Genomic DNA, 71,703 nt, shown 5'->3' on the forward strand with positions numbered 1-71,703 from the left:
TTTAATAAAATATAATAATATATAATAACAATTTTATATTTAGAGTAGAAAATTTTTAAACTAATATAATATAAAATATAAAATATCATGATATAAAATTATAAATTAATATTAATGACTAAATTATATTTTTATAAGAAAATTATTAAAAGTAATAAATAACATAATTTATTTTAATTTATAATTTTGATTAAATATATTTATTTATTTATCATAAAAATTTAGAAAATAAAAAAAAACATTTTTTTAGAAAGACTAGTTCAAGTTGGTATTTTGAATTGATTCTTAACCAATTTTGAGTCAATTCATCCAATTTTTAATAAACTATTTACACACCACGTTTATAGTTCTTCTAAATTGATAGATTGATCGATTTTCAGTTTAATTGATCGACTGATGTTAACAACACATATGATAATTATTAAGAAAATAATTTTTTTATTTTTTAATAATCAAAAGTATAATGATCAACATAATTGTAGAGACAAAAAAATAATTATAAGAAAGAGTATCTCCTATATATATTAGAATAAATAAATTAAAAGGACTAAAATGTAAATACAATTTTTTTTCCTTGAAAAAAGAGGGAATAGTTTTTCTAACATGTTATAATAGATAATTTTAGTGAAATAAATTATTTGATCTATCATTTATTATTTTAACATTATACATCTAATGGATATTAATGGTTCACTAATAGACCATTTAAATCATGGTTCGAGGGAGAATCACCTTCAAAAAAGTCAAATAAAAATGATTCTTAATTATACGTTATATACGAACTTTTTGAAATTTATGCATATACATTCAGCAATTTGCTGCAATGTGTTGTTGACATAGTTTGGCATATGATACTTTTTTAAACCATGAATGCAAGATACTATACTAAATTATGTAATAATTTTTCATTCTATTACACACAAAAAAAAAAAAAAACTTTGGCAGGTAAGTTTATGAAAAATATTTAACATACATTTCTTTTTCTCTTTCATCTTGCTTGTACTCGATTTTTCTTTCTATTATTTCTTCTTTTATGTATTTTTGTCTCCATCTTTATTTATTTAATTATTATTATTATCAATCTTACATTCCTATTTTGGGATGTACATTTATTATCACTCTGGAATTATTGATATCTTTTGAGCAAGTCCAAGAAAATTGTAACGATGTTACTGTGTGGTTCAGCCAAACACTCTAGCAGTTCTCTGATCCTCTCCTTTTTCAGAAAAGAAGAAGAGCAGACATATATATTTTAAACTTCGTTAAAACTATTCGTGTTATGAATTAATAGAATTTATATACACCTTTTCTCTGTTGTTACAAAAGAAATTGGAAATTCTAACTTAAGGCCGAAAGCGAAATCAGTAGTTAACAAAAGCATCACACGTAGAAGTAAACAAGAAGGAATCATAAATGATTAGGCAGGCACTGGTTGTTATCAAGCCATAGTTTGATAATATTATAGAATTGTCACCAAGATAAGCCAGTAACAAAGTAACAGACACGTATACATACATGATTAAATTATTCAACCCTTGAAGCATATTGTTACACATTGGACAAAGCAGGGAGAAGCATTACCATGGCTCCTACTTCGTACAAAAAAAAAAAGGATGGACACACATAAACTTATTTTTGCGACTAGGTACTAGAATATAATTCTGTTAACTAACTTGCATGCATGATTTTACTTTCCATTACCACCGTATGATCCTGACCCTGCATGAGACCCTGCATATGAACCTGCTTCGGAGCCCGCACGAGAGGAGCCTGAGCCAGCCTCAGATCCAGCATGAGATCCTGCGTAGGAACCAGCTTCAGAACCTGCTCCTCCAGAACCTGATGAAGAAGAAGAGCCAGAACTTGAATAAGAGGAAGAGCCAGAGCCAGAGCCTGAGCCTGAGCCAGCACCTGCACCAGAACCAGCACCACCCCCACCACCAAGGCCAATTCCAACCCCAGCACCCACCCCAATTCCCACCCCACCAAGGTCCAACCCTAGGTCCTTTCTTGCCACTCTACTTTCAGACACTATTGCATTAACTGCAACAACAAACATAGCAACAAGAGCTAACACCCTCATAGTAGTGGCCATTGACACGGTCACGGATTAATATAAAAACACAAGGGTGAAGGGTGTATGAGAAACTAACTTAGGTAGCTAAGATGAGTTCGGTGGTTAGAATGTTTTGTAGAGGCATGTTCTGCTGCATGCTATTTATAGTTGAGAATAGATTGATAGCTAGAGAGGTCGGAAAGCATGGGTAAAAACAGGAGGCGTGCGTCATGGGACACTAGGAAGTGGGGATGTCACTTGCAGCCTTTGTCTCAGAGATAATTCATTTCTTAAAATTATAAAATTAATTTCAAAGGATAGTTACTCGTGTTGGAAATTCCACGTTGATATATTACCAAAATAGTGTACAAAACTAAGGATAACATGAGTCAGTTGTTGGAAATTCCACCTTGATATAACCAAAACGGTGTAAAAAACCAAGGATAACATGAGTCAGTTTTTGAACTATATTTGTCTAAGTTATGTAAACTTCATGTTGGAAATGTCCTATCCTTGAACAAGTGAGAAAAAACTTTTATCTCATCATGAGGACTTTTTGAGATTGAATTACTCCAAACACTCCATTAAATTATATTGATTTAATAAATAAGTTATTAATAAAAAATCATTTATTTTTTTGTTATAAGGAAGACTAACTTTCAAAGTTAAATTAGACCTGAATTCAAATTTTAAGATATAGTAGACTGATCTAATAATTAAATAAATTAACAAAAAAACATATTACTAGCAAAAATCATTTACTTTTTTGTTATAAGGAGGACAAATCCCAAAATACTGAGCTTGAATACTGAACTTTTTTTGTAATATTATTTGATCATGTTGTATGTTATGCAGTTGAATCAACTCTTATTCACAAGGGGAAACCTTATTTATTAAGCATAGTTTTATATACTATAATAACCTGATTTTTCTAGGTGGAAGTTATAGCAGAAAGATAGATATGCAGTTTATACTCTATTTTTTTTTTTATCATTGAGATGAGGCCATTAATAGCAGCGTATCCCACTAACTTGAGCACAATGTTTAGTGGGATATATGATTGGCACGTAATTCAAATTCTATATTTGAGGATATGTTTTTCTATTTGTAAAACCACTAAAACACGTTGAAGATGTAAAGTATACGAGGAGAACAATCTAGAAAAGCAGCCTAGCTTTATCTTAACCACGGAAAATTCTATCGAAGTATATGAAGCTTGCATGGCTGAGAGGAAAATGTTCTATGGACATTCCAATGTTCTCGCGTCTACACCCAAAGAAATAATAAGTGATATGATGTAAGATAAAAAAAATAAATAAAAAATAGAGTGATAACAATACAGATGTTTATACTATTGCAGTGTCCAAAGTGCTTGACTTAGGCTTAGATAGGAAAGAAAAGATCACGATTTCTCTTACAGGAAACATATTAAAAGTGCTTCTATACCACTCGTTCAAAAAAAAAAAAAAGAAGAAAGAATCACAACTTATAATATATCCAATGAAACTACACATTGTATAGATCTACGTGTGACCAGCAGAAGAATTTGGAAATTAATTGATTCGTTGTCTCCATTGAGTATGTCACTCTGAGGAGAAAACCAATTTTAAACCCTATCTCCTACGAATAATCTTAACGTGAGCAATTCCTTGCACAAATTGGATATCATACGACAAAAGCTTGATCGATACCGCACTAGTGACACTACCATGGTACCATGTACTAGAATTATTAGGAGAGTGCACCTCAAGCAAACATAAAGCATGTCATTGTGGGTATGAACAAAGCCGTACCATCACCCATAACCGGCCATTAGCTGGCGGCACAAAACATTACTAATATAAAAATTAAACTTTAATAAGCAAAAACATAGTCAACACAGCCTTTCATCCCTCCACTATGGTAAGAGTGGCCATTATGGGTAGGTATTGCATTGGCACTTGTCTTGAATCATGTGATGTGCCAGACGCAGAAGCTATGTCAACCACAAGCTTTTCTCCATCAAAATCCAAGAATGCCACGCCATCATCCCCACTTTCTAGCCTCAAAGTTAAAATAATCTATATATTCACTTGTTCACATCATCATCCCCACTCTACAACTCTCACTCACCTCATAACCAAAGCATCAACATCATCATTCAGCAATTATAAATACTTGAAAACTAGTATAGCTAGAGACATCACTACACCACCCTTCATAGTTTGTTGTTGTAATACTAGAGCTTCTTTATCTACCTTGTTCTTGGCTTTGTTACTTTCGAAAACTACATTGCACGCAACATGGCTGCATCTTGGTCATGTTGTCTACTTGCACTGCTTCTTTTTGTGTCAGCTATTGTATCAGAGAGTAGAGTGGCGAGGAAGGACTTGGGCCTGGACCTTGGTGGGCTGGGGGTTGGGCTTGGAGTAGGGGTGGGCCTGGGGATAGGAGGTGGCAGTGGCTCTGGAGCTGGAGCTGGAGCAGGGTCTGGTTCTGGTTCTGGTTCTAGTTCCAGCTCTGCCTCAAGTTCAGCTTCTTCATCTTCTAGTTCTGGGTCTGGCTCCGGAGCTGGCTCCGAAGCTGGTTCATATGCAGGCTCTCGGGCCGGTTCAGGATCAGGAAGAAGTCAAGGAAGGGGAGGTGGCGGAGGCGGTGGAGGCGGCGGAGGTGGTGGTGGTGGAGGCTCAGGCCAGGGCTATGGTCATGGTGAGGGTTATGGCTATGGTGGGGGTTACGGTCGAGGAGGTGGTGATTAAAGAAATTATAATATGGTTTACTTTAGTTAAAGAAAATGATCATTTTAAGTGTTTTGTGTAATAAATAAGTAGTATGCATGGCCTGTACTCTACCAAAATAATAAACATGTAAGGTGGTGTACACCATCCTGTGTGTTTTTGTTGAAGTGAATTTCAGTTTGAGTCCACCTATTTCATGATTTCCATTTCAGCTTGTAATGTGGCACATCTTTAATAAACTAATTCCTCCAGCCAAAGAGGAATATGTGTTGGAGAGACATTGGTTAAATTGTTTCTGTTCGTATCGATCATGTGACACATATAAATAGTTATGGAATAACAATTCATACGTTGATTTTTTTTTTTACACCTAAATAAATTAATAGAATAACTTATACCGGTTGACATGAGTGGAAACGAGATTTATGTCATTTAATTAAGTTGTTAAGTTTGAATCTTAATTTTGAATATGAAATACAATAATAAATCATATTAGAAAAATAATATTTATCTTGTATACATTTACTGTTCTTGACAAAAATTAGTTACTATTTTTAAAGATAAATATTTGGTACTATGATTACAAAAAAAATACAAACATCTTATTGATACTTATCTACTTCTCTCTTTTTATCATACCTCTTAAATCATATTAATCCTTTTTTTTCATCTCTTCTTATCTCTTTAAAGACGTAGATACTTACCTATTACTTGTTTTAATAGATTTTGAGAAGAGAGAAGTTTCAAGTATTGAAAAAAATTTAAATTTCACATTAACTAAATATAAGATATTAAAAAGTATATAATTAAAGGACAATTATCACCTTAAAAGTTAGTTTTGTAAAATTAAGTCAGACCTATAATCTACTTTTTAAGATGATAACAAAGTTATCATAAATTCACTCTAAAAGAGTCACACATTATTGATACATACATTAAGCTTAAAATGTTAAAGGTATATTGGAAAAAATTTAAAGAGGTTAAATATTTAAAGAGTTTATAAGTGAAGGACAAACTTCATCATACAAATTAGTTTAGTAAAATTGAATTAGGTTTATAATCTACATTCTAAGAAAAAATATAAGAAAATAAAGTTTTTAGTTCATTGAAATAGGGAAAAAGTGAGAAAAAAGAGAAAATAGTAATGGAGTCCATGGCAAAAGAAAAAAAAAACTTCATAAATGGAAAGATTTTGTAAAAGGTTTAAAAAAATTGTGAGACCTTACTATATATATATATATATATATATATATATATATTACTTCTTTCAATCCAATTTCTTTCTTTTATACTTCTCTCTTTATACAAACAAAGCATTATTGAGTATCAAAAATATTTCTTCTTCATACATCCACTCCAACTCCATTAAAAAAAATTTAATTTTAAAAAAATACAAAAAAAATCAAATATAGGTTAACACATGTGATTAAATTTAAGAACTCTCACATGTTATCTTAATTGTTGTCTAACTAATATAGGTTGACGCATGTGATTAAAGACCTGAATTGAACATTCACCTTTTTAATAGGTGTGAGTTCAAATTTCTCCACCTTCACTTTTCTTGTTTGGTGGACAACTCTTTCCATGAAGATTCTTTCGCTATAATTGTTTGTTCTTTGAATTTATATAATAATTTTTTAAATAAGTGTCAGACAATCTAGCATGCCGTTTTGCCATTAACATATAGTGTCTTCCCATTTACCATATATATTTTTTAAACTATAGTCAAAACACACATACAAATAATGCAAAATCCCTTCTAAAGAGTTAGTGAGAAAGAAGGGGTAATTCAGTTATTCACACTATTATTTCCACATGTCCGTTTACTTGTTTACACTGGGTTTTGCTCATGAAAATTTGTAAATTGGATTTGGAGGAGACTTGAGTAGGTGACGCCTTTCATCGGACGAATTAAAGGGGATGATGCATGCTCAATCGAGTATTAAAATATCTTTCACATGTACACCATCTTTTTTATTTCTTGTTTCATTCTTTTACCGTATATACCCTATTAGAATCACAGTACCTTACATGTATAGTTATTTTTCCAAATTATTTTTTTAATTAAAATTAAAAAAAACTGTTACATTAAAAACTATTACTGTCAAGGAAGTAAAACACTACAATTTTTTTTACGGGCTAAATAAAATTAAACAACCATTAAACCCCCGCTTTGAAGTATTTCTACTTAAAGTTTGTCTTTATTTTTTTCTTCTTTATTTGTTTCTATTTTATTTCTTTTATTTTCCAAAACATAGTGTTATAAACTGGTTGAGATTTTTCATGAGGCAGACCCTTGCACTAAAATTGTCATTCACTTTTTTGAAGGTTCCGTCAGTTACTATTTCTTTAATACTTTGTTTAATTAGGTTGAGGTGATATATTTAGGAAAGATTGAAATAAAGAAGACACAAATATGGAATAGAGTATGCAGATTAATATCAAATTCAATACTTTGAACGAAGAAAGTACCACAGAACAATTACATCAACTTCAAAAGCAAAATGACACCCGCCATTTTGACGTAATGAATATCCACAAACTGCCTTATTCACAATGACTCAACCAAATATAACTGAAGAAAAAAAACCCAACAGAATGTTCAAGACTTCTCATGCCTTTGAAGGATATTCAAGCGACACATGATTTCAAAGAGGTCCAGGAAAAGTCCCACTTTCCCTCTGTTCATTCCATCTGTCAACCTGTCACAATTTAGTCCACACAAAATTTAAAATAGAGAAATGCTAATCCATCCTATGGAAATTACTGAATCAATAATAATAATAATAATAATATAATCTGTCGTTGTGGTTTGATACTTTGACTTCATGATAATGCTGTATTGCAAAATGGTTGGCATATCTTTCTGTGGTAACTAACAACCTTCATGTGGCTTGGCACCAATCTTTCAAATTTTGTGACAAAATTAGATATATAACTTGCTTTATGCACGGGTGGGGAAAATATATAAGTAATTCGAGGAATGTCCAGAGATTAATTAGAAGGGAAGGCATTTTGATGATTAAACAGTGTATGCCACGCAAACTCACTTTCCTAACTCCCAACAAAAAAAACAAACACCTACATACACAAATAAATGGCATAGACTTTAGGTAAATATAGGCTCGGAAGACTGATATATGAAAGTATTGGCAAATATATCAAATACAAAAAAATCACTCAATCAATTTCACTAATTCAAATTATGTAACTAGAACCTTGCCAGTGCAAGTACTTAAACTTAGTTTCAAGCTACCATGTTCTTAATAGTTATCAATTTCGGATGGTGGCACATAGTGGCCAGATCTGAAAATGTTATAGCATGATAGCCACTACTTTTAACATTATAATACAGACTAAATAAATTATACAACTCATATAAATACTAAAATTAAAAAGAAATCAAACTTAACAAAATTCAAGATAAAAAATGTCATAGTTTACATACACAATCACCATCAATCTAGGAGCAATAAGAACATAGAAATGAAGTCAAAAAATGAAAGATGATGGTGAAATTAATAGGAAAAGAACATAACAAATGACAGAACACAGGAAAAAAAAAATCTAGTGTGTGAAGAACAGAGATCAACATAGAGGTAACTTTTTGTCGAATGGTCAAGGAGGAAGGGTTTCAAATCCTATTATGTTTCTGAAGAAAAAGATGCATCAGAAAAATGGGGAGACAACAGAATTCACCCAAAAATAAACATTGCTTTAGCAGTAAAAATGGGTTTTGGAATCCTATATTATGGTAGCTGCACTATAGCATGTGAAAAGCCACTACTGCAGCAACAATGGCTGCCGTTGAAAACAGCTTCACTATTTGAATCTCATAGCAACCCAGGACCACTGCTCTGCTACTCCACTACAATATGCTACCACAATGGACTAGTTTGTTTAAAATTAAAAAATGTGATTATAAAAAAAGTGATTTTTTATGTTGATAGGAGTTGATTATTAAAAAAAAAAATAGTTTAGACAAACACATCAAAAAAGTAGAAAATTGCTTATTTTATTAAAAAATAAGATTTCTTTAAACTCTTTTTAAAACGAACAGTCCCAATATAGGCTTCCTTGAAAATAGATGTGTGATAATGAAAAGAAAGAAAATCTTAATGCTATCACTAGTCAACATCAAACAAAAATATAAATCAATTTGTTGATAAAGAAAACAGTCTAATATGCTATAGCCCAAAAACTAGACTTCGACCCTATTTGGATAAATTTATGCACAGGTACTTCAAATTCAACAATAAAACAAGAAAATATCTCCCAAAGCTGCTTTCATTTTTTATTTTGCACAGCTTTCCCTATGCATACATCTAATCCTAAATTACTTCCCAAAGAAAAACTCTAAGAAAAAAAATTATTCAATTAATGAACCCCGAATCTTGACTCTTACTACATGAGCACTTCAAAATCATACAGATATTGATTATTGAATACTAATAGGAGAAAATAACATTTAGGAAAAATAAAATAAGCTTCTCCCATAAACTAAAATTAGTTTCGCGCACAAGATAAAATTAACTTACTGGAGAAACTAAAATCAATTTAACTAATGGGAAAAACTTATTTCATCTTTCATTCTTATTTTCTACTCCTATAAGTGCTTATTGAGAAGCTTAATCCAAACAGGACATACAGAAGATATACTTATGTACTCAAGAAAACCCTTGCTATGGAAAAAGACCAGGGGGAGGTTCTTTGAAAAGAAAAATCAACACATATACAAGATGCATATAGTCCCCTCAAAGCTCACTATTTAAAGCAAGGATGCAGGAGGATGGCTCATGCAATGACTATACAGTATATACTAAGGAGTCACCTAAGTATACTTTTTTCCTTTGCCCTTGCACATTCAGAAATGCCTTATGTCTGAAATAAAGTAAACCATCAAATAAGCATGATTTACATTCATCATATCTGAAATGCACGTATGTGTTCATCATTATATGTGATTTTTCAGAGTTCAGAATCAGAATGAATCAATTAGTTTTGTAGACTGTGTCTCAGACCTCCAGATTTGACTTCCTCTAAAGCAAGAAAATATGCAAAGTTAGAAAGGAAATATCCACACTTGATCTGGATTAAGGTGGATACACTCTTGCTTTCGTACTTTACACACCCTCTTTTTATGTGATTGTTCAGACTTCAGAATCAGAATGCATTAAATTAGTTTTTGAAGACTGTGCCTCGAACCTCCATAATTGACTCCTATAAAGCAAGAAAATATGTAAAGTGAAAAGGGAAAATCCACCATTGATTTGGATTAGGGTGGATACACTCTTACTTTACCCACCCTCTCACTTTAGACACCAAAATCCCAAACTTCCAAGCATGCGAACTACAAAATGCCTATCTAAAAAGGGTCTCATATCCTTATCTCTTGGCAGTCTTCACACACACATAGTAATTTAGGGAAACAGAGAATCTAAAGTGTGATGATTTTTTATTAGAAAACAACTCTGCCAACATGATGTATACTAGCTTGTAAAAACATTGATTAGCGATGCTGCAAATAAGTAGAGGAGAATCCACATCCACATGCAGTTCAAATGGAGACTACACATGGGCACTGGGAATTCAATGATTCCTATCGACAAACAAAAAAAGAAACTCTCTAGTTCCTACCTGTTTAAAACTTGCTGGTGTTGAGGATTCAATTTCATGAACTATTGACCACAAATCACATTAACTTTGGCTAAGACATCAAGTATTACATTAAAGTACATATGCAGTCAGTTCAAAGTAAACCAATAAGATAAGGGTTGCTTACCCATTCACCAGGGCAAAGGGAGCGGTAATATTTAGCAAATTTGTCACATTCACCTGAGTTTTCACCCTTTGCTGACAAGCATCTGTAATTGAAATCAATATTAAGCAAAAGATTACACAGAACATTTTCACATAACCAGATAACCAATGTCAGGAAATGCACCTATGAAACTCAATGTAGCGAGTGAAACAATGCCTGGTTTGATTTGTTGTAGGAAAACGAAAATCAGCAGGAGCTGTTTTTAGTTCAATCTAGCAGAAAGCAAAAAAATATTATGTTAGGGAGAGAAAAAAGACTACGGATTACAGAAGATTGGATGATAAGAAACCAGTTGTATCAAAACTCAAATTCAAAAGTACAGAAGATAGCTAGACTAGAGGGTAATTTAATATCAGGCCTCGAGTTTCAAGCAATGAAGATAAGCATGCCTTAAATATCCTCAACTCATGAATGAAGAATAACTTGTACAGATGTCAACATAGACCAAAACACATTTTGAATCAGAAAATTGAGTAAATTGCATTATTGGGAGGGGGGGGGGGGGTCAATACTGACATTTACAGTAAAACCAGCTTTAGACAGTTGACTCAAAATGAAAGGATCAGAATCTGAAAAAATAATGCGGTTGAATTGCCACATGGCCTTTGGATGTGACGACTAAGATATAAGCAAAATGCAATCATAAGTAAAAAATTAGTGCTACAAAAGCAAACAATCTTCTTGGAACCAAAATTCAAAAATATTCTCAAAGGAAGCAGACACATACCAATTTATTTATAAGAAGCAACCATAATTATAAAACTATGGCTAAGTTAATTTGTAGGACCTTGAACATTTTGGGATCCTCAAATAGGTGTCTCTATCGCAACTGGGTCCCTATTGTTTCAAAACTTTCTAGTTGAGTCCCTATAGTTTTATGAATGTATAATTGGATGGATCCCTGCTCCTGCCATTAGAAGCCGAGTTGATGAACCCAATTAATCTTTATGAAAAATATAGATTTCAAAAGTTTGCAACTGGATCCTATAGTTTTAAAATTTTAAAAAGTTAACATTTAAAAGACGTATTTAAACATGAAAACGGGGCTAAATATTTACATATTAGTTTAACCCAAGACTATATAATAAAAAAAAGGCACCCCTAAAATCTCTCTTTTTCCTTCTACAATCTCAATCATTGGCTAAAACAGTAACCACAAATTTGAATGGTTGAACCCGATGAGAACATTAACTAGCAAGCTCCCTAATCTATAAAATCCGAAATGCAACACTTTTCACGTAAGGGGGAAAAGCAATTCACTACCTAACTAGCTGTAAGGAGAAATAGGCAGTGGTAAGATGATTCGATAGATCGGAAAGAGAATATAATAACAGATGAATAAGCAAAATCTCAAAAATATAACAAATCGGAATCTGGAATGGCGAAATAAGACAATGAAAGAGGAAATTAATTGAAAGAAATCATAGAGCTGTCATTCAGGGATGAGAATCAAAGTCGAAGAACATGGAAATTGGAAACTTACCTCCGCCATGAGTTAGAATCGATCAACGAATGAAATGCAATAAAAGCGCAACTTAATAAATAAATAAATAAGTAGTAAGTAGTAACGAGTGGGTCACATGGGCCTCAGAATAGGCCCAATAGGAATTTGATTAATGGGCCTCACATTTTGTTGCCATTAGCATTTCTGCTAGTTTTTTTTTTCTTCATAAAAATATCCTTTCAGAAATTTTGGCATTTTTATAATCTATATTTTTTCAGAAAGATTAATTGGGTCCGAATTCAAACTCAGCTTCTAATGGCAGGAGCAGGGATCCAATTATCCATTCTCGACTAGAAAGTTTTGAAAAAATAAGGACCCAGTTGCGATAGAGACACATATTTGAGCATCCCAAAATGTTGAAGGACCTAATAATTAATTTAGCCATAGTTTTATAATTATGGTTGCCTTACCCGAGTGCCTTCTGCTTCTACGATATATTTTGAAAAAAGCAAAACTAACTGTTGTCTAAAGTCTAAACACACAATGACAGAAATAGTTAAAATCCCTTCTAACCGATTTAGTGAGAAAGAAGGGGTAGTTGAGTAATTGACACCACTATTTCCACATGTATGTTAGCTTTTGTTTAGACAGGGTTTTGGTGATGAAAATTTGGAAATGGGAGGAGAGTTGAGTAGGTGACGCCTTTCATCGGGTGAGTTAAAAGGGGATGATGCATGCTGCGCCCATTCTCTTCATCGACGTCGTTCTTTACGCCAAATAAACACCTCTCTGCTTCCAAATCCGTAACCCTTTTCTCTCTCTTATTCCACTTCTCCTTCATCCATCCCCGCCGATTTTTTATTTTTTTTTTCATTTCAATTAAATATTGCTGAATTTTCTTTTTGCATCATTAACTTTTTCCTTGGATTTTATTTTTTCTATTTCAATTTTGCAATGAAATTTTAGTCTCTTCGTTGCTCGGGACACAAATAGACTATTATTGGATTCGGGCATTCCCTTGCCAATTTGATTGGTATTTATTGTAATTTATGTAAAATTTGCCTCCGCACCATTCAGTTCTGAATTGTTTATTTAAACCAAGGTCCTAGTTCCGATTAACGTTTCTGTATGACGCATAATCATTTAAAAATCTAAGGAGATACAATAAAACCAATGGCTTTAAAGGGAGTGAAAAATTATGGTTCTATTATATTTCGTAATGCTAGCTCTTATCTTGAGGCCTTATACTAAAGTTATGTTTGGATACAAGTTAGAATGTTTGGATACGAGTTAGAAATATTTGGATACAAGTTCGAAGTGTTTTTTAAAAAAATTATACTAAAAATAAGTTATTTTTTGTAAATAAGCTCCCAAAAAAGTTTATAAGCTTGTATTCAAACAAGCTCTAAATGAAACCATCTTTGGAGAGCTATAGGAACTCGCTTTTTAGTTTTGGAATTATGGTTATTACTTATTACATGGATTTGTCTGTGTGTTTCTTAATTGGAGTCGTGGGTATTTGCATTGCAGGTACCTTGGGAGAGTCGGGTATTGGTATTTGCATAAATATTAAGTCCATAGCCTGATGAATTGCTGCTAGGGTCAAGGGTTTGCCATCGTTTGAGGGGCGCCCTTTGCAAATTCCTGGGGAAATGAGGCACCATCAACTTTCTGGTTTTGGTCCTAATGCGTCTCATCGTTCTCTGGAGTCCCTCTCTCCTCATCAGCTGTTGGAGAATAAAATTGCTGCTCAGGAAGCAGAAATAGAGCACCTTGTAGCGGATAACCGGACATTGTCAAGTTCACATGTGGCCTTAAGAGAGGCGCTTGTTGGTGCTGCGCAGGATGTGCAAAAGCTGAAGTCACACATGAGAAGCCTCCAGACTGAAAGTGACATTCAGATCAGAGTTCTACTAGATAAGATAGCAAAAGGAGAGGTTGATATTAGAGCCAGTGATAGTGTGAAGAAGGATCTAAGACAGGCTCATATTGAGGCACAGAGCTTGGCAGCTTCCAGGCAGGAACTGGGTGTCCAAATTCAACAGGCGACTCAGGAATTGAAGAAGGTCCATGGTGATGTGAAGAGTATTCCGGATTTGCAGGCTGAACTGGACAGTTTAGTTGAGGAACACCAGAGGTTACGGTTAGTACTGAAGTCTGTTGTATGGTTATTTTCATCTGCATGTGTATCAGAACTGATACCCAACTTTTTAGGGTATTTAGTTAATTTTGTTGTGGCAAGGCCTAAACTGCCTTTTTGGAAACTAGGATTTTGATAGAACATATTGGCATCAATTGATTGTGTAGCCCATCCTACCTCATGGGAAAAAAGGCTTTTATTGTTGTTGATATAACAAATCAATGGTATACAGCCATACGCTAATGTTCTATAAGCCAAAGCTGCATATTTTATACAGCCACTATAACAAATAAGGTGTGAAAAATGAAGGAAAAATCATAGAAATTTATTTATGTTGGTTTTTTTCTCCAGCAATTGCCCTAATTGATAGCTTATATAGAACCCACATACTGCTGATAAGAACTGTTCCTTTCATTCCACTATGTTATGTCAAGTCTGTTTAGGTTATGAAAATGTTTTCTGTTTTCATTTGTTTTCATAAATTATTACAAAAATGTCACTATATTTTAATTTTGATTCTTGTACTCACTGTTCCTGTAAATAGAAAATGAAATTAGGGTGGCATTTGTAATTATTTATGATAACAAGAAATGAAAATAGAAAATGTTTTCTCAAGCCAAACAAGGCATAAACTTGATGGGATCTGATTGCATTTAAGATAAGGCATGTTATCTTTGAAGTGGGTATCATGAGTGGCATTTTACTACATGTCTCATATTTTATTATCATTATATATTTAAGGTGAGACTGCCATACAATGGAATGAAAATTAGTTCAACTTCCTGAATCATATGACTGATACGAGTATGTACTTAAGGTGTTTTGAAAATCTATCAAATCATGCTTTAACTCAGGATTTGCTATTCATGGCCTCATGGGTGCCATTATATGCTTAAATTCTTAAATATTTGGTATTCCTTCACATCTTGTTGTATATATTCTTTGTTGCAGTTTTAATTATCTCTTTTTCCTGGTAACTTCTCTTGTAATTCTTTAAATCTGGTTGGGTATTAGTGCGGCATTCGAATATGAAAAGAACAAAAACATAGAGCTGGTGGATTACATGAAAGCAAAAGAGCAGAATCTAATAGCGATGGCAAGAGAAGTTGAAATGTTAAGAGCTGAGATTTTGAATGTCAAGAAAAGAGTAAATGGTAAGTTTCTTGCTTCATTATGTCATAGTCTTTTCTTGTGATACTTTTATACACATGTATCTGATTCATTCTTACTATGGAAACAGCACCTAATCTGTTTGGGGCTCCTAGTCCTGTAGACAGCAGTGGTCCCTTTCTTGATGCTTACGGGAGAGCTCATGGTCAGATGACTGCTGGCCAAGTAGGAGAGGGCTTGGTACCAGTTGGTGAGAGCAATGGAGTAGCAGCTGTCAATAGTGCTGGTGGTAGTGGTGCTCATCGGTCAAGTTCATATGATCCCTTAGTAGCTCGGAGGTGAAGTTTAACGACAGTTAATCAGATGCAGCTTGACTTCAGCTTTTGCTGGTAAAATGTATGGGAACTGATGGTTTTTTTCTATGTAAATCTCACAGATTAGGTGGCTTTATTTGTAGCTCCTTTCCGTTTAATGGATACAATTTTTGTGAATTGTTGAATCAAATATGCAAATTGAAGAGGCCTATGATCTCTCTCTCAAACAAAACTAATGGTAGAATGAATTGAAAATCTGATCAAGATGGCCTATTTAATGAGCTATATGATATTGTTCTCAATTTTTTTATCCTAGAGAGCGGAGTCCTATTTTTCAGAGTGAATACGAAACATGCTCGCGTTTTGTTTCCCATCCAACGTGACGACAGTATGAAACCTTTTGCAAATCACTATTGATGCTAGTAAGCGAACTCAAAATATTTCCAATTGTTGGCAGGCATAAAACTTTTTTTTTATAGATAAATTGTATTTGTACAGTTTTTTTTTTTGTACAGAAGAGATGATTAGTGAAGTTGTGTTTTATAAATTAATATTGTTCATACATTGTATTTTTTTCTTCAGAAACATAATAGGATTTGAAACCCTTCTTCCTTGACCATTCGATAAAAAGTTACCTCTATGTTGATCCTTCACACTACAGATTTTTTTTCCTGTGTTCTGTCATTTGTTATGTTTTTTTTTCCTATTAATTTCACCATCATCTTTCATTTTTTGACTTCATTACTATGTTCTTATTGCTCCTAGATTGATGGTGATTATGTATGTAAACTATGGCATTATTTATCTTGAATTTTGTTTAGTTCGATTTCTTTTTGATTTAAGTATTTATATGTGTAGTATAAATTATTTAGTCTGTATTATAATGTTAAAAGTAGTGGCTATCGTGCTATAATATTTTCAGATCTGGACACTATGTGCCGCTATTCGAAATTGATAACTGTCAAGAACATGGTAGCTCGAAACTAAGTTTAAATACTTTGCACTGGCAAGATTTTATTAACATAATCTGAACTAGTGAAATTGGTTGAGTGATTTTTTTGTTTTTGATATATTTTCCAATACTGTCATATATCAGTCTTCTGAACCTATATTACCTACAAGTCTAACATTTATTTGTGTATGTAGGTGTTTGCTTTTTTTGTTGGGATTTAGGAAAATGAATTTGCCTGGCATACATTGTTTAATCATCAAAATGCCTGCCCTTCTACGTAATCTTTGGACATTCCTAGAATTGCTTATATATTTTCCCCACCTGTGCATAAAGCAAGTTATATATCTAATTTTCTCAAAATTTGAAAGATTGGTGTCAAACCACATGAAGGTTGTTAGTTACCACACAAAGATATGCCAACCATTTTGCAATACAGCATCATCACTAAGTCAAAGTATCAAACCGCAACGACAGATTATATCGAGGTTTTTTTTTTTTTTTTTTTGATTCAGTAATCTCGATAGGATGGATTAGCATTTCTCTGTTTTAAAATTTGTGTGGAGTGTGGACTAAATTTTGGCAGGTTGACAGATGGAATGAACAGAGGGAAAGTGGGACTTTTCCAGGACCTCTTTGAAATCATGTGTCGCTTGAATATCCTTCTAATGCATGAGAAGTCTTGAACATTTTGTTGGGTTTTTTTCTTCAGTTATATTTGGTTGAGTCATTGTGAATAAGGCAGTTTGTGGATATTCATTACGTCAAAATGCCTGGAGTCATTTTGCTTTTGAAGTTGATATAATTGTTCTGTGGTGCTTTCTTCGTTCAAAGCATTGAATTTGATATTAATCTGCAAACTCTATTCCATATTTGACTCTTTTTTATTTCAATCTTTCCTAAATGTATCACTTCAACCTAATTAAACAAAGAATTAAATAAATAGTAACTAACGGAACCTTAAAAAAAGTGAATGACAATTTTAGTGCAAGGGTCTGCCTTTATGAAAAATCTCAACCAGTTTATAACACTATGTTTTGGAAAATAAAAGAAATAAAATAGCAACAAATAAAGAAGAAAAAAAATAAAGACGAATTTTAAGTAAAAATATTTCGAAGCGGCGGTTTAATGGTTGTTTAATTTTATTTAGCCAGTAAAAAAAATAGATTTTTTTGTAGTGTTTTACTTCCTTGATAGTAACACTCCGTCTATTTTTTTTAATCCGTTGAAATTTTTGTAAAATTTTATTTCTATTTATTTATCATTTTTAAATTTCAAGATAATATTAATTATTATATTATCAATTATAATTTTATATTTTATCCAACTTTTAATTTACACGTAATAACTAATATGTATTTATTTTAAAAAGAAAAAAAGAATATAATAGGAAACATCAAAATAAAAATAGGAAAATTTATTATATTTTTTAGTTTGTGTAAAATAAATTTTTAATATATCAAATTTTAATATTATAAAGGAACATAAGTAATAATTTTTAATATATCAATTTGTTTTATTTTAATTTAAAAATTAATTTTGGAAAAATAACTATACATATAAAGTATTGTGATTTTAATAGGGTATATACGGTAAAAAGAATGAAACATGAAATAAAAAGATGAGAGTGTACATGTAAAAGATATTTTGATATTCAATTATGTTTTATGTTAACTTGGTATTTGAAAGATGATGGGTTATTACTTACAAGGGAGAGATGCCATCTAACATTTATTACTTTTGCGCTTTTATACCCGCATGAGTCTTTCGTCATTCAATAAAAAACAAATAATTGACATATTTTTTTCTAATATTTCTTAATTATTAGAGTAAATTACATTTTCTTCTCTTAAAAGATTTGAATATTATACTACTTTCTTATCTTCTGTTAACAATTACAATCTCTCTCAACAAATTTCAATATATGACACTTATTTTGTGTATCTCTATGCTTAGATGAGTTGTTAAAGTCTCTAGTCAAAAGTTCAATTGGCCCTAAAAGGAAAATGTATATTTTTCTAACCAAGGGTCCAATTGCCCCTAAGAGAAAAATGTATATAAAGTTTCCATTTTGAACAAAGCTTCATAAACTGTTGTTTTTCAAACCTTAAAGAGAGGTTTTAGAGAGCCAGAGTCTAACTCCCTAAAACTTCTCTCCTCCTTTTATTCTTTCAAATCCTTCTTGAGGGTGGGTGTGTCCGTGGAGGCAATGATTCAAAGCTAAAGCTAGGAATCTTTGGTGTGGAGCTTGTCTTCTTTGAGCTTGGAGTGCTTCTTCCTTCCCCTTCCTCTTCTTTGGTTTTGATTGGCTTGAAGTTGAGGTGAGGGAAGCTAGGACCGTTCATTCTATTTGAGATGTGTGGGTTATACTTGAATAGAAATGAAGAATGAGAGTGGGTATGTTAGTGAACTACATGATTTTGGTTAAGAATGTGGAACTTGAATGGGTTGGTTCATGAAGGTGAAATTAGAGGATTCAATTGATTTTTGGTTACATGTAGTTTTTGATGCCAAAACTGAGTAATGGGTGTTATAAATGTATGATATGATACTTTGCATGCTTTGGATTTCCTGATTTTCAGATACTTGGTGAAATTTGTGAAGTTTGCATTTGCCAATTTTTGGTGACATGCTAGACATGCCTTCGTGGCATTAGGTGCAATTCTAACCAGGGGTTTCTGACTTGTTCACATCGAATGCATGATTGATGGCACCAAACATGAGGAAAAAGACTCGTCTTAAGTTAGGATGACGTCGGACGTGATCTGAGAGTAAGGAAAAATCTCTAACTTAGTGACGCTAGACCCTAGTTGCTAGACCCTAGTTGAGTGATGTTAAGCATGATCAAGGTAGAGACTCCTTGTTTGGACAACATTGAGTGCCATTAAGGTTGTGCTAATTGAGAGTCAGGAAAAGGCTTTTTGTTTGATATAAGATCAAGCGTGAGTTTTGCCACGCCAAGCATGAGGTCCCATGAGGGTCTCTACTTCAGTCACGCTAGATGCAATTGGATGACGTCAGGTGTGAGCGAGGTAAAAGTCCCCTACCTCGATGGCATTAGACATGAGGCATGTTGCATCAGACGTAAGATGCCTGAATGGAAGGTGTGTTTTTAGAATGTTGTATGATGAACATGAGTAGATGTATGAGTTTTATTGCATGTTAAATGAAGTATGAAAATTGTAGTTCTATGTTTTTTGATTAGATATGACATATGTAAATGTTTATATGGTATTGGATGATGATGAGCATACGTATGATGTATATATGCATGATGTTATTGATTTGTATATATATTGACTAGGCATGGCAATCTAACCCGCCCCCGTGGGTACCCGCCCGAACCCGCCCCGATTTGGATGGGAAAAACCCGTGTTTATCGGGTTCGGGTTCGGGTTCGGGTTTTCCCCGATTGATAAAATCGGGAGCGGGGCGGGGGCGGGGATGTTAATACCCACCCCGTCCCCGTCCCCATACCCGCCCCCACCCCCGCCCCGCTTAATAATATAATTAAAAAATTATTTTTATATATATAAACCAAAATTATAAATATTTATATGTAAAAATTTATATTATTTTATTTTTCTTTTATTTTTTTTAAATTGTTCATATTTATTTAAAAGAAAAAAAGAAGAAAAAAAAAATAAAAGCGGGGGCGGGGGGCGGGGCGGGGAAACCCGAACCCCGCCGGGGGTGGGGATGGGGACCTAGATTTTATCCCCGGCGGGTATCGGGGACGGGGGCGGGGGGCGGTTTAAATTTGCGGGGGCGGGGGCGGGGAACGTAAAACCCGCCCCCGCCCCGCCCCGTTGCCATGCCTAATATTGACTGGATGTGATGTATATAGATGATGTATGGTGAGGTGATAATGTTGAGAATGTGGTATGATACTAAGGCATTTTGGCTAACTTAGGACTTAGGAGAGAAAATTGTTTTTTTGAAAAATAATGGTCACACATAGGGAATCTTCAAGTAGTGCTCAGGTTGGTCACTATTGGAAAACTCTCCTCAAGTAGGTCTGTCTCTTAGAGTGGGTTTTGAGGTGTATTGAGTTTTTTCTAGGTCCTTGATTAGTGATTGAGTAAGATAGGAGGTCGAGGGCTACAACCCTTAACTAAATACCTATAAAGGTTGCGTGGTTCTTTGAGGATGACTAGTGCACTAACTTCATATGTGACTTGATAATGCATATCAAGATCGTGGTGTGCCTATACCTAAATGCACTAATCCTAATGATGGAATCAAACTTTCTTAGTGTTAGTGGCAAAATCCGAAAAATCATGTTGTTGGGATCGGTGATCAAATTCGGTTGATGGTCTATCTATTCTAGAGATGATCATGTTGATAGGTCTATCTAGTCTAAAGATGATTGGGTTGATTTGATAAAGTCGAGTCACTTAGACTACTTTATTGCGTTATGAGATCTTTGTAGGTAAATATATGATGACGCATTATTTGAGATGTATACATATGATGTAAGTTGTGGTGTATTCATGTGCGATGTTGGATGTCTTGTTAGACATGGTTTGAGTGAGATATATGTTAACTTTGGAGTGTTTAACTTTCATATATGTTTGTGGTATAATATTGTACAATATAAAATAGTGTGATTGTACTACTGGAGCAGCTTCTATAGATATGCTTAATTGGTACTAGGACACTAAATTACTATATATATATATATATATATATATATATATATATATATATATATATATATATATATATATATAATGTGAGTTTTTTCACCAGGTAAGTTGTAAGGTAACACTAAATATTGACCATTATATATTATTTATTATATAAAAAAACTTGTCTTAATTTAAATATGACCGGCTGAAATACTAGAAATTTTCCATTTGGATACCTGCGGCTTATAGAGAGAAAGATTGATTCTGTAAGGCAGGGTTGCGTATTTAATTATTTATGTTTGTCACTTTTGTTCCTCAATTGCAATTGCCAACCACCGAACATGCCGCGTTATTTGAACTTAATTAGTAATATAGAATTTGAATTTTAAATATATAACTATATTAAATAGTTATTAATTTGTCTGCCACAGAAAATTCCAAACTGGCTCCACTGCACTGGTGAGAATAAGTGCTAATCCATTATAACTGCAGTGCTATTCCATTAACATAAAAATGTAGGTATAATTGAACAGTCCATGGTATCATGTGCTTTTAGCCATGACCATATCTAACATTTGAAGAGTGATATAGTAACGGAAGAAAATAAACAAAGGAAGAAGGGGTGAATGGAACTACAATTTTTAAAATATTTTTTTTTTAAATAAAGTGAAAAGACATAAGATTTTTTTTTGAAATAAACTGATATAGGGTACATCTATTAATAAGAGGTTTATATAATATTTGCCATATTTAAAATGACATGCTCAAACCAACGTACAGACATGCCAAGTGCCACCTTCAATTATCCTTCAGAGCCGGCGGCAGCGACATCTGTCTACCAAGGATACCACTTACTTGAAAATAATGGATTTGTGTCTTTTAAAGAAAATTAGTTGTTAATATTTTAATTATTTAAACATTACTATGCATGCAATTGTAACATTGATATTTATTTTATGCTTAAATATATTTTTAATCTTTTAAATTCAGGATAAATTTATTTTTAGTTTTATAAATTTAAAATTAATCTTTTTAGTCTTTATAATTTTAAAAAAATTTATTTTGATTCTTATATTTAAATTTTATTATTATTGTATAAAATTTATCTAGTAAGAATATCATATTAAATCTAATTAATGTTTCATAACTATTTTAATTTGTTACTTTCAAATATGTTATTGGTAAGTTGAAGGACTAAAATAAAATTTTTGAAAATTACAGACATTATAATTAATGATTTTAAACCAAAAATAATTTATCTTAAATTTGAGATCAAAAATATATTTAAACCTTTATTTTATCAATAATTAAGATAATTTATTTAATCTTTTAAAGCGTGTTACTTAATTTAAAAAGAGTCAAATTGCAAAAAAAAAAAAAATGTATTGGGTTCACTAACATGTTAATCTTGGGCTTTTGTTATTCTAGTGCACGAATCTAACTAGATTGATCTGTCATCAACTCCATCAAGAGAAATAGAGTGGGACCGCTATTCGTCTTGCAAACTAGGGATGCTTTGTACACTGTTCGTCTGATTGCAGAGAAATTATTAGTTGTTTAGAATTATTAATATATCACATATATTTAAAATTTTATTTTATAAAAATAATTTAATAACATTTAATTATATGTTATATAACATTTATGTGATCTACCGTTACATAATATTTTCTTTTTGGTTGTGGATGGGATCTGATTAAAATTGGCATTTTCATATCAGTTAAAATTTAATTAATAAAAAAGTGATTTTTATTATACAATAATGAGTCTATTTTTTAGAATATAAAAAAATTATTTATAAACACGTTGCTTTTAAAGAAACCAATTCTTTAAAAACAGATAATAATTATTTCTTAAAATAAGAAAAAATATGCTTATTTTGTTTAAAAAAATAAAGTTTAAAAAACTCATAAAAACGCTTTATTTATTTATTTATTAAAAAACCTCTTTTATAAAAAAAATAACAAATAAACTCAATAACATATAGATAGTGTAAAATATTTATTTAACTGACATTAAATGTTATGTCCGCAAAGTATCAACAAATAAAAAGAGGTTAGTAATAACTTTTTTTACAAAATCTTTTGAATAACGTTTTAATATTAACTAAAATTGCTTAGAAAAATATAAAAATGTGCAAATTTTGTACTTTATGATTTTATAATTTTAATAAAATTTAATTAATACAAAAGATGTTAAAAATATATTACAATCACTCTTATAATAAATTTTCATTTTATAAGTTTTATTATCTCTATTTTTTTTTTTCATTCATCCTTATTTGACTATAGGAAGTGAATTTGGCTCTCGTATTAAATAAAATCTATTTGGTGATGATGCATTGTATCAGACGTATTCCGCACGATGCACTAATTTCTAAAGCACCCTAGCGGTCAACCCACAGATAATGACTTAGAGCAATTGGTAAAATTTCTATTAATTTTAGTTTATTAAACTCCGCGTGTTTTGTGGTCAGAGATACATTAATGTCTTGTCAATTACTGCTTCTATAGGGTACAAGCATCTTCATTCATCCCATGAAGAATAATTGGTAAGGGGAGTAAATTTTGTGAAGAAATTGCATTACTTTCTACTTATAAGTCAAACCCGAATGAATCAATTTCATTTGCCATTCAATAAACTAAACGTATGAAAACATCTCATCATTATTTTTTGTTATGGTGCCTTTCTGAGGCAGTTGAAGTTGGTGACCTATTCTTCTTCTTGAAAAAAAATCTCACGAATTGCGTAGTGAAAATGAAAAGGAACATAATAAGAAATTTCCAAACTGTTTTATGAAAAACAAAAGAATTTATTACATTTTTGTTATAAAAGCCTTAAATAAATATAAGAAAAATGAAAAATTAGCCTTATATGTCGATTACGTAAAACACTTTTACTTTGTTATTTAATCATAAATTCACCAATTATTGACTATTAGGATTAGTTTAGTGGTTGAGTTGGAAAGGGTTGGGTTGGGTGAAGAACTAGATTCAATTCTTATTGCGATTATTTTTATAATTTTTTTTATCTTTATAAAAAAAAATTCACCAACTATCATGTCCGATAAAATGACTAAATTATATTGTTGGTACTTTATTTTTAAAATTTATCATAAATTGGATAATTAATTTATGATAATATAAGATGTATTTGGAAAGGCAATGTATTGAAAGGTTGAAATGGAAGAAAGGCACGGGCACAGCCCATGGGAGCAGTTTAAGGAAAAAAGAAAAACAAGAAACGTCTCTTGTTGGGGGTAATGAAAGAAATGGGTATAAGCGTGTGAAATAATTTCTCTCTTATCTCAGAATTCACAACAGACAGATATATAGACACACACACACGGAAACAACCCTTCAATCTTCATCATATTCATATACAATCTCTCTCTTTCTATCTGTTGAAACGGTGTCGTGTTGAGCATGGTTCGGTTCAGCAACAACGTGATCGGGCTCTTGAACTTCCTGACCCTCCTCCTGTCGATCCCGGTGTTGGTGGGAGGAGTGTGGCTGAGCAAGCAGGGGAGCAGCGAGTGCGAGCGGTGGCTGGAGAAGCCGGTGATCGCGCTGGGCGTGTTCCTGATGGTGGTGTCGATCGCGGGGCTGGTGGGCGCGTGCTGCCGCGTGTCGTGGCTCCTCTGGGTCTACCTCCTCGTCATGTTTCTGCTCATCGTTCTCCTCTTCGCCTTCACCATCTTCGCCTTTGTTGTTACCAACAAGGGCGCCGGCGAAGCCGTCTCGGGGAGAGGCTACAAGGAGTACAGGCTCGGGGATTACTCTAATTGGCTGCAGAAGAGGGTTGACAACCCCAACACCTGGAACAGGATCAAGAGCTGCTTGAACTCTGGCAAGCTTTGCTCTGAATTCCGTGATAAGTTTATCAACGACACCGTCACTCAGTTTTACACCGAGAACCTCTCCGCGCTTCAGGTTTCTTCCTTTCTTCTCAAAATTACTGCTTCTTTCTGCGGATCTCTTTTCTACAATTTACAATTGGGGTTTTTTTAATTTAGTATCCAATTCAAACACAACGGGATCGCCCTTTTGCTTGTCCATGGGGAAGATCTAAACTCTTTTTTTTTTTTTTTTTTTTTGTATCTTGATAATCTGGGTGTCTTAATTAGGTCATTAATTTTTTTATGGAGCTGTTTTTGTGTGATTTTTGAATTCAAACTGGGGTTCCAGTTCTAAGTTTTGATTGTTGAGAATTTAATGGTTGTCTTAATTAGACCGTAGAGTTATGGTTGAGCTTGAGTTTTGTTTGAAACTGAAATACTTGCATGATGATGGTATCTGTGCCCTTTGGCCCCACCCCTTTTAACTTTTTTTGTCTCCTTGCTCTTCTAACGTGATTTTCAATTCAAGTAGTTTTATGGGAAAAAGTGAGCATTCTGCATTCGTCGGATCAATTTTGTGAGTTTGGTGTACTGGTATTTTATATAGTATTTATGAGTAGTAAAGGTTGGGCTCTTTTCGAAAGGGGGACTTTTTAACTTGGATAGCCTTGCATCTGAAAAGGCTGTCTTCTACTTTGTTTTCTATTTCCCAATGTATTTTTTGTCGGACTTTATGGCGTTCTTGTATTTCATTTTTTTTTTTAATATGACTAATGGATGATGCTACTGCTGCTGCCCACTGAGCTAAAAGTTCACTTTTTTTTACATCTTTTTGCTCTTCAACCTGCATGAATCAGGGTGCACTTCTCTTTCCAATAAAGTAATACAAGTAGTATTTGGAAGGGTCTTGGTGTATGTTTGGTTTTCCGGAAAACACAATTTTTTATTAACGGAAAAGATAGAAAATGTTCTTGGTTAGTGTTTTGAAATGTGTGATATTTCCGTTTAACTCGATCAGAAAACAAAGTGAGATTTTTATGTGTCTATTATTCCGCTAAGAGTATTTCCACCATTTAATTTGCTTGGGTACAGTGGGATCCACATACTTGGTGGCATCTCATGGTCTATATTATCTCGATAAGGGAAATATCTGCCTTCAAGACAAGACTTTTCCATATCCTTTTGATATTGAGTTACAGTTATACACCTTACATTTATTTGTTTAATGTATTAGAATAAATGGAAATATAACTGTTGAGGTATACACTTTCCTGAATGGATATCTTACTATTGAATTTGTCTGTGTGACAGACAAAACACACAAGTACGGATGCTTTTAGTGATACGTCTTGTTATTAACTTGTTTCCTTATAGTGATGCCTTTGGTTTATAAATGTTAGACACCTTATGGATTTGAATTTGTTGGATGTGTGTTTGTGCAGTCTGGATGCTGTAAGCCTTCAGATGATTGTCATTTTACGTATGAGGGTCCAACAAACTGGACAAAGAGCACAACTCCATACACCAACACTGACTGTGATTCTTGGAATAATGACCCCAACATTTTGTGCTTCAATTGTCAATCATGCAAGGCTGGCTTACTGCAAAACCTCAAGACTGATTGGAAGAAGGTGGCCGTTGTGAACATTGTTGTCTTGGTGTTCCTCATTCTTGTGTACTCCATAGGTTGTTGTGCATTCAGGAATAACAGGAGTGACAATTGGAAGAGATATTAGGATCATTAGATTCAGTATTATTAGCCTGTGTAGATGAGTTTGCTAGGCCATATGAAGTGCTGGATTTTTTATTTTTTTATAATGGGCTTTATATATGCTGTACTTATACTGTTTGCAGTACAGTCTGTTATGTAAATTGCTCACTTTCCTAATTCCTAGTATCATCTGTACGTAGATATTTCTGGACACTGCATTTCCTTCTGTTTCAATTCAACACCTTATATAGTCCAGTGCTGATTGCTAAATAATCACCCTCTACGTCATTGGTGCTCTAGAAGAGTTTTATTCTATTTTTTTAATTCCTTTAATTTATACTACTTTTGTGAATTTGAATTTTCAACTTTTTTAATTTATTCAAATTTTTATATTTATTTAAAACTCAAGTTTGTATTTTTTCTACTTGTTTTTTTTTTAATAAATTAATTTCATTAAAAAAAATTTAGTTAAAAACTATTAACCAAAACATCAAATTTCACTTGAGATTTTAAAAATCTCAAAATTTATCAATGCAAAACTAGGTTTCACATCTTATAATATTTATTAATTCTTTTAAATTATTTTTACTTTTAAACCTTTGAAATTATTTTATATTTTAATTCTATCATAAGCAACTAATGATTTGGGATAAGGGTGTTCTTGAGTCAGATTTTTAAAAAATTTAAATTGAATCTATTCATTTTATAAAAATAGATAAGTTAATTGATACATTTTTTATAAAAGTAGATTGGTTTAATTTGTTAAAAATATGGATTGAATTTTTTAAAGTAGATTCATTCCTTGAGATGCGATTATTCACTTTATATTTAAATATGAATCATTTTTTGAAATTTTTTTTTTGAATCTAATCAAATTGATTTATTTTGTAAAAATGGATTCTGAACTAGTTTTACAAAATAGATTGATTCAAATTTTTCTTAAAATAGATCAAATTTTTTGATATTGATCTAATTGGTTTGGATTTTTTGCGTACTTCTAATTTGGAAAATCAGAGCTATTATTGTATTAATAAAATGATTTTTAAATAACTCACAAATTAATAGATAAAAAAATAGAAAATGGATAAAAAAAATTCACATGAACTAGTAAAGTTTATTTTTATTTGTGAAATTAGTAACAACAATATATACTATAAAATAGGAAGAGTTTGAGTAGACAATTGAGTTGAAAAAAAATAATTAAAACAATGAACAAATTCAAAGAAACAAATGTAATTCAATAATAAAAAAAATCAAGCTTAAGGTGTGATCTCTGTTAATTTTTTAAGGTGATCATTGGTTTTTTTTTTTTTTTCAGTTTAGACGAAATAATTTTAATTATTAATAAGCTCTAGATCAAACAAAGAAAACAAATGTAAGTCAATATTTTTTAGTGCTCCTTCATAAATGGGCCCTGAGCTCCTCCGGCCCGTACTCAAGCTACCACTGGAATTGATTATATACATGGGCCTGTGGTGAATATGGCGGTAAAAAATAATGACTAGATCTAAGAGTAGAAAGCTATTTTTCTTAATAATTTTATTTTATTTATTCACTTTTTTTTTTTTTCCGAATCAAACAACCTCATAAATTAATTTTCACTCTACTTCTCTTAAATCAAACAACTCATACTTTCATTTTATTTGTTATCTATTCCTCTCTTCTTTATTTCTGCAACTTACACTTCTTTCATTTCTTTCCTCTAGGGCCATACAATTTTCTTTAAATAGTTTGATTATTTGATTCAATCCTTAGTATCTTTTATGTTAATTTCCAGTGGTTTTATCTTATCCTTAAGCAGCTAAAAGTTTCTAAGTCAAGTTTTTATGGTTTAGCTTTGGCGGTACGATTTTAATTTTCCTAATTTGAATATTAATATTTTTTTGCTTATAAAAGAATGTGACATCTCTTTTGTTTCTTCTTGGGCACTATCTCTTTCTCCTCCACTGAGAGACTATGTGAAGAAATTCGTTTTGTCATCTCAATTCTTTTGTATCTTTCACAATTTAAAACTGTATTGCGAGTTGTGACACACCACCTCGTACTATTTCTTCTATTCCAACGCCTTTTATTTTCAGTGAAGATTCCCCTCAGCAAAACGTAATTGATGGTCCAAAAGATTTGTGTTATCCGTTCGAAATATGGATGAATAGATGGGAACGGATATTCTAAGCAGTAACATTATCATTACATGGATCTTAACTATTTATTAAATTAATTTTATGTAGCACTTTACCATTACATGGATCGCATTAAAGGATTTTCTTTGGGGTGATCGAAGGTGTGTTAGTGGTGAAAGGCTATGTCATTATCAATATTCAATATTCATACTAGTGTTGAATTACTGATGTCGGAGCTCATTGGCCGTCTTTTGGATAAGGAAATATTCGTTTCCACTCTTCGATTAGTGAAATTAGACTATAGTTTGCCGTGGTCCAGCACGCATGCGTCTCGTGAATGATATACATAACATTATTCAAGTCATTTTTTCCCTTCTTTGTCCTTTAGATACTATAATATTTATGTATCTATATACTATTTTTACCTTTTCTGTTTCTCTCATTTTATCAAATTAGTCACTAATTGGTCGTCTACTATGTGACATTGTCACATAGGACTTATTTTTTCTTCCTTTCTTTAACATATCACACGTATATCTTATCGAAGATTTTTTTTTTTGTCCTTCCTTTCTTTTAGATATTACATAATTCTATTAAGTCAACTGAGATATTATTATGTATAATAAAATTCTCTTTTTAAACATTTAACATGACTAAATATTCAAGAGTTCAACTTAAGATTCATAGTTAAATTAAAACAACACCATGCCAAATGACCCACTTAGAAGTAGGACTTGGTGTGTTTGGATAATATTGTGAATCTTTTCAATTAAATCAATTTAGTTAAAGTTTTAAAAATAGTAATTATTATTAATAATTTGTATGCAAAAGAAAAATAATTTTGTAATAAACAAATCTAATTAAAATATATTCATAGTATAAGAAACTTTATATTTTATCTAATTGCATATTGTTATGGAATAATGTATGGAAATTTTATTTATTTTTATAATAATTATCTTAAAATTCGTGTTTAAAATAATTTCTGAATGATCCATAATATTAAAAAGTTTACACCAATGATACATTAAAAATAAAACTCTTACATAAATCAAGAAAAATTGTGTTTGATATATACAACTTAGTCACAAGAATAAGAAAATTATTACATAAAGTCGCCGTATACGTGTAAACAACTTAAAATAATAAACATTAAAATACAAAATTTAATGGAATATATATATATATATATATATATATATATATATATATATATATATATATTAATTCTATTGGAATTTATATATTTGATATTAAAACAATTATTAGTCTCAACTAGGGATGGCAATGGGACCCCATAGGGGCGGGTAATAGTAAACCCGCCCCCGCCCCGCTAAATAAAAATTGGCCCCATACCCACCCCATATCCGTGCGGGTATCCATTAAGCGGGTATCCATGAATTTTTTGAATACCCACGGATATCCACGGATATTCATGGATATTTACAAAAATTTTAAGAAATTAAAAAAATTATATTACAAATAATTTTAAGTTTATATTTTAATGTCATTGAAATATTAAAAATAAAAATTCAATGTTAATTTTGAACTTTTATTTAACGTTAATTTTGTTGAAATAATAATAATAATTCAAGATAATTAATAACTTAAAATACATCAATCTCACAAGTAAGTTAAAATCTCATCACAAAACTACAATAATTAAATCTCATAATTCCAAATGAAAGTAAATAACTTAAAATACATAAATCTTATTGGTCCAATCAAAGCTATAAAATTAATCAAATTACATCTAACATAATTTTATAACATGCTTAACACATGTCGGTAACTTCATTAACCTCACTTTTGTAAGAAAATAAGATGAGAAAGTGTAGTTTTAGGGTTATGTCGTACAAGAATAATTAGGATATTTAAGAAATAATATTAAACGGGTACCCGCAAGTATGAATATCATCATACTCGCCCCCGCCCCATTTATAAACGGGTAAAAAATTATCCGTTCCCATTATCCGCGAGTACCCAGTTAGCCTATTCATTTATTATCCGTAGCGAATTTTATCCACAAATACTCGCGGGTACGAGTATTTTTGCCATCCCTAGTCTCAACTTCATGCTCCCTTTTGTCACGTATAATTAACTTTAATCCACTTTTGGGAAATAACCCGTGAAATAGTGATACATTATTGTAGGGAGGACACGAGTGCAAACCAATTCAATGATCATATGAAGCTGAACTTAATTAATGAAACGAAAAAATTTGGATCGGTTCTCACTATCGAATTGGTTTGAATTAAAAAAATTGCAAATTCAATTAGTTTAGTTTAAATATTGATTTTTGATTTTTCATGAATCAAATTAAATCAATCAATCTAATTCAAGAAACATTTATTATTATTTTTATTTTATTATCATATTTAGTTTAGATCGTGAAATCTGGACTTTTAGTAAAAGATAAATCTATTCAAATATGAGAATTTCTCGTTTACATTTCACTATATTTTAAATTTGATTAGTTTGTTGACTTTGTTCACTTATATTGCATAAAAGAAAACGTAGATTTGTAGATTTTGTGGTGGTGACTTGCCACTTGATAAATTTTATTTTGAGTATGACAAATTTAACTTTAATTTAATGGCGCTATTTTTTTTTATTTTAAGTTTTGTTATGCTGAGTATTTTAAATAAGCTGATTTATAATATTAATAAATAAATTTATAATATAAAATATTTTATTTAAGTAAAATCAAACCACTCCAAAATAATTAAAGTTGATTGGATCATATAAAAGTATGTTTCAAATCTAATCTAATTCTTCTCCATTCCTCCTGTTTACGGTGGAATTAAGTTTTATGGGCTCTTTTTATTTAGACTAGCACGAAAAACGTTTCAATTTAGATATGTGATGTTTCTGAGTTTTAGTCTTATAAAACGAGAAGAGGAGTAGTAGGAAGATTTAGTGATTACTTGTTTCTAAAGATTCTTCAATAATTAACAAGCAATAATTTCCAGACATATAAATGTAAAGATGAACAGGATGAATAATTGAAATATTTGCAATACAAATCATGGTTCAACTTACATAACGTTCCAGAATTACAATGCTGAAGTAATATAACTACGTGGGTTTAAACGAGATAAATTAAGAAAACTACGCTAATTCTACTCCTAAAAAGCAAAGAAAAGTGGTCAAGAAATTGATACCCAGCAGATGCGTGCACGAAAGCCATATGCGCAGGCAGAGAGTGCTTACAGAAATGTGAGTATGAAATTTCCGACCTCTTGAAAGTACATATTTCTTCGTGTTTATAGAGTCAAATGAAGGTGGTTAATTTTAGTGCATGTGCGTCATGGAAAAGTAACCGCCATCCACTATGCCCAATAGGTGGTTTTAGAATGTAACCTCTCGTAACCGCTCGTTCCACTCTTTCTCTTTTCACTTCGATCCATTTTCCGTTAACCGTTCTGAGATAACTACTTACTACTTGGAAACCTTCAGTAATTTCCATCTTTCGAGCACTTCTCGGTTTGATTCGACTCATTTTTTCGACTATATTTTGAATATGGACAGCTTGAGCTTTTGATACTTCCTGAAACTCCTGAATGTGCTTTTCGAGTTACCTGGTCTTCGAGTGATCCTAACAAATGCCCCCCTAGGAATTCAATCTTGATGCACATACTACCCAGAGAGATTTGAATTCCTATCGAGAGTTATTTTTGAATCCTCATCGAATGGCTTCAAATAGTGACTTTATATTTCTTCGATGAAAACCTATCTCGATCCTTAAATTTCAGAGTATTAGAACCTTGAAAAAACAAAAAGTGGACTCGGGCAGCACCAAAACTGTAAGTAAACTTGCCTCAGTATTCTGTTATTTGTTATTTCGAGTATCAGCATGGAAACCAACTTGACTATAAAGATGTGTCTTCCCATCTTAGGTTTCGACCACAAAAAGCCAGATAAAGGGAAGGGAAAACTAGTGATCCCTTCTTCCAAGAAAACTCAAAAGCCTTCCAGTGAGAAACTTCTTAAGGATGCGATGAAGTCGGTTCCCAAGGTATTTTTATTTTGATTTCGATCACCTTTCCTTCTTTCTTGATTTTAAGATATTTGCTCATCATAGGACGTCGAAATCATCCACATTGACTCTTCTCGAGAAATGTCGAGAGATATACCTCTTGTTCCTGGGCATCTCAACATGTTCATCTTTTCACCAACCCTCATTTTTGTTAACTTTAATCTTTTCTTCTAATCCCCTCCATTTTTGCAGTTGGGACTTGGATCAAGCCCTCCTAGAACCAGCCTTCAAAGTCGAAGTCGAGCAGATGGTCGAAGACTTGCTTGCCTTCTCTGACCTTCCTCTTGCAATCCATATCGAGCTACAAGAGTTTACTCAGTCTTATACTCTTGCCTCAGATCTTCGATCGAAGTGGGCTACCACTTTCTAGGAAGTGGCTCAGATTGAAGTTGAAAGCGAGGGAGATTGTGCTAAACTCGAAGAGCTCCGCGAAGATCTAATCTCCGTTCAGAAAGCTACTGAGGAGATGATCCTTGTTTTAAAGAAGTTACAACAGGAAGAAGTAGATTGCACAACGTCCATTGAAGCCTTGCAGCATGAGTTGAATACTCTTCGCTCGAAACAGGCCGCTTTGAAGACTCAAAGTCAAGACGTTGTGCAACGTCAGAAGAACTTAAAAGAAGAAGGCAAGGTTATCTCTTCGAGACTGGCCAAAACTTTGGAGCACAAGAAACATCTGTAGAGTCAATGTGTTGCTCGAAGGCAAAGCTTGGATGAGGCTTATAAGGCTTTTAAAGATTTCAAGTCCAAGTTTTGTAATAATTAAATTTTTCAATCTTGATTTTTTGAATTTCTCTTTGGCTTGTAATGAACAACTATTTAACATTGTGCTATCTCATGAAAGTGTTTCAAATATTTTCCATTTATAACTTTGTTCACATTTGAATCGATTTCTTTAATCACGTATGCATTTTTCGAATATGCTTACTCGATTATAAAGGGACCTTCCCAATTAGGAGACCACTTCCCAAAGTGTCGAGATTTTTGATCTATGGGAAGAATCACTTTTAACACCAAGTCACCAACTCGAAAACTACGTGCTTTGACTCTTATTGTATGATTTATCGACTCTTTCCTTTTGTTGAACAAGGTTTTGCAATGCAATCAATCTTTCTTCCTCTAAAGAAACCAATTCATCATACATTAAATTCCAATAATCCTCCATAGGTAACTCATTTTGTTTCTGTATAAGAATTGATTGCAAATTAATATCTATAGGAAGAATAACCTCGTGCCCATACACCAGTTTTATAAGGAGTAGTCTTCGTGGCATCTCTAGGTGAATTCCTATAAGCCCATAATATTTGGACATCGAAAAGCAGTTTTCGATACATCATTAGCTGCAATATCAATTTGGTTATATCCAGAATAACCATCAAGCAAAGTCATAATTTCATTACCTACAGCAGCGTCTATCATAGTTTCAGCAATGGGCATAGGATACTCATCCTTGGGAGTTTCCATGTTGAGATCTCGAAAGTCAATACAAACTCTGAGTTTCCCGTTTTTCTTTATAACCGGCATTATATTCGAGATCCAGTCAGGGTATCTCGAAGTTCTGATGAACTTTGCCTTCAGCGATCTCTCAATTTCCCCCTTGATTTTCTCGATTACTTCGGGAGCAAATCTTCGAGGACTTTGCTTCACGGGTTTCTTTCCTGGGATCATAGGTAGCCTATGCTCCACCAACTCTCGATCTAGTCCTGGCATTTCATCATAATCCCATGCAAAGCAATCTTTGTATTCATGCAACATTCGAATTACCTCCTCTTTCAGCTCCCCTTGCAAGAACTTGCTAATAAAAGTGACTCGCTTATTCTCGACGGTTCCCAGATTAACCTCTTCGAGAGGATCTTGGGATTCTAACTTATGTTCTTCATTAGCGGCCCTTTCGAACCCCAAGGGTGAATCATCGAAAATACAGTCCAGTTTGAGTTCTAGTTCTTGCTCTTTACCCTTTTTTTTTCTTCTCGACCTCTAGGTCTGTTTTTTCTTTTTGCTTTTCATTTTTATCTGAGACTCCTTGGTCCCTTTGATTTTCTGTTTTTTGTTTTTCTTCATTCTTCTTTTCGATTTCGAAGTCTTTTCCCTTTCTCTTTTGTTTTTCTTTCTTTATTGACTCGAAATCTGTCTCCTCTTTCTTTTTTGTTTTTCTTCGGCCAAAATGGTCGTGCTAACCTCATTGTCAAACTGATCTTTCTCGGCCAAGTTGGCCGTTTGATCGGCCACGTAAGCCGCTATTCGAGCTAAGAAGCTCGAGTAAGGATTTTCTTCCTTCATTCATCCAGTGGAGCCGAATCCTTTTCGGCTCGAATCATAAATCCCTTTTTCACATCCCAGCAAAAGGTTTTCTTGATTCCTTCCTCTTCGTCCATCACACCAGAATTGTAAGCCTCGAAAGGCTTGGTCTTCGCAAATGTTGTTAATTGCTGATCAGCAAAATACATGCCAACTTCATAAGTTTTTTGATCAGCTTCGAGGACCTCTAACCCTTCATCATCGTTCCAGAAGAAAACCTTCTGGTGTACGGTCGAAGGAACAGCACCTACCCCATGGATCCACTCTCGACCTAGCAACACGTTGAAGTTTGCCTTGGAAGGCGTCACTATAAACATGGTAGTCCTCTTCACACTTCCGATCTGTACATCGAGCAGAATCATACCCTCAGGATGTGAAGACTGGCCTGCATAGTCGGAGATCATGATGTTGTGGGGTTTCAAATCAGCCAAGGATTTCCCAAACCTTTTCAGCATTGTCTTAGGCAAGATATTCACAGCTGCGCCTCCGTTGATCAGCACCTTGTTCACCTCTTGTCCTTCGATCATCAAGGTCAGCAAGAGAGATTTAAGGTGCCCCTTCATTTCTTCTGTGGGAGAGTCGAACACCGCTGAGTTGAACTTGGGGAGAACCCTCGAGATTTGATTCACCCATATAACTTTCGACTCATAGTTAGGATCCTCAAAATAATCTTCTCGATGAATGTCCTCTTGTTCATTGACGGACTCCATAGCCCCGGCATACTCGGAAGGCAAAATGGAAACTACCCCACAAATGTCTTCATGTATTTCTGCCATAGCTATATAACTCTCGTGAGTTCCAAGGCATTTGAACAAAACTCCGTCGAAGCCTCTTTTGTACAATTCATCATTTAGTAAGAGATAATTGAGAGCTTGGAGTTTAATTTTCCTTTCGACCTTTATATTAGGATTTCGCATGTATTCGATCAATTCGCTCCTCCAATCTTGTTGACTTGCTGAACCTATACTTAGAATTTCTCTATGGTCTAACACTTCACTCTCTGTATAAATCAGATATTCGAGACATTCTTTACTAATTTTATATCCAGAGGCTATCTGAGCCAACTCATTTGCAATAAGATTTGAGTCCCGAGGAATGCGTTGTAACTCTACTTCATCAAACGTGTCAAATAACTGCACAGCTCGCGTCTTGAATTCAACTAACTTTTCATTTAAACACTTATACTCTCGAGTTAATTGTTTGATGACCAGTTGTGAATCTCCTCGAATTACCACATCTTTAGCGCCCAATTCTTTAAGAATCTCAAGTCCAGTAATGAGTGTTTGGTATTCAGTTTCATTATTCGAGTATCCTGTATTCTGCTTTGGTTATATCGAAACTGTATTTCTTATTCGAATTCCCTTCCATATTACCCCTTGGTTTTAACATTTGACACTGGTACGTAGGTCCGGGACGTAGTTCTGCTAAATTAATCTCAAAATCTTCACTCGAAGCTTCACAGTTAGAATCTTCACTAAAATCAGAATTTTCTAAATACGCTACTTTCTCTTTTCGAACAGATTTGTCAAATTTTCTCAACCTTTCTTTTTCCCATTTAATTTGTTCGATCCTTCTCACCTTCTCAGCAAGTTGGGCCATGTCCCTCAATTGTTCATTTACTAATTTCTTGCGTATCGAAAAATCTAATCTTGTTGCTGCAATTCTAACTAATTCATGTTCAGGTATATTAGTATAGCATCGAGATTTCAATTGCCTGAACTTATTTAAATAGTCATCTAACGTTTCATTATTTTGTCTTTTAATGTTCATTAGATCGACTATACTAACCTTCGTTTCTTCTCTAAAGAAATGCTCATGGAAACTACCCTCTAACTGTACCCAAGTATGTATCGAATTAGGAGGCAAAGTGGTAAACCATGTAAAAGCATGTTTGGTTAATGAACTAGGGAAATATTTCATTTTCAAATATTCATTATTTGCTAAATCCCCACATTCAACCCCGTACCTAGCTATATGTTCCACTGTTGACTCAGTTAATTCTCCCGCGAATTTCGATAATTTTGGGACTTTTACTCCACGGGGTAGTTCTACCTGTGTGATATAATCAGGGAAGGCTGACACAAAATATGGACGTTCATTTCGACCTATATCGAATCCATGTCTATTGAGTATCCTCTCTACCATTTGGTCTAAGTCATCCTGTGGGTTTCTATTAGGTCGAACTACGTTCTGGTGAAAATTCTCATGCCCCCCAGGATTTTCCATCTCATTCAGATTTCCACTCATGGCTCTCGAAGGTGACCCCTCACCTAATTTATCTCCAATTTTATTTATCAATTCATACAGAGGAGTCATAATATTATGCATTTGTGTTGACAGCGAATTGACCATGTCATGATTACTGTGGTCCATTTGTTGTCGAAGAGCCATCATGGCTTGGTTACTAATACCCGTAGGTATATAACTCCCTGGTCGAATCAAAGAACCCTCCTGACTTGTTCCTATATGCTGATACGGGTCTTGCATAACAAAACCCATGCCATTCGGCCCAGGATTATATCCCTGTGGGGATACATGCATTTGTGAATTGGGTCTTATTAACGGTATTGGCATTTCGACATGCACAGGTTGGGTATTTCGCCAACTCTGTGGCATACCCCAGGGATATTCCCTAGTGACATTCGCTAGTTCTTGAGTAACATTTGTTTGCCTAGCTGTGTTTTCGAGTAACACAGGGGATGAAGACGTTGCCCCCCTGGTCACGTTAATCACATTATCAGGATTAGAATTTGCTTGTTCTACATCTACATGATTATTGTCGTTTGTTTCTCTCCTATTGCTAGCATTAGATGTAGACATAGTTCTTCCACTCCTAAGTCTCATACAACACGTGCACCTAAAACTAGTCCAATTATGTGCAATTTCAACGAGTCCCACCGGGCGTGCCAATTTGTTTACGGTGGAATTAAGTTTTATGGGCTCTTTTTATTTAGACTAGCACGAAAAACGTTTCAATTTAGATATGTGATGTTTCTGAGTTTTAGTCTTATAAAACGAGAAGAGGAGTAGTAGGAAGATTTAGTGATTACTTGTTTCTAAAGATTCTTCAATAATTAACAAGCAATAATTTCCAGACATATAAATGTAAAGATGAACAGGATGAATAATTGAAATATTTGCAATACAAATCATGGTTCAACTTACATAACGTTCCAGAATTACAATGCTGAAGTAATATAACTACGTGGGTTTAAACGAGATAAATTAAGAAAACTACGCTAATTCTACTCCTAAAAAGCAAAGAAAAGTGGTCAAGAAATTGATACCCAGCAGATGCGTGCACGAAAGCCATATGCGCAGGCAGAGAGTGCTTACAGAAATGTGAGTATGAAATTTCCGACCTCTTGAAAGTACATATTTCTTCGTGTTTATAGAGTCAAATGAAGGTGGTTAATTTTAGTGCATGTGCGTCATGGAAAAGTAACCGCCATCCACTATGCCCAATAGGTGGTTTTAGAATGTAACCTCTCGTAACCGCTCGTTCCACTCTTTCTCTTTTCACTTCGATCCATTTTCCGTTAACCGTTCTGAGATAACTACTCACTACTTGGAAACCTTCAGTAATTTCCATCTTTCGAGCACTTCTCGGTTTGATTCGACTCATTTTTTCGACTATATTTTGAATACGGACAGCTTGAGCTTTTGATACTTCCTGAAACTCCTGAATGTGCTTTTCGAGTTACCTGGTCTTCGAGTGATCCTAACACCTCCATAATTGTACACTAGAAAAAATAGTTTTCGAAGATAAATTCTGTCATATTAAGAAATTTCCTCTAACTTTTATTTATTATATTGCAAATGAGACGACAAGAAATTGTTTGTATTGAAAACTGAAAAGAACCTTATTATTAGTAAGGGTATTCATAAACTTATCTAATCCAATAATTTTTTTTTAAAAATCAATAAAAAATTGAAAGCTGAACAAATCGAAAAATAAAATTAATTTTTATATTAAACTGAATCGAATTTTACACTTAATTTTGAAAACCAATTTAATCCGATCTTTTACAAGCATGTATGATTTTATTTATAAACTAATATTTTAAATTGTGCAATGCATGTTTAATATATATAATTAAAATTTATAATATATTATATTTAAATTTATAAATAAATATTTAGACATATAAATGATATTTTAAATAATTTATATTATAGAAAAAAATTATTTTATTAATGAAAATTTATTTTTAAAGATTAATATTTAATTTATAAATATAATAAATAAAAATAAATTAGATAAAAAATTAAAACAATTCTTACAAACTTTCTTATAAAAAACTTTTAAAAATACTCTAACGTAAGGTAATAAATTGTATTTAATATATAAATATTTATTTATGATACTATGCATATTTATATTTATATTTCTTATGTATTTTGTAAAATTGTCACGCAATTTATATTTATTTATAATAAATATATTCAATTAAGGATAATTTTTAATAATCATATGAGTGAAGATATATCAATGTAATTATCAAGTTGTGTAATATTTTGAACACCTATTGAAAACGCCTTTTTAGATTGATTCTTCAATAATCATTATAAAAAATAAGGCAGTCGTAATTAATTTTGTATTTTCTTTAAAGATTTCTACATCACCACTGAACAACTAATGTAAAATCTTTTTATTTTTATTTTTATTATATATATATATATATATATATATATATATATATATATTTGTTATGCGTATAATTGGTGTGAAATTACATATTTCAATCGGTTAAAACCGATATGAAATTTTTTTTTTTGAATGTTTTGCAAAGGTAGGGATAATAATTAGAGATGGAAAAACAGCTGTTCGACCAATTTAGATTTGATTTATCGATATTCTGTGAAAAATGGATTGGATTAGACTATAAGTAAAAATGAATTGAATGTGTTGACTTATTTAAAGATGGATAGATAAGTTAGTTTGTTAAAAAAAAAAGTAAATTTTTTTTTGAATATTTAAGTTGGATATTTCTTTTAATATTTTTTTTTTCAAATATCTATAAGAGTCACATAAATTATTATAACTAAATAATAAAATAAATTTTAAATTATAATAAATTTGATTTGATTTACTATATAACAAATCTCAAATTTAATACATAATAAAATAGATATGTAATTATAATATTAATAATTTTTTCAATAGATTTTTTATATAATTTTTTTTTCAAATTATATACAATAAAATAAATCAAACTCACTAATTTATAACATAAAAAAATCATAAATTAAACACATACTAAATATAATGTTATTTAGTTAAACTTAACATTAAAATAATAAATAAAATATAAACGGGTAAACAAACCAACCCACTGTATCCATTTCTTGATTTGGCACACAAGCCAGACAAGTTAAAATGTTTAGTTCTATACTTGTATTCATCAAGTTTTGACAAATCCATTGATCTTATTCCGTTTTCTCATCTCAATCATCCAAAACCCTAAATTAGTGTAATAATTTTTAAAAAATTTAAAATTAATGATCAATATCAATATATATTTTTTTAGTAAAAATAAGAAAAACCACAAAGATGAATTTCTAAAATATAAATATCAAAAACAATTATCGGCAGGTTTAATATATAAAATTAGAGATATAAAATATAATACTTTTAAACATGTATTAATAATTTAATTAAAATAAAAAATAAATCTATTTACTGTGAGATCCCTCAATGCTGAACAAGGTTAAGTGTGTTGTGGTTAGAATGGCAGGTAGCATGCCTATTATTCAAAAGCTCAAAGATCTGAAGAACCTGAAAGCCTTAACAAAGGACAGCCTTTTTTATTTTATTCATTTTTTTGGTTGTTTGAGTTAATGTCGGCATCAGTCTCTTGAAGGTTATGGAGCTAATTCAAATTTCACTAATGTTAAAATTATTTTTATTTACATTGCAATCGGTCTTCCAACTTATATAAAATATTCATTTTAATTAATATTAAATATCTTTTATATACTAATGTAATAGTCTATACTTGAAGAATTATATTATTATTAACTATATAATATAATTAATAGATGACATATTTATTATTTTAATTAAATTTATCTTATTATTTATTATTTATTTAATATTTAAAAAAATACTAAAACTGAAATTAATCCTATCCGCTTTAAATCAGATTTAAATTTTAGATCAAACCAATTGGAAGATGATTTAAGAAAACTGAAATAATTAAATTTAATAATTTTCTTTTTAAAAATCGATGCAATCCAATTTATGAACACCCTTGATTATCAAGTGATAAATAATAACCTTATAATAAATATTTTTTTTTTTGCCAATGACGCTGATGACTATTAATCTTGGTTTAGTAAGTATGTGGCTATTCTAGAAACATTTAAAAAATGATTCATATATATATTACTACATGTCTAATGTGATTTGCAATGTCACTTTTTAAGACGCTTTAGTATTTTATAGTAGACACTTTTTGACTATATCCTATTAACTGAAATCCTTAGATGCTTTTTGTAAAGTCGTATTGTATTCTAAAGTTTTTTTACTTTTTTTATTGGCATATTTGAGTTAGACATTAAATTTATTTTCTAATATTTAAGGTAACTGTATATTTAAGGTTTTAATTTAATATTATTAATTAAACTCTAAATAATTAATTTATACTATTTAATTAAAATACATGGAGTTATAGTTATAGTTTAGAGAAAGATTTTGATGAGGAATTTTTTTAGATTTTTTAAAACTTTATATTCAATTTAGTTTTTATTTACTAGAAATACTTATGAATTAAATTTTAATATTTCTAAAAAAATTATCAATAAATAAAAATAATATTGTACTATAATATAAATTATGTATTATAAATTTAAAATATAATTTATATATTTATATATAAATATACATTTATTAAATCATATATATTTTATATATTTAAACATAATATATATATATATAATTTATTTTAAATTTTAATTATATATAATAAACATTTAACATATACATTACACATGCTAAAATATTAGTTTATTTTAAAATATGCAATTTTATCTAATTAATTATTGTAAAATCTTGAGAACATTAATTATTGATTATGTTAAATACTAAATAATTAGACCGACAAGTTACTTTTAGTTCAAATAGTATCCAACTTGTATCTTTATATAAGATCTTAGATTTAAGTCTTATAGATAGATAAAATGTGATTTGGAAGGAAGACTTTATTAAAAATAATCAATCATTAATTTTTTCAACAAAAATTAATCATTAATAAAATTAGTAAATACTTTATACAAATAATATAATTATAAAAATAAAAAATAAACAGCTTGTCATTGCATATTTTTAATCTAAAATTACAGGGCAAGTATATGTTTCAATGTTGTTATTGAAAACAATATAATTTATGTAAAAAATTATTGTAAGTAACTAAAGGGTTTAATGATTTATATAAATAAAATATTTAATTATTTAGCATTTATTTTTTTCTTTTTATTCCTTTATTACTTTCACCGCATCATACACATAAAAATGAAGTGCATTTTTCCTTGAAATGAGGGTATATACATTGGTGTAATAAAGGACTTGTTTTAACATGAAGTGTCATTGTCATGGTTGAGTTGGCATCATAACTGATTCTGTGAATGGTTTCAATGCAAAAATAATGGGAGAGGACAATGTACTATAAATTAGCGTTACCTGCTTGCAGTTCAAAGAGCAAATTGATAATTAAACACTGATAAAGAAAAGTACATGTTATATACTATCTTTAAATTAATAATTATATTTTTCTTAACTAATTAGAGTGCATATAATTTAAAAAATTTATAATTAATGTATTTTATCAAATTAAAGTACACGTTATATATTATTGTTCTCTCTAAATTAATATTCATATTTATCCTAACTAATTAGAATGTATTTTCTTTTAAAAGTTTATAATTAATAAATTTTACTAAATTAAAATAACACATTTTAATTAGGAGTATTTTTGTCTAAAAATAATTAATATAAAATAATATAAATTAAATCTTATATAAAAGAATAAATAATTATTTTAAATTAAATATTACGAATATAAATAATGATAGTAATTTATATTTTAAAATAAAATATATTAATTATATTTCTTAAATCCTGTATCAAAATGTTAATAATCAAACAAAATGAAAATTAAGGAGGGAGTGACGACAAATGGTTTCAATGTAAATAAGGGAGGATAAACCATGTGGACTTGGAGAATTAAAAAGTGTCTGCAATGTATCAAGGATTAGCTTTTTAAACACAAAAAGGTGCACAATTAAGAGGAGCTAACTGATAATGGGACACTAATTGGAAAGAAAATCCCATTACAATATGCTGAAAGACTATGCAAAAATAATTTATATTATAATTATAACAACAAATTTGCTTCCAAAATAGGCAGGAAAAAACACCCCTAGCTAAAATAACCTCTCTCTATATTATGTTATATATAAAGAAATATTACATTATTTATTGTATTATTATTTTATCTTTTATTCCTTTATTCCTTCCAACTCATCATATACACTTAAAAATGAAGTGTATGTTTCCTTGGAAGTAGGGTAGATACATGTTGATGTAATGAACCACTTGTATCTTTACATCATGCGTCATTGTCATGGTTCAGTTGGCTTTCCTCCATCGTGGAATATTCATCGGTGAACATCTTTATACTCTTAATATTTAATATTTTTTTTCTCCTTCTTTTTAACAATTTATATTATATATCATACTTTTATTTATTTATTTTATTCTCTATTTCTCATATCGAGTGTTATCTATGATGTGTTTAAAAAATTATAAAAACTAAATTATTTTTATAATTAATTATATGTATAACCAATTATTATTATTATAATTATAATAAATTTTTATTTAAATAAATTTATTAAAAAATGATTTTGAAATATGTAACTTCGTTTAGATTAAAAAAATCAAGTTTCATGTAATAAATTAGTTTTTGAAGAAAAAAGTTGCTAAAAAATAATCATAAACTTTAAAAATTCAAATTGAAAAAAGTTAATTTAGTTATTAGAAAAAACTATTTACAAATTTAAGTTATTGTCCAACCCAAACAATCAACTTACTTCACAATATTTTTTTCATTAACAATGTGTTTGTTTCAAGAAACATTGAAAAAATAACAGAGAGAAGAAATGGCTCAAAAAATTTACACCCGTGATTGCAAATATGAGGAAAAATATGAAAGAGAGTGAGAATATTATTTATTTTTTTTACACTTTTATCCTGAAAACTCTCTCATCCGAATATATAACTATCATGTTGTATTCAAATACGTACTTATTTTATTCGAATGTGCATTGTATTCGAATAGAGATTCGAATGGTTTGTGTTATTTTTCATACCATCCAAGCAAGCCCTCCTGAAGAAGAATTATTTGAGATATCACTCCCCTGCCCACTGTGCCTTTGGTTCGAAGAGAATCTATATTTGGTGGCAATTCCATTTGGCCATTAATTTAAGGTTATTGAAATATGCAACATCGCTCCTATCATCACCATGAACTTCTGCATTTTGAGTATTATTATATATTCGTTTTATTTAAATATAACTTTTCTTTTATTCAAATATAACAACATCCAAAAATTATCTTATTTGAGTAAATATACTGTTTATTTAAATAAATAACATATTTATTCGAATAAAAAAAATTCTAATAATTTATTTTATTCAAATGAATATGTTTACTCGAATAAAACAATTTTACTAGGTTGTATTTTGGTACGTGATATAGGACTAAAATAATAATTTTTATTAATTATAAATTTTTTTATTTCTCTATTCATTTAAATAAAATAATTTTATAATATTATTTTTTTCTTTTATTTTTTACTTATTCTTCTTAAGCTAAACAGCTGTAGTTTCACCCTAATTTTATTTATTTATTTTATTCACTTATTTTTTCTTTTCTATTTATTTTCACTCTATTTCTCATTTATTTTCTTTTTACAATCAAACATAGTATAAAAAAACTTAAAGTAAGGGAAATAATATTTTTCAAGAGGATAAATGTTAATTAATCTTTTCTAGTTTTTATTCTCGCATCAGTGCTGAATTCAATTCAGCCATTCACATCGTTAATATTAATTTTTAATCATTTCAAATTTGAATTAGGAATAAATTACATATCAATGAAATTATTGTTTTTTTTTCTTTAATAAAAATGATTCTCATTTTTGTTAGGATACTGTTGGATCCACTCGAAATTATGGGACTCGAAAAAGATTGATAGCGCTGCCCGAGAAGTAAAATCAACATATGCTGAGTACTTGTGACAAATCTCACGTGAGACGTGGGAGCACTCGAGATAGAATCGAACAAGCAAGTGTTACTCGAGAATAGTTGAAAAATTGAGACTCTCTCAGAACATGGAGGTTAAGCCAAAACGGTTACCAAAAAATCAATCGAAGAAACAAGAAACGTGGGAAGAGCGGTTAAAGGAAGTTATAATTCAAGACCACGTAGCAAATATAGTGGATAGCGGTTATGAGTTAGAGGCGTACATGCACAAAATTAACCGCTCTTGATTGCTCTATAAATACAAGGATTACGGACCTTTACAGAGGTCGGAAAAACTCATACTTAATAGAACTCTGAAGCACTCTCTGCCTGCGCATATGACTTTCGTGCACAAGATCATTTTTGGGTATGATTGCTTCTTGACCACTTTCCTTTTTTCTTTCTAGATTAGGATTAGTTTAGTCTTTGTTCTTCTTGTAATCACATAGTTTAAATTACGTAAATTCTGATGATATTGTAATGTTGGCAAATTATGAACCATGATCTGTATTGGAAATATATGTTTTGTTCATTCTGTTCACATTATTATTTGCGTGCATGAACGTTGCTTGTTAGTATTAATAGAAGAACATTTAGAAACAAGTAATTACTGAAACTTTCTACTCTACTCTTTGTTCTTAATAACGCAATAACACAGTGAAGTACCTAAATTGAAACACATTGTGTGCTAGTCTAAATAAAAAGAACCCATAAAACATATACCACCGTAAACAAATTGGCACGCCCGGTGGGACTGTTTAAATCTAACATAATTGGACTAGTTTTGGGTATGTATGTTGCATGAGACTTAGGAGTGGAAGAACAATGTCTACGTCTAATAGAGAAACAGGCACTAACAACAATAATCACGTAGATGTAGAAACAGGCACTAACATAATGTGACTAATGTAACCAGGGGGGCAACGTCTTCATCCCCTGTGTTACTCGAAAACACAGCTAGGCAAACAAATGTTACTCAGGAACTAGCGAATGTCACTAGAGAGTATCCCTGGGGTATGCCACAGAATTGGCGAAATACCCAACATGTGCATGTCGAAATGCCAATACCGTTAATAGGACCCAATTCACAAATGCATGTATCCCCACAGGGTTATAATCCTGGGCCGAATGGCATGGGTTTTGTTATGCAAGACCCGTATCAGCATATAGGAACAAGTCAGGAGGGTTCTTTGATTCGACCAGGGAGTTATGTACCTACGGGTATTAGTAACCAAGCCATGATGGCTCTTCGACAACAAATGGACCACAGTAATCATGACATGGTCAATTTGTTGTCGACACAAATGCATAATATTATGACTCCTCTGTATGAATTGATAAATAAAATTGGAGATAAATTAGGAGAGGGGTCACCTTCGAGAGCCATGAGTGGAAATCTGAATGAGATGGAAAATCCTGGGGGGCATGAGAATTTTCATCAGAATGTAGTTCGACCTAATAGAAACCCACAAGATAACTTAGACCAAATGGTAGAGAGGATACTTAATAGACATGGATTCGATGTGGGTCGAAATGAACGCCTCTACTTTGTGTCAGCTTTCCCAGATTATATAACTCAAGTAGAATTACCCCGAGGAATAAAAGTACCAAAGTTTTCAAAATTCGCGGGAGAGTTAACTGAGTCAATAGTCGAACACATAGCTAGGTATGGGGTCGAATGTGGGGATTTGGCAAACAATGAGTATTTAAAAATGAAATATTTTCCAAGTTCATTGACTAAGCACATGCCTTTACATGGTTCACAACCCTGCCCCCTAATTCGATACACACTTGGGTTCAGTTAGAAGGTAGTTTCCATGAACATTTCTTCCGAGAAGAAACGAAAGTGAGTATAGTTGATTTAATGAACATTAAGAGGGAAAGCCAGGAAACTTTAGATGATTATTTAAATAGGTTCAGGCAATTGAAATCACGATGTTATACTAATATACCTGAACATGAATTAGTTAGGATCGCAGCAACATGATTAGATTTCTCGATACGCAAAAAATTAGTAAATGAACAGTTGCGAGATATGGCCCAGTTAGCCGAAAAGGTGAGAAGAATCGAACAAATTAAGTTAGAAAAAGAAAGGTTAAGAAAATTTGATAGATTTGTTCGAAAAGAAAAAGTGGCTTATTTAGAAAACTCCGAGCTAAGTGACGATTCTAATTACGAGATTTCGACTGAAGATTTTGAGGTTAACTTAGCAGAGTTACGCCCTGGTCCTATGTATCGGTGTCAAATGTTAAAACCGGGAGATAATGTAGAAGGGAATTCGACTAAGAAATATAGTTTTGATGTGAGTAAGGCAGAAAAGATATTCGATACCTTGCTAAAAGATAAACAGATTATACTCCCAGAGAATCATAAAATTCCACCTTTCGAGCAAAGAAAAGAAAAGAAATTATGCAAATATCATAATATGTATGGACATTGGACTAACAGTTGTGTGCGTTTCAGGGATTTCATCGAGAAGACGATTACTGATGGTCGCCTGGCTTTTGAAGATAAGGAAATGAAGGTGGATGTTGATCCATTTGCTGCCCATACTGGCTACGTTGAACCAGTTTCGATGCCCATCAACATGGTGGAAGTTGCTGCTAAGGACGATGATAGCATTGAGCCCATTTCTGACGAGAAGCTCGAGGAGTTAATGGAGGATTTTGCTAAAGAGCAAGAACCCATATACCCAAAGGAAGGGGATAGTCTGTTGGAGTTTTTGTCGAAGAAAAAAGAAGCTGATAAAGAGGTCATGTTGTGTCCTCGATGCAGTGCTGTCTTCGATAGGGCAGCGGCTAAGGCTTTCGAAGAGTCAGAAATGATGAAGAATTACAAAGCTGAGAAGCTGTGTGAGAAAGCGAAACCCAATGCTAGGTCGAATGCTGGTTTGACCATGAGGCAAGTTCATATGCCTCAATATAATGCCCCAGTTGGGAAGATGGAGATGTATAACTCGTCTAGGTTCGGCAATACTTTTGTGCCGAACGCGAATGTACCTGTTGGAAGATGGAATGCACCACCTAGGCCTATAATGGGTCGAGGTAAACAAGTAATGACTAGCATGGGAAACCCGGGTACAGGGAAATGCAGGAAAATTTTTGAATTTGACTACGGGGAATGTTAGAATTTCAGCTGGGGGATATGGACGTGGCTTTCGACAGCCATTTAACAATTTAACCAAAACCCAATGGAGGAGGCAGCAAAGGATGCGAAAAGCAACCTTTGAAGGTATGGGGGGAAATCGTTTTTCGATTCCAGTTCCTCAAAAAGGGGAGTCCTCTAGAAAGTTCATCGAAGACGATGAGGACATGATAACAGACTGCTTCGAGAGCGGTTTCGAGGATTCTCTGGAAGATATTTGCGGGGTAGTTTCCATTTTACCTTTGGAGTATGCTGGTGCTATGGAATCCGTGAATGAACAAGAGAATATCAACAGGGAAGACGTTTTCGAGGACCCCAATTATGAGTCCAAGATTATATGGGTCAATCAAATCTCGAGGGTTGTACCCAAGTTCAACTCAGCTGTGTTTGACTCTCCCACCGAGGAAATGAAAGGACACCTCAAGCCCCTGTTGCTAACTTTGATGATTGAGGGGCAGGAGGTGAATAAGGTTTTAGTCGATGGAGGCGCCGCTGTGAATATCCTGCCCAAAACAATGTTGAAAAGGTTTGGGAAATCTCTGGCTGACTTAAAGCCTCACAACATCATGATCTCAGACTATGCAGGAAAGTCCTCACATCCTGAAGGTATGATTTTGTTGGATGTGCAGATTGGGAGTGTGAAGAGGACTACTATGTTTATAGTGACGCCATCGAAGGCGAATTTTAATGTCCTACTAGGTCGAGAATGGATACATGGGGTATGTTCTGTTCCTTCCACGGTTCACCAGAGGATTTTCTTCTGGAATGAAGATGAAGGGTTGGAGGTTCTCGAGGCTGATCAGAAGACTTATGAAGTTGGCATGTATTTTGCTGATCAACAACTGACAACATTTGCCAAGACCAAACCATTCGACGCCTACAATTCTGGGGTGATGGATGAAGAGGAAGGCGTCAAGAAAACCTTTTGTTGGGACGTGAAGAGAGGATTCGTGATTCGAGCCGAAAAGAATTCGGCTCCACTGGATGCATGAAGGACGAAGATCCTTACTCGAGCTTCTTAGTTCGAATATCGGCCTACGTGGCTGATCAAATGGCCAACTTGGCCGAGAAAGATCAATTTGACAATGAGGTTAGCACGACCATTTTGGCCGAAGAAAAACAAAAAAAGAAAGAAGAGATGGATTTCGAGTCAATAAAGAAAAAAGAAAAACAAAAGAGAAAAGAAAAGGACTTCGAAATCGAAAAGAAGAATGAAGAAAAACAAAAAACAGAAAATCAAAGGGACCAAGGAGTCTCAGATAAAAATGAAAAGCAAAAGGAAAAAACAGACCTAGAGATCGAAAGGACAAAAGAAGGTAAAGAGCAAGAGCTAGAACTCAAACTGGACTGCATTTTCGATGATTCACCTTTGGGGTTCGAGAGGGCCACTAATGAAGAATATAAGTTAGAATCCCAAGATCCGCTCGAAGAGGTTAATTTGGGGACTATAAAAAATAAGCGAATCACTTACATTAGCAAGTTCTTACAAGGGGAGCTGAAAGAGGAGATAATTCGAATGTTGCATGAATACAAAGATTGCTTTGCATGGGATTATGATGAAATGCCAGGACTAGATCGAGAATTGGTGGAGCATAGGCTACCCATGCTCCCAGGAAAGAAACCCGTGAAGCAAGTCCTCGAAGATTTGCTCCTGAAGTAATCGAGAAAATCAAGGGGGAAATTGAGAGATTGCTGAAGGCAAAGTTCATCAGAACTTCGAGATACCCTGACTGGATCTCGAATATAGTGCCGGTTATAAAGAAAAATGGTAAACTCAGAGTTTGCATTGACTTTCGAGATCTCAACATGGCAACTCCCAAGGATGAGTACCCTATGCCCATTGCTGAAACTATGATAGATGCCGCTGCAGGTAATGAAATTATGAGTTTGTTTGATGGTTATTCTGGGTATAATCAAATTTATATTGCAGCTAATGACGTGTCGAAAACTGCCTTTCGATGTCCAGGTGCCTTAGGCGTCTACGAATGGGTGATGATGCCATTTGGACTAAAAAATGCTGGTGCCACTTATCAAAGGGCAATGAATTTAATATTCCATGATCTAATTGGTAAGTTTGTACAGGTATATATTGATGATATAATTGTTGGGTCGAAACAAAAAGAGGATCACCTAAGCCATTTAAAGCTATCGTTCGAAAGAATGAGAAAACACGGTTTGAAAATGAATCCACTAAAATGTGCTTTTGGTGTTACAGCAGGAGAATTTCTGGGGTTTATCATACACCAGAAAGGAATTGAAGTAAATCAAAACAAGACGAAAGCTATCATGGAGACTAAATCTCCATCGAACAAGAAGGAACTTCAATCTCTCCTAGGTAAAGTAAACTTTCTACGAAGATTCATATCGAACTTGTCTGGTAAAACTAAAGTGTTTTCTCCTCTTTTACGCTTAAAAAAGGAGCAAGAATTTCAATGGCATGAAGAGCACCAGAAAGCGTTCGATGATATCAAAGGTTACTTGGCCCATCCTCCAGTGCTTGCACCAATCTCTGAAGGGAAGCAACTGAAGTTGTATATTTCAGCTAATGATTCGACTATTGCGGGCATGCTGGCGCAAGATGATAAACATGGCATCGAGAGAGTCATTTACTACTTAAGTCGAATGTTAGTTGGAGCAGAGATTAGATATACCCCTTTAGAGAAATTATGTTTAAGTCTTTATGTTGCTTGTACAAAGTTGAAGTACTATATTAGGACTCGTGATGTTGTAATATTTTGTCGAAGTAATGTGATTAAATATATGTTGTGTAAACCTATATTGCATTCTCGAGTCGGCAAATGGGCACTTGCATTAACAGAGTATTCATTAACTTTCGAGCCGTTAAAATCAATTAAGGGGCAAATAATTGCGGACTTTCTTGCTGATCACTCGAGAGAAACAAAGGATGTTCTATACTTAACTACAAAACCTTGGCAATTATATTTTGATGGCTCTAAACACGGATCAGGCGCTGGCATAGGCCTTTTAATTATATCCCCCGAAGGGTTCCCAACTAAATTATCATTTGCAACGAACAAAAAGTACTCGAACAATGAAACTGAGTATCAGGCATTAATAACAGGGCTTGAAATCCTTGAAGAATTGGGCGCTCGAAATGTATTGATTCGAGGTGATTCGCAATTAGTCATCAAACAATTAACACGAGAGTATAAATGTTTAAATGAAAAGTTAATTGAAGCTAAAACTCGAGTTGTTCAATTGCTTAACACTTTTGATGAAGTTGAATTACAACATATTCCTCGAAGTTCAAATGTTATTGCAAATAAGTTAGCCCAAACGGCCTCAGGATATAAAGTGAGTAAAGAATGTTTTGAGCGTCTATCGCTTATAGAAGGTGAGTCAATACCTTATTTAGGGATGTCAATTCTAAATGTTGGTCCCTCGAATCAAAAAGACTGGAGAAGAGAATTAATCGAATATTTGCAAAACCCCAATTCAAAGGTCGAGAGGAAAACTAAATTTCAAGCTCTCAATTATGTCTTGTTAAACAACGAGTTATATAAGAAAGGTTTCGACGGGGTTTTATTTAAATGCTTGGGGAATCATGAAAGCTATATAGCCATGGCAGAAACACATGAAGGTATTTGCGAAGCACACCAAGCTGGGCAAAAGATGAAGTGGGTTCTGTCGAGAAAAGGTGTGTATTGGCCATCTATGATTAAGGATTGTATCGAATTTGCCAAAAGCTGTGAAGAGTGTCAGAAACATGGACCAATACAAAAGGTACCAGTAAGTGAATTACATTCAATCATCAAACCTTGGCCATTTCGAGGTTGGGCAATGGATTTAATTGGACAAATACATCCACCTTCCTCGAAAAACCATAAATATATATTGGTGGCTATAGATTATTTTACGAAATGGGTTGAAGCTATTCCTTTAAAAGACGTTGAGCAAAAAGACATTATTGATTTTATTGAAGATCACATTATTATGAGGTTTGGGATTCCCCAAACAATCACTACTGACCAAGGTACTGTGTTTACAGGTCGGAAAGTTGCTCAATATGCTGACTCTAGGGGAATTAAGTTGATAACTTCGACCCCATATTATGCGCAAGCAAATGGTCAAGTTGAGGCTGCTAATAAAGTGGTAATTGGACTAATCAAAAAACATATATCGAATAAGCCTCGAAGTTGGCATGAAACATTGGTCCAAATCCTATGGGCTTACAGGAATTCACCTCGAGATGCCACAAGGACTTCTCCATATAAATTGGTGTATGGACATCAGGCCATCCTTCCTATCGATATTAATTTACAATCAATTCACATACAAAAACAAAATGAATTACCTTCCGAGGATTATTGGAATTTAATGTATGATGAGTTGATTTCTTTAGAAGAAGAAAGGCTAATTGCGTTGCAAAATCTGGTTCAATACAAAAAGAAAAAATCAAGAAATCGTATAATAAGAAGGTGAAAATGCAGCGTTTTCGAGTCGGGGATTTAGTCTTAAAAATCATCCTACCCATAGATCAGAAATCTCGATATTTAGGGAAGTGGTCATATAATTGGGAAGGTCCTTTCGTAGTCGAACAAGTATATTCAAGCAATGCATATGTGATTAGGGAGTTAAATTCGAGTGCAAGCAAAGTAATAAACGGAAAATACTTAAAATGCTTTCACCAGAGGATGGAAAGTTAATTGTTCGATACAAGTTAAAAAATAAATGAAAAGAACTGAGGATAAGACAAGAAAATCTATTTATTACAGAATTTGGACTTAAAATCCTTGAAAGCTTTATAGGCATCGTCCAAACTTTTTCTTCGAGAACGACATTGGGCTTCTCGGTGCTTCTTCTGCTCCAAGGACTTAGCAAGTTTAGAAGAAATCAATTTGCCTTCCTCCTTAAGGCCCGTCTGACGCTGTTTGATGTCTTGACTCTGAACCTTGACAGCATCTTTCTTGGAGCGAGTCTTATCCAATTCATGCTGCATAGCCTTAATAGTAGTCTCGATATCTGTTTCTTCCTTTTGCAATTGTTGCAAAGAGGAAATCATCTCTGCCGTTGAATCCTTGAGGGAGATCAAGTCATCACGGAGTTTTTCGAGCTTAGCCCTATCTTCCTCGTTTTCAAATTCGACCTGAGCCACTTCTTGATGAGCGTTAGACCATTGAGTTCGAAGGTCCCATGCTAGGCTAAAAGGCTTGACGAATTCTTGCAGCTCAGAATGGACCTTAGGAGGAAGGTTCGAATAACACAGTAAATCGTCCATCATTTGTTGAACCTCTGCCTTGAACCCAGGAATAAGGAAAGCTTGATCAAGGTCCTCAACATAAGCCTTTGATCGAAAAGAATCAAGCAAAGGTTGATACGATGGAGTCTCAGAAACTTGATCAACATTTTTGCCTTTCTCCTTCTCCGTTTCAGAAGGATCATTGGTCCAATTATCCAAGACTTCAAAAATACTGGAGATATCTTCATCTCCATCGTTGAAGAAGCTCATCAAATCGAAATCCGGAGAGGGAACTGATGAAAGCCCTTGGATCGAAGAAGTAGCACCACCTTGAGTTGAAGGAGAAGTAGTGAACGGTCTTGGAGACTCAGTTGAACCTAAACAAAAGAAATATATGAGGTTTTCATTAAGGCACAATCACACAAGAGTTAAGTTGAAAAGAGATATACCCTTATTCGGGCTGAAAGGGGGTTGCAACTCGAAGGAAGGTTCACCTTGTGCCGAATTCTCTTGATTCTGCGCGGTAAGGTCAGACTCAACCGTCCTGGTCTCTTCGATTTGAGGAGGTATTTCGATTGAAGCTACCACAGAGGCAATTTCAGCGACGTTCAACTGGGTTGGAGTTAGCTGCATACAAAATTAGAGGTTAGAAAATCGAAGCAAGGAGGTTAAAGGCCTAGAGTTAGAGATTGAACTTGAGGAGTCGTTGCAGTACCAGAGGCACATCCTTCGGCAACTCTCGAGACATTTCTTGAGAGGAATCTAACTGGATGATCTCAGTGTCCTATTATGTGTTAATGTTAAGTCAAAGATATGGAAGACATAAGGAAATATGCATAAAAAAAAAGCGAAATACCTTTGGAACGGACTTCATGGCGTCTTTGAGTAGTTTCTCACTAACAGGCTTGGGGGGTTTCTTGGAAAGAGACACGACCATTTTGCCTTTTCCTTTGTCTGGTTTCTTCGTAGTCGAGATCTGACAACAAAGATAATGAATTGGTTATAAAGTGCGAATGAGAAAATAACTTCAATATTTTGACAATTCACTTACGGTCTTAGTGCTGTCAGACCCTACTTTTTGTTTTTTCGAGGTCTCAATGCTCTGCCAGAGAAATCAAGAGTTAAGGAAGGTAAGACAAATATTTCGAGTTTGAAGAAAGAGAGAAGTCTAAAAGAAATGTACCTTAGAGCGAAGTGAGACCTTTTCAGCGGCAGTCTTTCTTTTTCGACTTTTCTTTGAAGACTCCATGTCTTCATCGTCCTCACTTGCCCACTCAGGAGTTTGCTCAGCATGTTGTGGAACACGCTGAGGCATGGCAGCTAAAAAATTCGAGGAAAGAGTTGAGACCAGTTAAAACAAACTCGAAAGGAAATATGAAAAAAGGAAAGACATTTACCAGGAGGAGGGTTAACATTATTGACCCAACATAATGGCCACCATTTGCTTCGAGGAAAATCGTACATGGAACACCTCGCGTAGGTAACTCGATTCTTTACAGGAATCTCTTTGCGCTCAAGGTAAAACGGATCAAGTGTTTTCACCCAAGGAGGGTGAGATAAATGTTTAACTAGACCAAAAAGAGCATTTGGAAGAGGAGGTATATGTTTTGGACAAAATTTTTCGAAATCAGTTTTACCTTGAGGGTTTATTACCTTTTTCGCGCGGATATTCCGTTGAACCATTTTCGATAAGGATACCGAAGCGTCAAAGATGGTTCGGTGCACATTATCAGGTCGATAACAAACTTTAAAAAATTGTTCAAATTGATAAATTATAAGCTGATTCTTGAAAGTACCTGATTGCTTAGGCCCCTGCGAACAAGAGAGAGGAGAATTAATTAGTTTCTTCAGAAAAATATCAAAATTAAGAAGTCTATCTACACAGTAGTCACACCACCATCGAAGGTAGCATCTGGAGGTTAAGAAAGAGGGTAAAAAATTGCATGGTGTAAGAGTTAGTTCTTTGCAGGGTCGAAGGACAAGGTCTAGAAGTTCTTCATAGTTCCCTTTCTCGACACAGATATCAGCATCGATGCTCTCCTTGCGTCGAAGGGGAAGAGGTTTCATTTGACAAAGACCAAATTGTCTAGCAAAGAGTTGCGGTTGATATGGGTAGACTCTCACATCCTTTTGTCGCATTCCTGATATAATAATATCCCAAGAGAGAATCCTAGACCACATCTCGAGAGCATCAGGCGTTATATTCCAAACTTGGTTAGTGCCGCGAAGCCATGATGGACCAGATAAGGTATGTCGAATAAAAGGGGCGAGTTCTTCAGAAAATTCAGAAAAACTAAGGATAGCGCGGATATACACTGCGAAGTTGTCAATCAAACGCTTACGAGGAGTTAGAGTTGTTAGTCGAGCGCCCTCGAATTCGTAGGAAGGAGTAAAAGATGAAGAAAGAGACAGTTTCTTCTCGAAAATGGCATTGAGCCATAATTGGAGCAACCACAGCGGACCAGAGAGATTTCGAGGCCCAGATTCACGAGAAAGGCTTTCCGATGCCTCATCGAGACAAGTATACAAGGAGGCCAAGAGAAGTTTACTCAGACAGATTTTCTTTTTTAAATGAAGAGTTTGAGCAAGAACGTAGTAATATTTGGGAACTTGAAGTGAGGGGGTACAAAAGACACAAGCTGATAACCAATACATTAAAAATGCTATATGTTCAGAAGGCGAGACAGTAGAACCAGGTTGCCCCATATGAGCGTTGATGAAAGCTAAATAAGTTTTCTTATCCCAAGTAATCGAAAGCTCATTCATCGAAATCTCCTCTTCGAAAGCACCTGGGTAAAATCTTTCCCCAACAGGGGACAAACCAGTGATTGCAGCTATATCTAACAAGGTGGGGCCAACAAAACCACAAGGGAATTTGAAAGCTCTAGTTTCTCGATTCCAAAAGAAAATGGCTGATAGCAACATCTGAGGGTCGAAAAAGTGCAGGTCGAACTTAGCTAATTGGATAAAATCAAGTATACCCGTCTCAGACCAAGAAGTTTCCATTGCGTTTTCTACCCGAAGTAACCATTGGAAGTGCCTATCTTTAACAGGGGGAAAAGCCCTAAATATATTGGTTGTGTCATTAAACAAGGTAAGATCTATCTTGGCAGAATGGATGAACGGGAGGGTAGAGTCATCTTCAGGTAATAAAGTATTGCCAAATTTTTTCTTATTTTGCCCTACAAACGGACCTAAGAAAGCATGTACATCTCCGTTCTCAAGAGAGAAAGGGAGCAATACCTGGGATTGGAAGATTTTCAGACTTGCTTCTTCCATGGCGGGAATAGGGACAAAGGTTTCATCCCCATCTGGAATTTTTTGAACTTCAGCATTAGCTATTAGCAAGGGAACCGTTTGAGTAGGAGCCATGGTAGTAGCAGCGGTAGTGGTCAAAACAGGAGATGTCGTCTGGACAAGAGTTGATGCAGAGGCGGTAACAGGAGAAGCCGTAGAAACTATAGCAGCAGAGCTAGAGGCAGCGGAGGAGGCCATTGAAAGAAGAAAGCAGGGAACTTGGCAAGATAAGAGAACGAAAGAACGCAGAGTTCGCCGGAGAAGAGGAGCGGAGACGAAGTAGTGAACCTTAGGCGCGAAGAAAGACAATAGTAAAAGTGGTTTTACGTAAGGTAAAAAAAAAAAAAAAAAGAGGGTCTTAATGGGCTTAAGGTGAATGAGCCCATAAATGAAATTCAAATTAAATGATTGTAACAGCCGCCAAAATATTGTGGTAACAGAAAAGGAATAGAAATACGAGCCGTCTCTGCCATTAATATCAATTCAACGGTCATATACATTAAATGCAAAATCCAAATACGAGTCAGATTATGGTATCATCGAAAGAAGTATGCCTCAAGTAATCCATAGGAACTCGACTTGCTATATTAGCATACATATCAAGACCGAATTCCTAGGGGGGCACTTGTTGGATCCACTCGAAATTATGAGACTCGAAAAAGATTGATAGCGCTGCCCGAGAATTAAAATCAACACATGCTGAGTACTTGTGACAAATCTCACGTGAGACGTGGGAGCACTCGAGATAGAATCGAACAAGCAAGTGTTACTCGAGAATAGTTGAAAAATTGAGACTCTCTTAGAACATGGAGGTTAAGCCAAAACGGTTACCAAAAAATCAATCGAAGAAACAAGAAACGTGGGAAGAGCGGTTAAAGGAAGTTATAATTCAAGACCACGTAGCAAATATAGTGGATAGCGGTTATGAGTTAGAGGCGTACATGCACAAAATTAACCGCTCTTGATTGCTCTATAAATACAAGGATTACGGACCTTTACAGAGGTCGGAAAAACTCATACTTAATAGAACTCTGAAGCACTCTCCGCCTGCGCATATGGATTTCGTGCACAAGATCATTTTTAGGTATGATTGCTTCTTGACCACTTTCCTTTTTTCTTTCTAGATTAGGATTAGTTTAGTCTTCGTTCTTCTTGTAATCACATAGTTTAAATTACGTAAATTCTGATGATATTGTAATGTTGGCAAATTATGAACCATGATCTGTATTGGAAATATATGTTTTGTTCATTCTGTTCACATTATTATTTGCGTGCATGAACGTTGCTTGTTAGTATTAATAGAAGAACATTTAGAAACAAGTAATTACTGAAACTTTCTACTCTACTCTTTGTTCTTAATAACGCAATAACACAGTGAAGTACCTAAATTGAAACACATTGTGTGCTAGTCTAAATAAAAAGAACCCATAAAACATATACCACCGTAAACAGATACAAACAAGTTTCACACGGTTGAAACAATAGAAAGAATGAGTTTATAAGTACACAAATGTCTCTATTGGTATGAGATCTTTCAAGTGATGACTAAAAATAAATTCATGAGGGTTCCAAAGTAAATAATATCATACGAATGTGACGACAATGGTAAACACCTAGTAACCCAACCGTGGTATCAAAGTTGATGGTTTAATATAGAGTATTTGACAATGAAAGGCGGTTGATTTAAGTGGGGGATTCCTTATGTCAAAAGTTTTCCTGACGGTATGAATGTCAAGTTGCATGTCCCATTCATGTGATGAGTTATTGGTTAGGCGGTGGTTGTTGTTGATGTGAGTTATGTAAAAATTGTAATGGTGGTGCAAGTATTTGGAGCTTATGACGATGATGACTAAGCTCGAACGATTATTAACAATGGAAGGTGATAAATCTATGTCAAGATCCTTTATGTTGAAAGTCTTCTTAGAAGTGTGGAGGTCAAGCATCATGTCCCATTGATGTGAGCTAGGTTAGGTGACAATTGTCCTTGATTTAAGTTATGTAAAATTTATAATGACAAAGTAAGTATCTAAAGCTTATGGCAATGATGACTAAGCTTGGATGAGTATTTAGTAATGGAAGACGTTGGACTTAAGTGTAAGATCTCTTGTATCAGAAGTCTTTATGGCAATGTGAGGTCATGTGGCATGTTCCGTTGATGCGAGTTAGGCAAACTAGGTTAGGTGGTGGGTGTCATTGATCTAAGTTGTAAACGACAGTTATGGGTGCTCATACCAAATCAATTCAAACAAAAATCACAAATCAATTCAAAAAATTAGAAATTGATGAAAAACCACAAATTATCAGTTTGGTTTAGTTTTTAAATTTTCAAAATCACGCAGTTTGGTTTGGTTTTTAGATTGGAATGTGAAAGTGTTCCAAACCAAAACAAACCACATTTATATATATATATATATATATATATATATATATATATATATATATTCAAATACATAGTGCATGTATACAAAATTGACACATAACACAAAATATGTTCTTATAAAATTGTAAGTTTATATAAGATGTTTCTCTCTCTAAATATGCGTGATAATATTAGAATGTATTTTATAAAATTGTAAGCACTAAATTGAATTTTAAAATAAAAAAAATTATGAATTTATTAAATAAATATATATACTATATAATTTTGCGAATCCAAATAAATTTTAAATGATAATAAATAGTTAGTTAAAAATCATCTTTTATACAAATATCTTGAATTTGTTTTTATAACCTTACGTTTAAAAAGTCTTTTTTAACAGTAAGTGAAATAATTTGTGAAACTTTAAGAAAATTTAACACAGGCTTGTGTAATTTTTCTCTGCACAATTTTATCTTTATCTGCTTATATAAGATGTTTTCAAAATAAATAAGAGGTTTCACTTTGCACTATTAATTTTGGCGCAAAAGAAGGATATCTCCTGTATTTTGATAGTTAAAGATTAGTTTATTTTAAGACTTCAGAAATTAATTAACGAAGTGAAATTTTATTTCTCCCAAAAGAAAAAGTTTTCTCAATAGGTTATTGATAATCGAAAATTTAAGTGGTTTTCAATATAATATACTGAAAATATATAAAACGCAAACGTGAAAATACGAATGCAACACTCCTAATTTTCCCAGCATAATCGGAATAAACGGAGGTAAGGAAATAGAAATTAATTCTTATTTTTTCTCCTAACGACATACTAGAAATTTTCATTACAAAAAAAAAAAATATTATCACTTTTACATAATTACCATTAATCCAGGCCCAGAGCTTGAATTTATTTTCACATTCTCTTCGTTAGAAATTTTGGTGAAAGAGATTAAGCCAAGTTTGTTTAAGCTGCCACTTGTTCTAGCTGTTTCGACCCGTTTGATGAATTCTGAAACGATCAAAATTTTATTTCACCAAAACTTCTATTTGTTTAGTGATAATGGCTACACCTTGTTCTCCGCTTCTGCTACATTTTCAGACTTCTCTGACAGAAGAGGTTCTTCCAAATCTATCTTACTACTTATCTCATCATTTTGCAAGTTTGATTGGGGTGTCTCTTGTTTATACTCCTCAAACTCCTTGGCTTTACCCCAAAGAACAATATATAAACCAGCAATAACTCCAACAGCCCCTATCAAACTGAAAATGAATTTGCATGTTATTAGGCCATACATATAATGATATAATTATACTGTTCGAGTTTCTTGATGAACAAAGTATAGCGTATTAGTGTATTACCTTCCAACGTATATCTCTTCCTTTAGGAAGGTTGCACTTATCAAAGCAGTGATGACTGTGGCCAAAGGATTGAACATGGCACAGTACAAGGGTCCTCTTTCTGAGATGCACCAGGATTGAATTAGGAAGCTAACCGCTATTCCGATTCCCTGTTTCATAAAATAATAAAATAATACAAGTTGCTAACGGTGTTGGTACTATGACACAACAAATAATTACTGAGTGGCTTTGTGACTTACTGCGTATAAAGAACATGAAATTTGTAGGGGTGAGGGTAAAATCCATGCTTGAAGATTAGGCTCAGAAAGCAGTGCAATTATGGCTGATTGGAGTGTTGAAAAGAGACACATCCAAAAGGTTGATAATAAATGGTCTGGGCAAGATGAAGCAATTGGTACCTGTTGAGTTGAAGTCCAGTCAGATGTCCACCGATGCAGAAAGGAATCATTCAAGAATATTCTGGATTTTATAAAACAAACCGTACACTATGTTTTTAAAAGGAATTATTGCACGGTCTTCATCATCTACTGTTCACCATCCCAATCAATCTTCATGCCATATATAGCCAAGGTTTTCAATTTATAAAGAGTTATCATATCCAATTACGTATTATTTGAGATTAGTCAAGACTATGGTGATATTCTTTTAAGTGTACTAAATTAAATGATGTCATGAAAAATGAAATATATAATAATAACAACATGGTTTTTATTTACCTGAAGGATCATCCAACATGACCAAAAAATACTACTTGCTAAGAGCAACAGACAACCCAGAAGCCAGTCGTCACCTCCAGTGCCAGTGAGGTGTATAGAAGGAAGAAACTCCATGTGTAACAGCTTCTGTCCTTTGACCAAAGCCATGGTTAAGGCTCCACTGACGCAACAAATTGTCCCTAATATTTTTGCCACGCTTCTTAAGCTTCGTACATCTATTTTCTCAAATCTAATTTAATTTTAAGAAAACACTAAACACATCAGTAAAAGCATTTGATTTACTGTGAAACTGTTAATTAGTTAAATTCTATTTTAGCTCAAGGATTCGTGATTTAAATCTTTTTTTTCTTTTGTATTACTTATACGTGTATTCTTAGAGCCCTTACCCAACAATTGTTGCAATTACAAACGTTAACGCGGGTATTAGATTACTCATTGCCGTGGCTGCAGTTGAAGATGAATAATATAATCCTCTAAAATATGCATTCTGATTTGCTGTGACTCTGCCAAAAAAAAAAAAAGTTTAAGTTTTTAGTTTTAATTTTTTGGCATAAAATGAACATGTGACAAGTGATTTTGCCAAATTGTACTCACCCAACAAGGGCTGTGACAAACATCAAAGTGAAGCTCCTGAATCCCAATGAATTCTTCATTGATTGTCTCCTGTATGTGAGTGAATAAAAAACAAGCATGTATGTGAGTGAGCAAGTGAATAAAAATTATAGCTAGGAGAATACGAAAGGAAGAAGTGGTCTGATAATTACCTCGTAGAAGAGAGAAACATAGGTGCCAAAGCCAAAGTGGCTATGCCATGCCTGTACACTACAAAGACCGTTGTACTCAATCCATCTAACAGAGCGGCTCTTGTGAAGATGGCAAGAGCTGCATAATGAATTTGCAAAACTATCATAACCAATAGAGGAAGATGCCTCGCTAAACCACCCATTTTTTTTAGATGGAGAGAAAGAGAAGCTGAATGGATATATTTATAGTAAGGCAAGTTTAATTTGTACACCACTTTTCTCTAATGTTATCATTGTTTAGAGAGAAATTATTAAATTAGAAATGTGTGACACAAGCATGAATAACCTAATATTTTTTTTTCGCAGATATCTTCTTTCTTATAGAAATGTTTATACTTGAGGCATTGTCTGAGATTAAATCTAACCACTTAGGTCCACGTTATTATGGGGGCTAACCTTCTTATAGACCGATGGTATGCAACAAGATATAAAAAAAATGAATTTAAAAGATTGTTTTTTAAAATATAAGTAAGAATTGAATAATTTATTTTTGTTATATAAAGGCAAGTTAAAATCAAATTTATATCATTAATTATCGAAAAAATTGTATCTGAAAACTTATTGATAATCTGAAAGTTATTTTCTACCATACATACCATATCTAATAAAGACAAACGTGAAAGATTGATACTTGAATTACTACCATTAAAACACTCAAAGAACGGAACAACTTTTAGCCTCCAAAACATACAATATATATATATATATATAGTGGACAAAATAAACAAATTAATGAAGAGGGACACATCCACGTTGGTGAATAGGTATCCAAGATAAGGTTATGGTTTTTAGGATACGCGGAGATCGGGGATCATGGAGAGACGAAATACACCTATACACGTTAGAAAAAAGAAAAAAGAAAAAGAAGCGAAGCTTCTAGTAAGACAGCAATAATTTGTAATGCATGATGCTGAATTATTTAGTTTTAGGCAGCCTTAGAAATTAGAATGGCATTTATTAATACGTAAAATGTTAGGTGAATAATGCCAATTGCCATATGGCACAAGCGACAAAGTCCAATCAGTCTCATAAAGATTAAAGAAGATAGGATGTCCACGGCAGTGTTGGCCAAGTCAAAAATTATTGGACAGACAGTCTCATATACATCTTAAGAGTTCATGTTAATCTTTTATTCATATTTTTCAATTCAATAATCATTTTGTTTTCAATTATATTTCGTTTTCAGTGTTTGTCTTTTCCTTAAGCGGTGGCAGTTTTTAGCGTACTACTCAATCAAATTCAGTCTGAAACTAAGAAAATTAACAACAAATAATATAAAAAGGATAATAGGGGATATACTCATATCAGAATGACAGAATCAGCTTGGTTTTGATGTAGTGGATATTGGATAGTAATAAAGAAGTCCCTCAGTTTGTATTGTATGGTAACAACCAGAGATAAGTGAGAGGAAATTACCGCGAAGATTCCACTCACTTGGGTTGTCATGAATATTCATAGAAAACTATATCTTTACAATTTTTATACAGCGACATGTATAATAAAATAAGATAAAAAGTGAAAAGTGAATCATTAATTATTAGTATGTATAAACCACTCATATAATAAAGAAAGATGAAAAGTGAAAAGAGAAACATCAGATGCGACACCATTAATTGATGTAATGAAAAAAATATTACAAGAGGTTATATATAAAACATGTCAAACTCGAAGGCACAATTGATGTTACATGTTCATGACACATGAGATGTCAGACAGAAAATAGTGACCAGTTGTTCACGGGTAAGTCTTAGGCTTAGCAACCAAAAGCTTGCACATGCCAAAGTGTTGTTGGTTTGTAACATAGACGAGAACTACCGGTAGTTTCAGCTGGTCTTGTGCTGCATTAAGTAAAGGAATAAAATGCATTATTGCAGCACTTTTAATAGCACAACCAAAGTGATTCCAACCTTTGTCTCGTTATATCCACCATCATTTCATCATTGCCCCAGCGAAATTTTTTATATTGTACAATCCTTTCACCGTGGAATAAATTAAAAACACTTCTCTGCATCTTTTCTCTCGCACATGTATACAAAATAATATCAACATTTTTAAATAAGGAAAAGATCATAGTACACCAACGTCACTTTTGCCAAATAGTATATCTTTATTAACTTTCGATTAAAACCTAATTTGATCGATTCTACAATTATAACTTTATATTATTATATATTTTTGTTATATTTTATTAAAATTAAATAATAATAAGAAATTAATTAAATTATTCATATTTTAAGTATACTTTAAAAATAAACTTGAGTGTAATCTATCGTGATAGGCGGTACACGATGAATCATATTTATTTTTAATATATACACTTAGATCTTAATGTTCTACCAAATCTAATATATAATGTCCTTTTCACCCCAAGCTTTTTTTATTTTTTTTATTTTCTTTTCCTTTTTCTACTTTCATTTTCTCTCGTCCTCCTCCTCCATTTTCAGTCTTCCATATTAAGTAACAATTGCTCTTCTCCCTCCGTGGCCCCTCCTCCTCCTTTCCACAACTCCTTCTCTCAAAGTTGAACACTAACAATAGAATCAGATGAAGGCAACAGACTTGATGGTAGACACACCATGGCAGGGTCATAAAGCTTTGGCCGCTGAGTTTTTAGGAAAATGATAATATGTGAAAAGACCATATATAATCCCAAGTACCTCTTTAATCTATCGGTGTGAAATTATGGATCACCCTAATTTTTCTCTATTTAAAAAATATATATTACATATTTTAACCATATGAATGAGGTTTTAAATAATTTTATATTAATATAAAAATTTGTATAAATAATGTAAAAAAAAGAAAAGTAATTTAACGAAAAATTTTAAAAATAATTATTTTAAGTTATTGAATGGTGTAATAATTATAAAAAATACATAAATGTAATTTTATCTCCTCTTTAAAATAAAGATGTAATTATCTTTAAACTTTTCTAAGTCTTATTTCTTAAATGTAAAGAAAGAATTAATAAAGTAAGATGATTTTCTTTTCTTTTCTTTTATATGTTCTGTCAAATAAGGAAAGGATTTTGTTTAAAAAAATGTCATCTTCTTTACTCCTCTATCCTCTTCTTTTTCATTTAAACCATAACAATATGTAAGATTTTTATAGGATAAATTTATTTATGAATATTTATAGAAAAAAAAACTATAATATATTAAACTTTTGTCTAATCTAAAATCAACTAATATATCTTGACATTTAAACAAGTTAGTGAATTTTTTATATATGAAATTTAAGTTGATTTTACTTAAAATAAATAACTCAAATTATTTTTATAAATATTTATTGAAAAAATTATTCAAACAAACATACGTGCATAGTTGTCAAAACTTAACCAGCTAGAATCAATTTGGTGGCCGATCCGTTTACTTAAAAAAAAACTGGTAGATTTTTGAACCGATCAAACAAGTATATGGTGATAACTAGTCCAAACTTGGTGTAGAAATTGGGTTGAACCACTACTGTTTAATTTTTTTTTTTGACAGATTTTTAAATTATATTTAAATTTATTTATAATTTTTTGTAATAAATAAAAACATATTTGATAAAGATTATAAATTTGAATATATTATTTTATCATTTTTTAATAAATTTTTGTAAAAAATAATTTAGTCTTTTATATTAATTTATAATTTTTTATATCTTGATATTTTTCAATTTTATTGTATGTTAATCTCACATTCTTTTTTTATTCTAGATGTAAATTTATTATTGTTAATGGACCTTATTGTATTTTATTAAATTTAAATTTAAAATTAAATATTATATTTGAACTTTTACGATCACTTTGAATATTAAAATTTATTCCAATTTTTAATGTTGAGAAATGATGATATTATATTCATTTAATATTATTTAGATATTATTATTATTATTTTATTAATACTAGTTTGACTACTATTTAACTACAATTAAACAATTGAATTGATCAAGATTAAACTTTAATCTATCATTTTGATCAATTTAATGATCAGTCCAATTTTAAAATCATAGTAAAAGTAAACATTCTTCTTAATGGTAATTCCTTTTACTAAATTAATAAACACATTAATTCAAATAAAAAACAATCCCTTTTATTGAACTAAATCAAATGATAATTGTCAAAATTATTGTCATCTTAATTAATAGTTTAATTGTGATATAAAATAATTTCTTAAGGGTCAAAACTTGAGCAAAATTGGTATAAAATTTTTAAGTTTTACATCAACTTGAAAGGTTTCTGTTTAGGAGAAGTTGTTAAAAGATTAATCTCATCCTCATATTAACCGAGTTACAAGTAAAACATTGTAACATAACAACTTGAAATTGAGATTGTTTTGAGATGAAGGACTGACTTTAGAAAATCCTAGTTGTAGTCCAAAACTTAAAACACTCAAAGATTGTAATCTATTTGTCTTTATCCTAAAATGAGGATTTTATACTTAATTGTTGTGTCTTTATAAGCTCCAAAAATTTTGAGATTTTATGGGAATTTATTCTTTATTGAATACCATATTTTGGTGCTTAATCATTGTGTTTAATGACTAAATTTTGTGCCAAATATAGGTCTCGGATCAAATAAATGTTGAGTAGTTTTACAAGTAGGGGTACTCGATTAGACTTTCTTAGCAAAAGGTTAGTAGAGTACACTTACTTACCAACTCAAATATAAAAAATAACATAGAGACTAAATTGGAGTACTCTCTCGTACCGACCCTCTTGACAAAAGGCTAGGTGGGTACACTTACCCAACAAGTTTGAGTGTCAAAAGCATGAAGAATCTAGTTGTTTGATTTGCTCGATCAGTTGTAGGTTTGAATATTACATTTGTTATGAAAGTTTTGGTCGTGTAGAAAATGTAGTTCGTATTTTTAACATACAAGGGTAGTCACCTATCATAAACTTAATATAATTTGTGACAAAGTTGGTTCCAAAGAGAAATTTCAAATGATTGTTACAATTTTTTTAATAGATTTTTTTAAGTAGATATTAACAAATAGATTTCCACCGTAGATATTTTTGAGTAGATTTTTCTAAGTAAATATTACCAAGTAAATTTTAATATAGATATTATTGCGTAGACTTCTGAGTAGATTTTTTCAGGTAAATATGAGTAGATTTTTAGTTGAGCATATTTTTATATCGAATAGATTTTGAATAGATTTTAAACTAAGTAGATGCCAAGTAGAACAGTTTTACATGTAGGGATACTCGACTAGACCCTTCAACAAAAAGTTAGGAGGCTATAGACATATGCATGACAAAATCATTCCAACCATAATAAGATTGACTTAACCATTTTAGACTAACTTATACGATAAGATTAACCTAATCATATATGTTAATTTTACTTTGTCATATCTTAAATAGTAACTAGACAATTTTGCATGACGCAAAATATTATGCGATACATTATATAACAATTTGTTTATATAAAATATTTTTTTTCTCTTACACAGTATTACGGAGATTATAAATAGGGATTCACATCACAAGTTTTCTCACACTTTCTCGTAGGGATTCATAAGGTCCCTTTACTCATTCTTTTATTAATGATTAAAAATTTGAGTGTTTGTAAGTGATTTCCAACATGACACTCCATTTACCTCGATGCTTTTGTACAAAGTCCTCATTTCAGGTAGCTTCGTATTCTTCATTTAAACATATTGGAATCCACTATTGATGACTCCCTTAACCACCACCACCGCCGATGTACCATCGACGACTTCCTATGTTTCATCTCGTGGTCTTATCCTACAAACTCATGCTTGCCAAACCTCCTAGAAAGTCCTCATTTCAGGTAGCTTCGTATTCTTCATTTAAACATATTGGAATCCACTATTGATGACTCCCTTAACTACCACCACCGTCGATGTACCATTGGCGACTTCCTATGTTTCATCTCATGGTCTTACCTTACAAACTCATACTTGCCAAACCTCCTAGATGTGTACCAAATCACGATTCATTCCATTTGTGGATAAAAGAAACGGAAATTATGAAAGTAATATCGAGATTAATCACGTTTTCAATTAAAAAATACTAAAAAAGTTCTACTGATTTCAGATTTTGCCTTGTTCTTAACCTTTTCTCGCTATCCTATAAGGGAGTTGCTACGGTACCATCAAAGATTGAGGGGTTTCAATATATTCTTCTATGTAAACTCATAAAAGATCTAAAAAATAATAATTTAATTATAAAATGAATAATCTAAATTATATTTATAAAATGACAAGTAAGATAAAATTATAAAGATTAAAATTATAAGATTTCAATAATGTTATAAAACATTAAAAAAGAAAAGAATTAATAAATAGTAGAAATAAAAAATTATTAAAATTATAATATAGAAATTTAAAAATTTAAGACAAAAAGACAAAAATATACTTAAAAAATTATTAAAATTAAAATATAAAAATTTTAAGTGAAAAGACAAAAATATACTTAAAAAAATTATTAAAATTAAACTATTTAAATATATAATAATATTATTACAAATAAAATTAGAATATATAAAATAAAAATAAAATGACTAAATAATTTAAAAATTGAAAGAATAAAATATTATTTAAATAAATTATTAAAAATATAAAATATAAAATAAAATTGTAATTACAACTGTACTGATACCCTCTCAAATAACATGGGTACTATAGAATTTATCATCCTATAAAACTTGCTATCCACCCATCATCCGCACCCAATCTAACACAACAACATTAAAAAAAAAAAAAAAAAAAAAAGAACTCGACATATTCATATCTCCATTTTCCCCTCCACGCCATGGCTTCCTCTACTTTTCCTTTAACCAGCAAAATTCGTCTCAATTTAAGATCGATCTGCGCAAACCCATCACTATCACCATTGTCATGATCTTCTTCTCTAACAGATCTTCTCCACCACCGGCCACCAAACACATCTTGTCATAATTTCAAGTCGTTCACAACCTAACTAGAAGGATCCGATTTGCTGCTGCCAAAACCAGATGAGTAATAATATGTATAAACACTTTTACATATCAAAACTTTTGTCAATACTTATTCAATATATCCATCAAATACTTTTTTTTTTCTTAATTCTTTTTATAAAATAAACAGTTATTTATTATTTTGATGGCCTTGTCTAAAAAGGGAACAAGTGTGCTGATCTATTGGCTAGACGGGGACAAATGCGAGGTCTAGAGGTGGAGGAAATTGTTTCCCCTCCACCTGAGGTGGAGTCTCAGGTGTTAGCGGACATAGCTGGAGGTCCGTTTGTTAGATTGTAATTTTGTTTTGTTTTTCTTTTTGTCGGTACTTTACCAAAAAAAAAAACTATTTTTTTTAAGAAAAAAGTAATTTTTCTTAAAAGTAACTCTTATCTATTTTTTAAAAGATTACATTTTTATAAATAATTTTTTAATTAAAACTAAATTTAATTAATTTTATTGTAACGGATAAGGTTGGGTACCTTCGTATACACTTCCAGCTGTTTATTGACGATCTATATTTGTTTAAATTATCTGCATGTTCATGACTATTTATCATACTCTATGCTTACATATTTTATTAATTTACAGATTTTTTTCATCCCTAATCATACCGCGTATCTTCAACTTATTCTCTTTTTCTATCAAAGTGATAATTAAAGGAACGTGTTCACTGAATTTATCTCTTGTTATCGCATGAAAGAGTAATGATGTTTAGAATACTTGAATTTTTTAAATATTTCTTCAACACCTTTCATTTTTTTTTATCTATTCTCCTATCAAAACATAGTACTATCATAACCCGATAATCGTCATTGCTCACAGCAGAATGTTAATTGTCATAAATTCTGTAGGGCCTAATGTCAAAATAAAGACCCTTAAAGTTATGATCTATTCGGTTGTAATAAATTTAAAATTGTGCAAAAAAGAAAAAATGTAGTCTTTAAATTAAGGTAAAAGTAAGCATTGGCCCAAATCATTTCAACCCCATGACTTGCCAATCTGAGACCTGTCTAACTTGATGAACTGCAGTTAGAAATGGGCCTAAAATTATTTGATGCGGTTTTGTTCGGATTGGGCTCTTTGGGCCCTGACGATGACCCCTACTTTTAATATTTTTTATTGGCAGATGATAAACACACCTCCACTCTCATATAAACACACCTCCTTTTTTTAAAAAAATATATAAAATATCTAAATTATCCTTAAAAAAAAATTCTTAAACTTACACCTCCCTTCCCCGTACCCCGTTTCCTGCACCCCTTTCCCTGCGCCCCCACACCCCACACCCCCTTCCACTTTTGTTTATGACGAGGAGGTTGCTCTCAGTGCACACCGTAGTGAAAGGAGAAATGGAGTAGGGAAAAGAGCCAGCAACCACCATTGTTTTGCGTGAAAAAGTTTACAAGGATTTGGCATCCAAGGTAGCCTTTGAAGGGTCAATATCCCAAAATATCCTCATCATTTTCTCTGGAACTCCCTTGGTACCCTTTGTCCCATTCCTTTAAAACTGAAGCAAAACCATGGCTGGCTGACTCAACTCTTACATATATCTCCATCCAGTGTCTCTTTCTACTCTTTCTATTTGTTGGATTGTGGTAGAATAGTACAAACATACCTATCTTGTTCATTAATTATTAGAAACTGACAAACTTAATTGGAAAAATTGCTGGTTAATTTTCGTTGATTTTGCTTGTCTAGAAGTATGTATTGTCTAGAGGTGTGTATTGTATTTTTGGTAGCCATATCAGTACACTCTTGAATCATGATTTCAAAAGTTGGGATAAAGCTACAAAGATTCCAAAGTGATAAGCATCATAAGCTGTCCTTTTACATTTTGTGGGAAGAAATATGTCCATATTTCAAACAATTTGCCAGTTCCGTTTACTGAATTAGATGTAATTGAAGCAGTGCATGGAAGACATTTTCGATCACAAGTGGAAGGGAGTGTGGGGTGTGGGGGTGCGGGGAAGGGGGTGGGGGGTGTGGGGGTGGGGGAACGGGGGTGCGGGAATAGGGGTACGGGAAAGAGAGGTCTAAGTTTAAGAATTTTTTTTTAAGGGTAATTTAAACATTTTATATATTTTTTTTTAAAAAGGGGGTGTGTTTATACGAGAGTGGAGGTGTGTTTATCATCTGCCTTTTTTATTTTGTCACTGTGTAGTCTCTTTGCTAAGCCTTGCAGTGATCAGTGGTTGAAGGTACATCCCATTCTGAAATTGGAATTGTTGTAGAATAGATGCTATTGTTGAGAATCCAAGTCTCTCTTAAGAACTTTCTTCATTCCCTCAAGCTTAATCTCAAACTCGTCTATGCAGGAGCAACTGTACTGTACAAGTGTTGTGTAGACATTGGAAAACATGGTCCATTTCGTAGGTACATAGT

At 32.6% G+C, this 71,703-nt stretch overlaps 7 protein-coding genes and 1 long non-coding RNA gene across 13 annotated transcripts in view; 4 read left to right on the forward strand and 4 right to left on the reverse strand.

Annotated features, from left to right (window-relative positions):
* Window positions 1-1,432: 1,432 nt before the first annotated feature.
* LOC109811896 (uncharacterized) lies at window positions 1,433-2,204 on the reverse strand. The gene has a single exon (XM_020375746.3). The coding sequence runs from the start codon at window positions 2,093-2,095 to the stop codon at window positions 1,688-1,690; it is 408 nt and encodes a 135-aa protein (XP_020231335.1). The 5' UTR covers window positions 2,096-2,204; the 3' UTR covers window positions 1,433-1,687.
* A 1,939-nt stretch (window positions 2,205-4,143) lies between these two features.
* Window positions 4,144-5,062, forward strand: LOC109811890 (uncharacterized). Its single transcript, XM_020375741.3, has one exon. The coding sequence runs from the start codon at window positions 4,339-4,341 to the stop codon at window positions 4,792-4,794; it is 456 nt and encodes a 151-aa protein (XP_020231330.1). The 5' UTR covers window positions 4,144-4,338; the 3' UTR covers window positions 4,795-5,062.
* A 2,128-nt stretch (window positions 5,063-7,190) lies between these two features.
* On the reverse strand, window positions 7,191-12,223 carry LOC109811879 (Cytochrome c oxidase, subunit Vib family protein). Its single transcript, XM_020375728.2, has 4 exons — window positions 12,078-12,223; window positions 10,718-10,806; window positions 10,556-10,637; window positions 7,191-7,475 (listed from the first exon to the last, which is right to left on the reverse strand). The coding sequence occupies exons 1-4, from the start codon at window positions 12,084-12,086 to the stop codon at window positions 7,422-7,424; spliced, it is 234 nt and encodes a 77-aa protein (XP_020231317.1). The 5' UTR covers window positions 12,087-12,223; the 3' UTR covers window positions 7,191-7,421.
* Window positions 12,224-12,577: 354 nt separating this feature from the next.
* On the forward strand, window positions 12,578-15,889 carry LOC109811884 (FLX-like protein). Of its 3 annotated transcripts, XM_083075676.1 has the most exons (5): window positions 12,578-12,841; window positions 13,005-13,071; window positions 13,569-14,181; window positions 15,193-15,332; window positions 15,419-15,889. In XM_083075676.1, exons 3-5 carry the CDS (start codon window positions 13,691-13,693, stop codon window positions 15,628-15,630), a joined length of 843 nt encoding a protein of 280 aa, XP_082931802.1. In that variant the 5' UTR covers window positions 12,578-12,841; window positions 13,005-13,071; window positions 13,569-13,690; the 3' UTR covers window positions 15,631-15,889. The 3 variants fall into 3 exon arrangements, with proteins under 3 accessions (XP_082931802.1, XP_020231323.1, XP_020231322.1); XM_020375734.3 differs by lacking the exon at window positions 13,005-13,071 and having other exon boundaries at window positions 12,579-12,841; XM_020375733.3 differs by lacking the exon at window positions 13,005-13,071 and having other exon boundaries at window positions 12,579-12,750.
* An 8,578-nt stretch (window positions 15,890-24,467) lies between these two features.
* LOC109811876 (tetraspanin-8) lies at window positions 24,468-27,004 on the forward strand. Its single transcript, XM_020375725.3, has 2 exons — window positions 24,468-25,114; window positions 26,463-27,004. The coding sequence occupies exons 1-2, from the start codon at window positions 24,608-24,610 to the stop codon at window positions 26,754-26,756; spliced, it is 801 nt and encodes a 266-aa protein (XP_020231314.1). The 5' UTR covers window positions 24,468-24,607; the 3' UTR covers window positions 26,757-27,004.
* Window positions 27,005-35,166: 8,162 nt separating this feature from the next.
* Window positions 35,167-37,579, reverse strand: LOC145958149 (uncharacterized). The gene is made up of 2 exons (XM_083074631.1): window positions 36,977-37,579; window positions 35,167-36,507 (listed from the first exon to the last, which is right to left on the reverse strand). Exons 1-2 carry the CDS (start codon window positions 37,577-37,579, stop codon window positions 35,167-35,169), a joined length of 1,944 nt encoding a protein of 647 aa, XP_082930757.1.
* A 22,697-nt stretch (window positions 37,580-60,276) lies between these two features.
* Window positions 60,277-62,635, reverse strand: UMAMIT33 (nodulin MtN21 /EamA-like transporter family protein). Its single transcript, XM_020375749.3, has 7 exons — window positions 62,331-62,635; window positions 62,161-62,229; window positions 61,953-62,069; window positions 61,567-61,795; window positions 61,090-61,248; window positions 60,851-60,999; window positions 60,277-60,751 (listed from the first exon to the last, which is right to left on the reverse strand). The coding sequence occupies exons 1-7, from the start codon at window positions 62,510-62,512 to the stop codon at window positions 60,556-60,558; spliced, it is 1,101 nt and encodes a 366-aa protein (XP_020231338.1). The 5' UTR covers window positions 62,513-62,635; the 3' UTR covers window positions 60,277-60,555.
* A 6,408-nt stretch (window positions 62,636-69,043) lies between these two features.
* Window positions 69,044-71,703, forward strand: part of LOC109811878 (uncharacterized) — a 4,559-nt gene continuing 1,899 nt past the window's right edge. For 3 of the 4 annotated variants that reach the window (XR_003805314.2, XR_014434200.1, XR_002240882.3), the window contains exons 1-3: window positions 69,049-69,350; window positions 69,482-69,598; window positions 71,637-71,694. This is a non-coding gene — a long non-coding RNA (uncharacterized LOC109811878). Of the gene's footprint in view, window positions 69,351-69,481; window positions 71,520-71,636; window positions 71,695-71,703 lie in introns of all 4 variants that reach the window. The other variant, XR_014434201.1, reaches the window with a different exon arrangement.

Source organism: Cajanus cajan, chromosome 5 (assembly GCF_000230855.2).
Source record: "Cajanus cajan strain Asha chromosome 5, NIPB_CcT2T_4, whole genome shotgun sequence".
Classification (NCBI taxonomy): Eukaryota; Viridiplantae; Streptophyta; class Magnoliopsida; order Fabales; family Fabaceae; genus Cajanus; species Cajanus cajan.

Excerpts from the sequence above, each read along its gene's own strand:
- LOC109811896 (XM_020375746.3), bottom strand. The coding sequence starts at position 2,095 with ATGGCCACTACTATGAGGGTGTTAGCTCTTGTTGCTATGTTTGTTGTT.
- LOC109811890 (XM_020375741.3), top strand. The coding sequence starts at position 4,339 with ATGGCTGCATCTTGGTCATGTTGTCTACTTGCACTGCTTCTTTTTGTG.
- LOC109811879 (XM_020375728.2), bottom strand. Across the intron at positions 10,638-10,717 it reads CGCTACATTGAGTTTCATAG|ATGCTTGTCAGCAAAGGGTG; the intron begins GTGCATTTCCTG and ends TTTCAATTACAG. Across the intron at positions 7,476-10,555 it reads CCCTTTGCCCTGGTGAATGG|GTTGACAGATGGAATGAACA; the intron begins GTAAGCAACCCT and ends AAATTGTGACAG.
- LOC109811884 (XM_083075676.1), top strand. The coding sequence starts at position 13,691 with ATGAGGCACCATCAACTTTCTGGTTTTGGTCCTAATGCGTCTCATCGT. Across the intron at positions 14,182-15,192 it reads GAGGAACACCAGAGGTTACG|TGCGGCATTCGAATATGAAA; the intron begins GTTAGTACTGAA and ends GTTGGGTATTAG. Across the intron at positions 15,333-15,418 it reads TGTCAAGAAAAGAGTAAATG|CACCTAATCTGTTTGGGGCT; the intron begins GTAAGTTTCTTG and ends CTATGGAAACAG.
- LOC109811876 (XM_020375725.3), top strand. The coding sequence starts at position 24,608 with ATGGTTCGGTTCAGCAACAACGTGATCGGGCTCTTGAACTTCCTGACC. Across the intron at positions 25,115-26,462 it reads AGAACCTCTCCGCGCTTCAG|TCTGGATGCTGTAAGCCTTC; the intron begins GTTTCTTCCTTT and ends GTGTTTGTGCAG.
- LOC145958149 (XM_083074631.1), bottom strand. The coding sequence starts at position 37,579 with ATGGCTCTTCGACAACAAATGGACCACAGTAATCATGACATGGTCAAT. Across the intron at positions 36,508-36,976 it reads TCTTTAGAGAAGAAACGAAG|AATACAGGATACTCGAATAA; the intron begins GTTAGTATAGTC and ends TAACCAAAGCAG.
- UMAMIT33 (XM_020375749.3), bottom strand. The coding sequence starts at position 62,512 with ATGGGTGGTTTAGCGAGGCATCTTCCTCTATTGGTTATGATAGTTTTG. Across the intron at positions 62,230-62,330 it reads ATGTTTCTCTCTTCTACGAG|GAGACAATCAATGAAGAATT; the intron begins GTAATTATCAGA and ends ACTCACATACAG. Across the intron at positions 62,070-62,160 it reads TTTGTCACAGCCCTTGTTGG|AGTCACAGCAAATCAGAATG; the intron begins GTGAGTACAATT and ends TTTTTTTGGCAG.